Source organism: Cricetulus griseus (genome assembly GCF_003668045.3).
Source record: "Cricetulus griseus strain 17A/GY chromosome 1 unlocalized genomic scaffold, alternate assembly CriGri-PICRH-1.0 chr1_0, whole genome shotgun sequence".
Taxonomy (NCBI): domain Eukaryota; kingdom Metazoa; phylum Chordata; class Mammalia; order Rodentia; family Cricetidae; genus Cricetulus; species Cricetulus griseus.
This window is the reverse complement of record NW_023276806.1, coordinates 218260874-218332962: the sequence shown is the minus strand read 5'-3', so window position 1 is coordinate 218332962 and position 72089 is coordinate 218260874. Positions and strand designations below refer to the sequence as shown.

The following is a 72089-nucleotide window of genomic DNA, read 5'->3' as shown; positions in this document are numbered from 1 at the left end:
GTTAGAGTAAGTTTGGCAATAGTTTGTTAGAAAAATGGCTTCATTAGTACAGATCCTGGAATCATCTGGTTCCTGGTATCCAGGCTAGTGCTAGGTTTTCCTTTTCTGATCTGCTTGATACCTTGCTATGGGAGACACAGACATAGTGCCTCGTAGTACGTATTCCAAAGTCTGATTCCAAGAGTTAATTAAGGGAGTGCTAATGAAGGAATGTCTTGCTGCCTCTGAGCCTCCACATCTACCTAGCAAAGGTTCCAGGAAAAGAACTCCAGGGACATTCTCCTTTTTTTTTTTCTTCTACCTTAATGTATGCTAGGTAGAGGTGAACAAATTTCCACACTACTGGGTCAACAAGAAAAGGGGCAGTTCCCTGGAAGGTGTGGTTAACCTATGGAGTAGACAGTAGGAAGTGTGCTCTTCTGCTTCACCTGGAGATCTGTGTTGATTCTTCTTCCACTTGACACCAGCAATGAACCAAGGATGGAAGCAAAGACAAGTCAGAGCAGTCAATTAATTCCTACCTCATCTTCATTATCTTGTCTTCTCATGACTGGTACATTACTGGGGTTCCCAGTGAAGTGGTTATAACAGAGCCGATGGGGAAACCAGTCATATGTGTTAGCTACATCTTTTTCATGAGTACATACTTAGCAGAAACATCTTAAGGGGAGAGAGGTCTAGTTTGGTCTGAGAATTCTGAGAATATAGTCTGTTATATCATGGAAGAAAGTCATGGCTGCTGAGGTGGCACCATCTGTAGCAGGGGTAACATGTGGCACTGCTCTTCACATCCTAGTAGACCAGGAAGCAAAGAACCCTGAGCCATAACCAAATCTTAACTTTAAGTCCTGCCCCTAACAACCTACTTTATAGGGAGTCCACAGTGCCCATAGTTCCACAGCCTCTCAAAACAATGCCATCAGCTGGGGACCAATTTCTCAAACATATGAGCCTGTGGGATATTTTACATTCAATCCACAATCCCACACAGAGAGAGGGGGTAATAAGAGTGAAGTAGGGAGACAACTTGAATTTCATGTCTATTTTACATATATATTCATAAACATGCTTATTACTATGCCCATGTGCTGCATGGTACATAAAAGGGAAGCAGATATTCTTGCGTAGTGGAGAGACTCTGGCCTACTAAGTAATCCATAATCATCCTGCCTCATGTGAGGTGAGTGGCATTTTAAAAGTTCAGGGTTGAGGGTCAGCAGATTTATGTTATTTTTAAAACTCCTGATATGTCACTTTCTACTGTGTGGTACCAGGCATGTTACTGAACTTCTCTCAGTTTTGATATACATCAATAAAACGTATATGATTTGGAGGCTTAAAGGACTGTATTCAGAATATTAGTAATACTAATGCAATCTGCCTTTTAGCCAGCTTTAGAGAAGTAGAGTCACTTGGTCTCAGGAATGACTGGCAGGAAATTATAGCATATTCTTAGCTCTTTGCTTTTGGTGAAAGAATGGCTCCTCATGTCCTAGAAGGCCATTATTTTGACATTTTGTTTAAGGCTACTTGCTAATTTGACTCAGTTATTTTAGGCAAGAATGTTTAAAAAGACCTAAGTGATATTATTAACAAATAGGTTGTATCTTCTCCTCGCAGAGTTAAGCTTCTAATTATACGTTGAGCTGATTTATTAGTACCACAGGCCTAAACATTTCCTAACAATTAAGATTGACTAGAGACACAGGATAACTGTCCACATGCAAGGGATCTGACGGCAAAAGTGCCGCGGAGGAGTACGTGATACTTGAAGGATGAGTCACAAGGAATGGCTCAGAGAAAGGTATTAATTAGACTAATAGGAAATTATAACAAGGAAAATATAGGCTAAGTATCAGCAAATTTCCCTTAAGGCCATGCTTCCTATGATGGTAGGGAAGAGTCTTCTACAGGAGGTGATTAGAGCTGTGAAGCCTGAGACTTTCAAAACTAGACTGAACAGAGTCCCTGTGAGCACGCCTACTATAGGTGCAGGGCTGTGTTAGGTAAGCTAACAGCCCCGACGCTGTTAAAGGCCTGGGATGGCTGGCCTCGCCACTAAGTAAATACATAGCAAACCATCCAGTAAGATTCTCTCCCTGAAAATTCGGTCATTTGAATCCACCTGCATTCTCTCTCTCTCTCTCTCTCTTTTTTTTTTTTAGGACAAACCTCCCAATATCACTGATTTGTAATATAAACACATAGAAGTCAGTTTTCATTTTTAATACCCAGTGTATAATTTGATTATTGCTTTACCAGAGGGAATCTTATTCCTTAAGATAAATCAACATACATTAACTTCAGTTTCCTTTCAAAGAACCTAGGCTTTATTAAATGCAAGACTGACTCTCTTCTTTGTACTTAGCTCTTTAAAGTCTTGGTTAGTGAAGCACTATTTGTTTTGGCGTCATCACATAAGCAGGGTGTACCATGTCTTCCAGAAACTGTACCAACAGACAAGGTGAGTCGAGACATTGGTGTAACTATCACCATCCTAGGTCCACTGTGACAAATGCTCACAGATACCTATTGTATTATTTTTGGGTTCCACCTTTGATAAGTATAACCAAGCTGATCGGGAGCTGGATAGCATGGCCCACAGCACTCCTCCCAGGCACACTCCAGTTTAAACCCACCCCTACTTGGAAAGACTGCTGACCTACACAGAGTGACTTCAGGAATTCTAGAAGATCCTCCTTCTATGTCTGTTTGGGGAACTCTGAATCAAGTATTATTCTTAAATTATCAATCCATGCCTCCTTCCCTTTCTGTCACATCCTCAGTGCCTTGCCCTCGCCTTCTGTCTGCTCCCCATCATGCTCCCCAAATTAGTACCACAACTATTTACTTCACACTAGAAATGCTCCTACTTAAACATGCTAACTAGCTCCCTACTTCCTTTGGTGTGAATTCTTTTTTTTAATATATTTTTTTTTATAAATTCAAGTTAGGGAACAAGCTTGTTTCACATGTAAGTCCCTTCTCCCTCTGCCTCCCCTCACCCCCATCCCTCCTCCCCCACCTCCAACCTACCCCACACCCCATCCACCCACCACTCCCCAGGCAGGGTAGGGCCCTCAACAGGGGCTCTGTAAAGTCCACCAAATCTTCCTGTGCTGGGCCTAGGCCCTTCCCCATGTGTCCAGGGACAGAGTGCATCCCTTCACGTGGGATGGGCTCTCAAAGTCCCTTCTTACACCAGGGAAAAATGCTAGTCCACTTCCAGAGGCTTCCTGGAGTGCAGAGGCCTCATTGACATCCATGTTCAGGGGGCTGGATCAGTCTTGTACTGGCCTCCCAGATAGCGTCTGGGGTCGATATGCTTTCCCTTGTTCAGGCCAACTGTTTCTGTGGGTTTCTCCAACCTGGTACAGACCCCTTCGATCTTCATTCCTCCCTCTCTTCAACTAGGTTCCAGATTTCAGCTCAGTGTATTTCTGTGGATGTCTGTCTCTGCTTCCATCAGCCACTGGATGAGGGCTCTAGGATAGCATACAGAGTAGTCATCAATCTCATTTTAGGGGAAGGGCTTTTAGGTTATCTTCTCTTTCATTGCCTGGATTGTCAGATCGTGTCATCCTTGTAGGTCTCTGGAGATCTCCCTAGTTCCAGATCTCTTCTCGGACCTATAGTGGCTCCCTCTGATATGGTATCTCTCATCCTGCTCTCTCTCCTCTATTCTTCCCCCTACTCAATATCTCTGCTCCTCCATTTCCTCTCCTCTCCTCTTCTTCTTGTGCTCTTATTGTGGCAGCACCCTCTCCCCTACCCTCATGCTCTCAATTAGCTCGGGAGTTCATGCCACTTCCCATTCCTGGGGTCTATTTATCCCTTAGAGTCATTCATGATTTCTAGTTTCTTTGGGGAAGAGGATTATAGGCTGGTAAACCTTTGCTCTATGTCTAAAATCATATATGAGTGAGTACATACCATGTTTGTCTTTTTGTGATTGGGTTACCTCACTCAGGATGGTTTCTTCTAGTTCCATCCATTTGCCTGCACATTTCAAGATTCTATTGCTTTTTTCTGCTGAGTAGTACTCCATTGTATAATGTACCACATTTTCTCTATCCATTCTTCAGTTGAGGGGCATCTAGGTTGCTTCCAGGTTCTGGCTATTACAAACAATGCTGCTGTGAATATGGTTGAACATATGTCCTTGTTGTATGAACATGCACTATTAGGGTATATACACAAGAGAGGAATGGCTGGATCTTGAGGTAGATTGATTCTGATTTTTCTGAGCAACTGCCATACTGATTTCCAGAATGGTCTTACAAGTTCACACTCCCACCAGCAATGGAGGAGTGTTCCTTCTTCTCCACATCTTCTCCAGCATAGGTTGTCATTGGTATTTTTGATTTTAGCCATTCTGACAGGTGTGAGGTGGTATCTCAGAGTTGTTTTGAGTTGCATTTCTCTGATGGCCAAGGATTTTGAGCACTTTCTTAAGTGTCTTTCAGCCATTTCAGATTCCTCTGTTGAAAATTCTCTGTTTAGTTCTGCACCCCACTTTTTAATTTCATTGTTTGGTGTTTTGGTGGCTAGCTTCTTGAGCTCCTTGTATATTTTGGAAATCAGCCCTCTTTCAGATGTGGGGTTGATGAAGATCTTTTCCCATTCTGTGGGTGGTCGTTTTGTCTTACTGACTGTGTCCTTTGCCTTACAGAAGCTTCTCAGTTTTAGGAGGTCCCATTTATTGATTGCAGACCTCAGTGTCTGTGCTCCTGGTGTGATGTTCAGGAATCAGTCTCCTGTGCCAGTTTGTTCAAGGGTATCTCCCACTTTCTCTTCTAGAAGATTCAGTGTGGCTGGATTTATGGAGAGATCTTTGATCCATTTGCACTTAAGTTTTGTGCATGGTGACAGGTATGGATCTATCTATCTTCTGCATGTCCGAATCCAGTTGTGCCAGCACCATTTGTTGAAGATGCTATCTTTTTTCCATTGTATAGATTTAGCACCTTTGTCAAAAATAAGGTGTTCGTAGGTTTGTGGGTTAATATCTGGGTCTTCAATTCAATTCCATTGGTCTATCTGTCTATTCTTGTGCCAATACCAAGCTTGTTTTCAGAACTATGGCTCTATAGTAGAGCTTGAAGTCAGGGATGGTGATGCCTCCAGAAGATATTTTATTGTAAAGAGTTGTTTTGGCTATCCTGGGTTTTTTATTTTTCCATATAAAGTTGAGTATTGTTCTTTCAATGTCTGTGAAAAACTGTGTTGGGATTTTGATGGGGATTGTGTTGAATCTGTAGATTGCTTTTGGTAGGATTGCCATTTTTACTATGTTAATTCTACCTATCCAAGAGCATGGGAGATCTTTCCATTTTCTGGTATCTTCTTTAATTTCTTTCTTTAAAGTCTCAAAGTTCTTATTGTACAGGTCTTTCACTTTTTTGGTTAGTGCTACCCCCGGATATTTATGTTGCTTGTGGATAGTGTGAAAGGTGATGATTTCATGATTTCTTTCTCATTGGGTTTATCATCTGTACACAGTAGGGCTACAGATTTTTTTTGAGTTAATTTTGTATCCTGCTACCTTGCTGAAGGTGTTCATCAGCTGTAGGAGTTTCCTGGTAGAGTTTTTCGGGTCACTTATGTAGACTATCATGTCATCTGCAAATAGTGAAAGTTTGACTTCTTCCTTTCCAATTTGTATCCCTTTGATCCCCTTTTCTTGTCTTATTGCTCTAGCTAGAACTTCAAGTACAATATTGAAGAGGTATGGAGAGAGTGGACAGCCTTGTCTTGTTCCTGATTTTAGGGGAAACGCTTTGAGTTTCTCTCCATTTAGTAGAAACTGGTGTGAAATCTTCACCAGCTTTTACTCCCTCCTCTGTCTTCTATGGAATTTTCTGACCATTCTAAATCATGGGCAACTCTTCAAGGATGATAGCTCTTTCTTTCCAGTCTTAGTGTCTTCTACATTTCAATAATCCATTTTTTACCTGAATAAATCATGCCACCCAGATTTCACCATAGACAACTATGTCTGAAAATAACTTATTATGGTTTTTCTAAGACAGTGCTTAAGTACCACCCTTGCCCGAAATGTGGCTTATGTTCATGCCTTTGCAGCACTCTGATGCCATAATCTTCATCAAGAAATTAACATGTGGTCCTTGACTGAATTCCTTTTGTTCTTTTATTTCTAACATTTAGAACAATGTTGGCTCCTAGCAAATAACTGAAAAATGTTTCTTGGATGAACTAATGACCAACACATCTCACTGGGCGATGCAACAAATTGGATGATATCCTAAAAGGTATGTAAGTTGGAAAAAAATTGTTTAGGGAACTGGAAAAAAAAAAGGCAGCATCTCAGGGAAGAAAAGCCGTATCAACAAAGGCACTAAGATGAGAATAACTTAAAGACGCTCATGAAATACTGAAGAGTATCATATTAGAGTGGAAGCTATATGTTATGTAAATTAGTGGTCAAATTATGAGGCTCCATGAAAGACAAGAACAAAACATTAAATACAACTGAGGTGGCAATATTAACCCACCCATTACTTTAGAAGAGATGAATATTATGACAACAATGGTCACTGATGGAAGGGCAACCTGGGACACGTATACTAGAAGCAGTAGGTCATGATTATACCAAAAGCCACTAAGCTTGTGTGCTGTAATATATGAACAAGAACATGTGGTGGGATATATTGTTGTTTCCGATATATATACTTATAGTGGGAAATTACCAATATGGAGTCAGGTAGAAATACAAGGGTATTTAATAGGGAAAAGCCTTACTTACAGAGCGACCTAGCCAGCCGGCGTGGCAGCAGCCTGTACAGCAAGAAGCAAAGAGAAACCGAAAGCGCAAACGCAGTCACACTACTTCACTCTGACCATGCCCTCACAAGTGTGGTCAGGCACACCTGTAGCCAGCCCCTAAGTAGGCGTGGCTACAGCTTCCCCTGCATATACTCCTCTCACTCCTGGTGCATGTCCTCTAACCTTCGGCTAGAGACTTGTCTGGGCAATTTGCTTTGGTTGCTGGAGTCTAAATAGGAATGATATGAACAAGAATTTGAGAGGTGTTTATACTGTGTGACTACACAGGATGCTATCCTCACTGAGAGAAGAAAACTTAGCTGGTCTATGTTTAGTAAGCCCAGGAGCAGCTGGGCCCTTGCTGAACACAGCCTTAATTGGTTAACCCCTAGCCAGCCCACAAATACATGGTAAATGCTAACTAATTGTTTTAAGATTGAGTTTTGGGGTGTTTTGTGGTGCAGGAATAGAAATTGTTACAGGAGATTAGGATGTGGTAGTGTAGAAGCAAGAAAGGACAGGAGGATTGTGAGACTTACTTTGAAGGCCAAAGTTCTTTGGTGGCAACCAAGACTGGGGTTGAATAAAATTCAAAAGCTACTATAAGTTTTTGTCTGACGTAAAACAAGGATGATTGCTTTTGTGTGACAGAGAAATGAGTCCAAAGTTTTTAATTTGTTGAATCTGGAGTGATTGTGGGAAGATCTTGGGAAACGTGTGTGATAAGGACTTTAGAGGTAAGGAGAGGGGCTGAACTAGAGGGCACAGGTGTTGTTCTATATTCTGATACTCCAATTCCCATTTGGAGCTTTGACCTTACAATGCGACTGTGTTTGGAAAAGGGCCTGAAGGAGATCATTTGTGTTAAATTATACCAGCAAGGTGATAATCTATTCTAGATAACCTGGTGACTTTAGAAGAAGCAAATATACCACAGACCTGAATTTACACAGAGATAAAGGCCACATGAGGACACAGTGAGACATCTTTTGTCTACAAGCCACAAAGCCCTCAGCTCAAACCGTGCTGGAATGCTGACTTCACATTTACAATCCTGAACTGAGAAAACCACTAAGTCTGAGGGATTTTGCTAGGTTGTTTTGAGCGAAATGATGGGACTCTGGAAATAGCTTGGAGAAGGAATTAAGGCTAGACCTAAAAACGTCCACTTTTGAAGTGTGTGTGTGTGTGTGTGTGTGTGTGTGTGTGTGTGTGTGTAGATAGAGATAGTGATAGATAGATAGATAGATAGATAGATAGATAGATAGACAGACAGACAGACAGACAGACAGACAGACAGACAGACAGATAGACCCAGAAGAATATGTGCCATAACTATGAAGGCACAAAGACATGCCTTGTAGAGTAGGAGTGTCATAGTGGAGGATAGTGGAGTCAGTGTGAACTAGAAATGAATCTCTCCTCCATACTGGAGAAATGAGAAACTGCTTAACCCCTTCACATGCCACTATCTTGTATTTTTTAAATGGTATCAATAACAGTTCCACGTTCAATTGTCATTGTGGAAATATGCACATTCACCTACACATACAAAATGCTTGATAGTATGTGCAGCATATAGTTGCTTCTAACTAAATGGAAGGTATTTCAGAGTGTATTATCACTATCAAACATCAAGATGATTCCAGTGTACTAGATGGTAAAATTATTGACCAGATGCTATCATAGGGATCTTTAGTGGCCTTTGAAGGGGCTAGTACAGGGGCCACACGTCTACATATGTGTGTGGCGGTGTGGAGAGGGGGAAAGGACACCAGTTTGGCCAAACAGACACAGCAGTCAAACAAGCAGACAATTTGAGTCTGGAAGTGAGAGGGCATTCAGGTAGACTGCAGTGGGACGAAGCAGGAAGTACAGCTGAGGTGATTCAACCTAAGACCTTGCTGTCACATCCAGAAAGAGGAGACACGGGTGCATGTGATGATAAATAAGAAAGATAAATCCATGGATCATTTCTGCCAAGTGCTCGCAGAGTTTTGGAGTCTGGTTTTGTGTGCATCTAGGAAAAATTGCTCCCATTAGCATAAGCAGTTCCCAGTGTTTCTTCTGTCTTGACAGACTATTCCTTGATCTGTTGTTTGCTTCCTGGGTCTATACCTGTAGTCTGGTGCGTATTGAAGCCCGGGAGATTCACATAATCAGTTAAGGCTGGATGATTTCATTGTCTTGCCTGACCAGGGAAGAGTCTAGGTGGAGGATGAGGAGTGATAACAGGCAGGGCTCTGAGCAGAAGCCAAGATTAACAGCTTCTCTCTCATTTCAAATTCATCCATTGAACCAGAGGTTGAAAACAGTTTTTCTTTGGACTCTCTTGGCAAGAGCTGAAAAAGAAAATACAAAATAACTAGTAACTACTATTTATAAGGCACAGTTACTTAGGTATATCCTTTCCTTGGGGGGGGTGCTAAATTTATTTCTCTGTTAATCTTGTGCTTCTTGCTTTGTGATTTGCATTCGCAAAGCCCCTTATTTGGTGAAATCCTTCTTTTGGAAAGTGTACCCGGCAGTTAATTATCGACTTACAAAGAAAAGAGGATGATGTCAGTGAAAACCACTTATTCTTGTGGATTTACATAAATGCAGAATGCAAATAAAATAACATTTTCTGAATAGTTCCCTGCACATTTCTGCTTAGGAGGAAATAAAAATGGACCATATATTCTTATTTTTTGGTTGTGAGTCTAGCCTTTAATGGATGAGCCATCTCTCCAGTCCTGGACTGTATATTCTTGATAATCTTTTTCATCAGTAGACTATAGGTAATTTGGAGGGACTAATCTGGCTGTCTTTATTCAATTATCTGGCTTGCTCTGGCAAGAAGCACACTAAGTGAAATCAGAGGGGGCATTATAATTAGAAGAACAAAGAAAACCATAATGTTTTCCTTATAAGTCTACATTTTGTTGTTGGAAAATTGCATGGCAACATTTTTATTTCAGAGTCAAATCAGTCTTTCTTGTCTAAACATAATCCTTGGGCTATGGTGGAAAGGGTTTCTCCCTTCCACCAAACTTCCTTCTGAAAATATTCTTTTATTTGAGTCCCGCTGGGTGGATTCATACTGCTGTGGGCAAATAGGTCCTGACTGTTTTACATGCAGGAAGGGAAGGAGATTTAAAAAAGAGGAGAAGAGACTAACTTGCACAGGCATGCTGATTGCATGCGAATGTGCGCGCACATATGAAAAAGAGACGGAGACAGTCAGACAGAGACCAACAGGCAGACATGGAGAAAAGTGAAGAAAGAGGTTGAAGAGGAAGAAAGAGAGAATGAAATGAAAATTTGTCTGCATTCTGAGTGGCAACGAAATTTGTTAAAGCTCATCTTGTCATACTAGCCCTAGCTGGGCTCTTTCCCAAATTGTGGCATAAAGCTTCTGCCTTAAGTCATCTGCCCACCCCCTTCTGGCATTGTGCAGCTAGAACTTTCTAGAAGAGAGTCTCAGTCTTACTTAGCATGCTTTCTTAAGCACATTTTATCAGCAAACCTGGCTGTGCATTTGGGAGCCTTCAGAAAATTACCTGGCTGGTCCTCTCTAAAGGGTGAACTAGGTGCTGATTTCCTTTAAGTGAGATGTCAAACAGGATTAGGGATCCAAATACCTGACATGGAATCTTGTAGACACTTTAGGGCATTGTCCTAGAGTGAGGGTCATGACAGTCCACAACAGATGCTGTCCTGTGCTCTGGATCAAACCATGGAGAAGTCCCTGGAGGAAATCAAGTAGAGCAAATGTGAGAGGCCAGGCCTTAAGGGTGCTCTCTCTTCTCTCTCCCCTCTTCTATCCATGTAAGCCATGACAGGGGCTCGGGGCACCCTTGATAAAGAGTTCTTCCATTAGCTAAGCTATAGGAAGGATTGAATGTGGGCGCCTAGTAGGTGGCAGAGAGAACATGAAATGAGTAATAAGTGATGACTTACAAAATCCAAGTCATTCTTCCTTGAGGAATGTTCCCTCTCTGCTGCCAAATACACTCTGATGAGTAGAAACAGAGCCTCTCACTTTCTCCTACTTTACTGAGAAACATTGTTAGCCAAGGAAGTAGTTCCTTGAGATACAATTCCAAAAACAAGATAAACTGAACAATGTTCCAGATGAAGCACAAATGATGTATGAGAAGGAATAACATGTTTAAAGCATAATGAAAATCCTCAAAAAAAGGGAAAAATTTCGAAGAACACAGAAGATACATTTAAGAATGAGTCAGTGGTGAAACACTGAAGGATGAAAGTTCAACCAGAGAGTGCAGTGTCTGTATACTGTAAGATACAGATATTTGCCTTCCCAAGAAAGCAAACAGGAATCTGCTAGTGACAGAAGGGAAGAGATACAGAATATAAACATTTTTGCAGTCTTTAAAAAGAGCTCATATCTAAAAGAGTCCTGAGAAAGGGGGAGTACAGGGAGGAAAGGCAATTTTTGAGGACAGAGTAAGGAAAAGTTTTCAAAATTAGAGAGATATATAAGACCTTAAATTAGAAACACTGATGGGCAACAGGCTGGTGAGGTGGCTCAGCAGGTAAAGATGCTTCTGGCCACACTGGGAAAGCACAGCATTGTCAACAAATGGTCCTCATCAAACTGTATGGATGCATGCAGAAGAATGTAAACAGATCCATATTTGTTACCCTGGACAAAATCCAACACCAAATGGATCAAGGACCTCAACATAAGCCAGATACACTGGACATGATAGAAGGGAAAGTGGGGAATAGCTTTGAAGTTATTGACACAAGAAAAGACTTTCTGAACAGGATAACAATAGCATAGGAACTGAGATCAACAATGAATAAGTTGGACCTCATGAAACTGAAAATCTGTCCAGCAAAGGACACCATCATTCAGGCAAAGCAACAGCCTTCAGAATGGAAAAAGATCATTACTAATTACACATCCAATAGAAGGTCAATATCTGAAATATTTAAGGAGCTCTAAAAACTAGACATCAAGAAAACAAATAACCCAATTTAAAAATGGGGTACAGATCTAAACAGAAAAATTCTCAATAAAGGAAATCCAAATGGCCGAGAAACACTTAAAGAAATTTTCACCATCCTTACCCATCAGAGAAATGCAAATCAAAACTACTTTGAGATCTTATCTTACCCTGTCAGAATGACTAAGATCCGTAATACAAATGACAGCTCATGCTGGAGAGGATGTGGAGTAAGAGGAACACTCATCCATTCATTGTTGGTGAGAATGCAAACTCATACAGCCATTATGGAAATCAGTGTGGCAGTTCCTTGGGAAGCTGGAGATAGACCTATCTCAAGATCCAGCTGTTTCACTCTTGAGCATATACACAAAGGACTCTGTATCCTACTCCAGAGACACTTGCTCATCCATGTTCATTGTTGCTCTAGTCATAATAGCCAGAAATTGGAAACAGCCTAGATGTCCATCAACACATGGGTGGATAATGAAAATGTGGTACTTTTACACAGTAGGATATTACTCATCTATTAAAACAAACAAAATCATGAAATTTTCAGGTAAATAAATAGAGCTAGAAAAAAATCATCCTGAGTAACCCAGACCCTGAACAACAAATATGGTATGTATTCCTTTATATGTGGGTTTTGGCTTTTAAGCCTTTGATAGCTATGCTTCTACCTATATAATCACAGAGGTTAGGTATAGAATAAGGAGCTAGGCAGGAACGGAAAGAACTCCTAAGGTAGGGGAAATAGAATATATAGTTATAGAAACATTGGAGTGGAGGGCAAAGACTACAACAGTGGGATTAAGTAGAGAGGTGGAGATAAAAGGGTGGGTAAGAGAATGAGTACAAGGAGGGACAGCTAACACTAAGGGCCACCTAAGGCATCATATGGAAACCTACTAGAGGAGAAACTTCTTAAAATATATACATATAAGAAAGAAATTTAAATTGAATCACCAAATAGCAAGGGAGACGAAGCACCAACTAGAGTTTTCTTGATACTAAGGGAAATCTCCAGTGCTAGGAATGCGTTATATCTAATATATCTAATCAATGGGGTACTGTAGAAACCCTAAAAAACTCAGGCTATTGCCTAGGCTATTGGTTGCCCTATTATTAATGATAAACACATCTCGCTGAACACAGAGAAGTCACCTGAGAATCGAGAGGACATGGCCCTAAGGAAAAACCAAATATTATTGTTTTGCTGAAGGAACATAGCAATAAAATGACTACTGATGATATTCTGGTTTACCTATAGAGCAGTGTGTCCCTAAGACACATGAGAGAAGCTTCCTCCTTCAGGAGATGGGAACTAATAAAGACCCACAACTGGACAATATACAGAGGGGAAGTGAAAGATTCAGGCATTATGCTAGCCTGCCCTTGTTACCTGGCAGAATCCACTCAGGCAGTACCCTGGTCAGCCCAGGGCTCCATGGGAACTAAGTCTGCAAGTGTAAAGGACCCCTTTAAAAGACAGATCCCTGCCCACTTATGCTCTCTTCCCTTCTCTCTCTTACTTCTCTCCTCTTATCTTCCCCTCCCCCCTCTTTCTGTCTCTCTCTCGTCTCTCCCACTCACCCTCCTCCACCTGTAATAAACTATGGTTAATGTATCTCTGGTTCTCACGTCTCATCTTGCATCTTTTTAAAATATATTTTTAAACTTAAACAAGATAACTCCAGTAACAGACCTTGAAACACTCAGTGGTTTTATTTCATCAAACCACTCCCACAGCTCAGGGAACAACGTGGAAGAGGAAGAAGAAATATTACATGCTATATGTTTTCAAAACTAGAGAACTAAATAAGACATCTGTCTTTGTGCATGCCAGTAGGCATGGGAGAAACAGTGCCTTCTACACACAACGTGACTGACACCCATATGAACTCAGAGATTGTGTCAACATGCGCAGCTTCAAGCCAAATGGGGTTCCAGCCATGAGAGGGGAGGTAGACACATGCCTTCCTCACTAACCCAGACTATAATCGGCAGCTACTCACAAAGGAAAAATTAGTTTTCTCCAATGGAGAAAACTCTCCAATGCCCAATCTCGAGCAGTAGATAGCCAACACAAAATGAGCTCAACAATATTTTTTGGAGGTGTTTGTCTCATAATCCTTTGACAGAACTTTTTTTTTTTACCTTACTAAGCTTTTGCTTACCTATTACGGCTTTGCAATTTTGTGTTTTTATGAGTTATGTGTATATGTGTGTGTGTGTTTTGTGTCTCTGCATGTGTATGTTGTTTTCTTATGCTTTTTCTTTCTTTGTCTTTTCTTCTTTCTTTTGTATGTTTGCCTTGTTTGATTCTTTTTCTTAAATGGCCTGTGTCCTGTTAGGGTTACTATTACTGTGATGAAATGCCTTGATCAAAGCTAGTTGTGGAGGAAAAGCGTTATTTGACTTATGCTTCCTCATCACTGTTCACCACTGAAAGAAGCCAAGACACGAACTCAGATACGGCAAGAACCTGGAGGCAGAAGCAGTGGTCATGGAGGAGTGCTGCTTACTGGTTTGCTTATCATGGCTAGTTCAACTTGCTTTCTTATAGAAACCAGGACAACCAGACCAGGATTGGTACCACTCACAATGGGCTGGGTCCTTCCATATCAGTCACTGACTACAAAAAGTCTTACAGTCAAATCTTATGAGGCATTTTCTCAATTGAGGTTCCCTCCTTTCAGATAACTCTAGGCTGCATCAAGTTGACAAAAAACAAACAAACAAAAAAAAGTAGCTAGAACAGCTTGTTTGTTTTCTAAACAGAGACAGGGACATGAGGTTGGGTGTCTGGGGAAGTGGGGAGGATCTAAAAGGAGAAGTGAGAAGGGAAACCATAATCAAAATATATTGCTTGAAAAAATACTATTTTTGATTTTAAAAAGGGTACTTATGGCCAAGCCTGATGACTGGACTTCAATCCCTGGGAGCCACGTGGCAGAAAAAGAGAACCAACTCCTACCAATTGTCCTCTGCCTTCTGTGGAATGCACATATCCCTCATTTAATAAATGTAATAATTAAAAAACATAGGTAGGCAGAAATAAGTGATAAAACAAAGTCATATGTAGGTATAATATTACTAAAAGTTAATACAATCAACAACGAAATTTCTAAAAGCTTTTAAATAATAAATACAGGTAGTGGGAGATGACAGGAGGGGGAGTCACAAGTTCAAAAGATAGGTGAGATCACCATTAATGAATTAAATAGCACATATCTAAATATATTAATGCAATTACCTTTTATGGCAATCAAAATAATTTTTGCTTTAGAGTTGCAATAGCAAATTGGTAAAGAACTGATAAACTTTGTTTGAGTTATTCCAGGAGGCAGAAAAAGAGGGAAAACTATGTTAGCAATGGTTGCAAAGCTAGCAAGACCTCAACTTCATACCCACAAGAAAACAGTGCAGATACCCAGATACCTCTTGTACAGCTAATATATTAACAAAAAGAAAACAGTATAAGAAAAATTATGTAGGTGTATCTCACGATTGCAAATGAGTAAAGTCTAAAATGGCTAGGTAGGGGACATAGATGCAGCTCAGTTCGCCCTTTGGGTCTTGTAAACCCACTGCCAGCTGAAAATATCTCAAGTTGAAGAAATGATTCATTGTTTTCAGCAAAGCGTCCTGGTTTTACGAGGTAAACTGTAGCATGTCCGAAGTTTACTGCGGTTGACTTGGGGCTGCCGTTCATTGCTGCTGCCCACACCATGATGGGATGCTACGTTGTATGTCACCAGTTCAAGTTCACACTTCACTTTCCCTGGACCACATACCCATTTTGCCTCTTATAAAGTTGTAGAATTGTAGATGGTACTATCATGGAGACTATTAATAAAGAGCAATAGGGAGGTGATTTTAGCACACAGTCGTGCAGTTTTCTGTACATTACCAATGGATGAGCTTTCCATCAATGGTAGCAGATCAAAATGTGAAGGCGTGGTGGAGCAAAATCTCTATCGCATGCCTGGGGCCTGAAAAAGAAGAGACCAGGTAACATCTACTCTCACCTTTATGAACAGGGCCCCAACTACTCAAAGACTTCCCAGTAGGCCTCACCTCTAAAGACCCTGACTCAATATTGCCAAGCTGGGGAGCAAGCCTTCATTGTATAGGCTGTGGGGAGACACTGAAGATTCTAACTATGATATCTGTATATTAAGAACTTTAGCAACCAAGTCAATTTTAGCCTGGGAGTATAATGGTGACAGTTTAAGAGAATCTACGCTTTGAGGAATTAATATTTTAAAAAAAAACACTGTGGAGTTTAAGCTATAAGAAAAATACATTTTAAAAAGAATTAGAACGATGATGCTTTACCTAGATAAAACTATCAACTAAAAATTTACAACTAAAATCATGTTTCAAGCTATAAGAAAAAAATACGTTTTAAAAAGAATTAGAACGATGATGCTTTACCTAGATAAAACTATCAACTAAAAATTTACAACTAAAATTATGTTTCATAAAGATACTTGGAAGGCAGACCACTATAATTATGATTTTTTATGATTCTTTGAATACTGACTAAATAATAATATAAAAATACAAAATAAAATTCAGATTCAGTGACACAAATGACCCCAGATACTTGAGATGATTGCTTGAGACCAGGAGTTCAAAACCACACTGTGATATAGCAAGACCATCTCTTTAAAAGGGGAGGCATGGGGATAATAAAGGAAATAGGAGGGAGGGAGAAAATTAGAAACAAACAACTTAATTTTCATGGCTACAAAAGTTTTTAAATGTCAAGGGTTTCACAGACAAAATACTAGAAGTATTAATTATCCATTCAAAATTTGCTTAAAATTTTGACCAATGATATTTACAAAAACATCATAATGAAGGCATGATTTCTAGTAGCAATCAAAAGTATCACACCTAGAAATGAACAGTATTTAAGGAACAAAACTTCATGGAAAGTATTCAAACTAAGAGCCTAATGGAAAATCCGAGTAAATAAGTAAATGTCTACTTATTCCATAGCATTTTTCTCTCCTAATATTAACTTCAGAATGTCCACATGCTAGCAGGATGTTTTGAGGAATGTAACCATTTGAATGTAAGATTTATGTGGAAGAATAGAAATTCTTAAACAGCTAGAGGGCAAATTGAGAATGCAAGAGCAATCTGTATTGATATACAGACTTAAGACACATTGCTGATTTAACAGAAAACAAAACCAAAACTTAATAGATGACTGTGGTAGAACAGAGAACTTATAAACAGAACCCTGGGCATATGAAACTGTTACCTCACTGCAGAAGCATCACAAGTCAGTGAAGAGAAATAGATTATTGAAAAGAACACTAGCTGAGCTGGCTTACCACACAGCAAAAAGAAATCAACTCTCCACTTTACAGCATACAGCCTCCTCCAAATCACCTCAAGATCAAGATATGCAAGCAAATATGACAAAGAAAGTAAAATTTAAAGCAATATTTCCCGATTTCATCATGAAGATAACGTTTTCCCAAAACAAATGCTATGGCAATAGAAAATGTAAGAATCTCTGTTGAGAAATGGTGCTGGAATAACTGGATGCTAGCATATAGAAGATTGCAGAAAGATCCATATCTATCAGCCACTCACAAATCTTAAGTCCAAACAGATCAAAGACTTCAACATGAATCTATCCACACTGAACCTCTTAAAAGAGAAAGTGAGAGGTACCCTTGAATTAATTGGTACAGCAGACTGCTTCCTGAACATAACATCAGTAGCACAGACACTGAGATGGACAGTTAATAAATGGGACCTCCTGAAACTGAGAAGCTTCTGTAAGGCAAAGGACACAGTCAACAAGACAAAACGACAGCCTACAGAATGGGAAAAGATATTCACCAACCCCACATTTGACAGAAGGCTGATCTCCAAAATTTACAAAGGGCTTAAGAAGCTGGTCTCCAAATAAATAAATAACAAATAAATAACACTAAATAATCCAATTGAAAAGTGGGGTACAGAACTAAATAGAGAATTTTCAATAGAGGAGTCTAAAATGGCTGATAGACACTTAAGAAAGTGCTCAACATCCTTAGCCATCAGGGAAATGCAAATCAAAACAACTCTGAGATACCACCTTACTCCTGTCACAATGGCTAAAATCAGAAATACCAACGACAGTTTATGCTGGAGAGGATGTGGAGAAAGGGGAGCACTCCTCCACTGCTGGTGAGAATGCCAGCTTGTACAGCCACTTTGGAAATCAGTATGGCAATTCCTCAGTAAAATGGCAGTCTACCACAAGATCCAGCAATTCCACTCCTAGGCATATACCCAAAAGAAGCACATTCATACAACAAGGACATCTGTTCAACAATGTTCATAGCAGCACTATTTGTAATATCCAGAAACTGGAAGCAGCCTAGATGCCCCTCAACCAAAGAATGGATAGAGAAAATGTGGTACATTTACACAATGTAGGACTACTCAGTGGAAACAAAACAATAGAATCTTGAAATTCGCAGGCAAATGGATGGAACTAGAAGAAACCATCCTGAATGAGGTAACCCAGTCACAAAAAGACCAACATAGTATGTACTCACTCATATATGTATATTAGACATAGAGCAAAGGATTTCTAACCTGCAGTCTACACTGCCAGAGAAGCTAGGGAAGAAGGAGGACCCTAAGAGTCTACACATGGTTCCCTGAAGAAGGGGAAAAGGACTGGTCCCCCCCCCCCGGAGAAGAGGAAAGGGACAAGATATCCTGAGAAAATTGGGAGCATGGGGAGAGGGGAGAGGGAGCTAGGAGAAAGAGAAGGGGAGAAGAGGAGGGGAGAGGAGGTCATGAGGGAGCAGGAAGATTGAGTCAGGGGAAGAATAGAGGAGAGCAAGAAAAGAGATACCACAATAGAGGGAGCCATTATAGTTTTAAAGAGAAACCTGGCACTAGGGAAGTGTCCAGAGATCTACAAGGATGACACCAACTGGCAATCTAAGCAATAGTGGAGATGCTACCTTAAATGCTTTTCCCGATAATGAGACTGATGACTATTTTATATGCCATCCTAGAGTCTTCATCTAGTAGCTGAAGGAAGCAGAAGCAGACACCCACAGCTAAACACTGAACTGAACTCCTGGAATCCAGTTGCATAGAGGGAGGAGTGATGAGCAAATGGGTCAAGGCCAGGCTGAAGAAACCCACAGAAACAGCTGACCTGAACAAGGGAGAGCTCATGGACCCCAGACTGATAGCTGGGAAACCAGCATGGGAATGATCCAGACCCCCTGAACGTGGCTGTCAGTGAGGAAGCCTCAGAAATCTATGGGGCCTCTGGCAGTAAGTCAATATTTATCCCTAGTATATGAATGGACTTTGGGAACCTATTCCACACAGAGGGATACTCTGCCAGCCTAGACATATGAGGAAGGGTTTAGGCCCTGCTCCAGATGATATGACAGACTTTGAAGATTCCTCTATGGAAGGCCTCACCCTCCCTGGGGAGCAGAAAGGGCATGAGATAGGGGGGAGCAGGAGAAGAGGGGAGGGAGAGGGAACTGTGATTGACATGTAAAAAAAGCTTGTTTCTAATTTAAATAGAAAATACAAAAAGAAAGAGTTTCTGTTGAGTGGCACCAAGATAGGATCAGTGAAGAAATCATTGGAAGAAAATATGGACTATCTCTAACACTAGAATGGACAGACATTCGAGAAACTTTTAAATGAAAATATAGAACCACCATATCAACAGCAGCAAAGACACTTACATCTATAGAAGTGATGGAGAAAATGGGGCAAAATGCAAATAACTGATAGTTTTATGAGGAGGTGCTCAACCTCACTGATAGTGGGAGCATGCCTGGTAAGGTTAGGAGAGGCAAGTTTTAGCAGCGAGATGGCATGTTTTACTGATCAGAGAGGCGAGATTAGAAACAGAGTAATATCCTGCATTGATAAGATCCAGGTAGATCAGGAGCCCCACAGTTCTGCTGATATAGATATAAGCATCCATGGCCATTCAAATTACAGTAGAAATAATTATAAAACACACACAAAGAGATTTTTTTACATTCCCTCCTATGGTGACCTAGTCCTACTTTTGATAGTAGCCTGGAAACATGTTTTCAAGGGTCTGTAAATCATCACTTAGGAGGATGGTCACATGAGGTGGTGTGTAAGAGGAGTGACTTAGGCCCACCTAGGACTAGTAACTCAGAAAATGTGTAATAAATATTGCAGCAGTTAGAGCCATGCACTAGATGTATACATAGTTGTGTCTGGATAGATCATAAAAAGAGTTGTGCCAAGTGATCAAAGCAGTGCGTTCATTAATATGGTTTTTAATGAGATGTGCTTATTCAAGGACACAGACAATTAACTAGCTGTTAAAGCGTCAGTCGGGGCTGGGTGTTGGTGGCGCACGCCTTTAATCCCAGCACTCGGGATGCAGGGGCAGGTGGATCTCTGTGAGTTCAAGACCAGCCTGGTCTACAAGAACTAGTTCCAGGATAGCCTCCAAAGCCACAGAGAAACCCTGTCTCAGAAAAAAAGAAAGAGAGAAAGAAAGAAAGAAAGAAAGAAAGAAAGAAAGGAAGGAAGGAAGGAAGGAAGGAAGGAAGGAAGGAAGGAAGAAAGATATCAATCAATAAAGGGAGTAAACAATGGGGTTGAAAGGGAAAAAATAAAATGAGTCAGAAGGCATACTGAGAGAAGAATTCAAGTACAACAAATACAACCATGCCTCTAAAGTTCAAAACACATAGCAAAACTAGGTGCCTTTGTCACGACCACCTCGACCAGCAAGGATGACACAACACGGGAGCTCTTCTTGTAAGCAGTTTATTCAGGACCTTGTTAACAATGGCTTCTCTGGGAGCTCTTCTTGTAAGCAGTTTATTCAGGACCTTGTTAACAATGGCTTCTCTCTCCCGGGGCAAGCCTCTCCCAGCCCTTAAGTAGGCATGGATCACCAACCCTGGATTGCCAGGTGGGCAGCCTCCATAGGTCCACGCATACGCAAGCAGCTACGATCATCGCATAAGTCTGGCCTTAGCCATATATGGAGTTGTTTTTCTCAGAGAGCGCTGGCTTTCGGGATCTTGGAGGGTGGAAGCCAGCGCCATCTTTAAGGTGCGGCTCCACGCAGCTCTCTACATGCCTTGTCTAATTGTCATTGTAAATTTATTCTGTGGTCTCAAATGGTTGGATACAGAGAAATAACTCCCCAAACAGTCAAGTCAGACAAACTTATTTCTAAAAGCTTTACTGGGAGAGCTCTTTTTGTATGCTTATATATTGAGACAAGCTCTCACAACAGAGCTGTGGCTGGCCTGAAATTTGCTATATATACCCAGCTGGCCTTGAACTCATAGAGACCCACCTACTTCTGCCTCCTGAGATGTGGGCTTAAAGGCATGTGCCACCACGCTGGGCAGAGAGAGTTTATTTTTATGACTAACCACTAGTCACACCAATGAAAGCAGTTGGGCTAATTTAGTGCTTTTTATTTCTCTCTTACAAAGGTTTCTCAGCAGTCAGCACCCCACCCATTGTTTTATTCCTCTACCGCTTTAAAAGATCAATAACATCAAGTGCTGAAAAGCAACTTGCAGAACTAAGATAGTGCTCAAATTAATTTAGCAGAAAATGTATCCACTCCATGTACTGAGACTACTTTGCACACATTAATTGGAGAATGGGGTGATTAAGCAGCAATTTTGATTAGTAGTTTGCCAACATGAAATTAAACTCCAAGCTCCTCCCTTGCACAGTGGTAAGATTCTCAAGAAAGAAATGTCAAGAAGATGTTTCATCTAAGTTAATGAAAGAGAAAGCCCAGGTTCTTATTAATTTCCCAAGAAGTCAAAAAAAAAAAAAATCAGTTCACTAGCATCTTGTAAACCTCTATACTAACCCATTAAACTATCATAATGTTAACACTAAACAGACTTACCTGGTTTAATGCAATTCTTAAGCATGCTAATGCACCCTATGAGGTAATTCCCAATTTTGGTACCTTTTTCTTTTTCAGATGAAGAAACTGAGTCTTAAAGATTAAAAAGTACTTAACAGAAAATTACATAGCCACTAAATGGCCAAGTGACAGTTTGGTAAATGTTCTTTTTTTTTCTCACAGAAAATCCTTTCTGTGCATCAGTAATGGGACAGAGAGGTGGATGCCAAATTGAAGGTGTTAATAGCAGATAGAAATATGGAGTGAAGACACGTGCCTGTCCTTGGTACACCGGGCAGATCTAACACCTTCTCAACTAAATGCATAATTATAGTCAGGATGGAATAAAACTAAGAAGATGTTGAGGACACAATAGTTGAAGGCCATTCTTGTATCAGCATGAAGAGTAACAGGACAGGCAGAAAGTCAAAGACAGGAGTCTCAGGAGTCTCAGCATTTTTGGTTCTTAACTTGAGAAGTCAGAATCATAAGGTAAATCTTTCATGATAGGTGTGGCCAAACCTCTCCTAGAAAAGGAATTTATGCTTAAAGGTTGTGGACTTTTATTTTTTAAATCATTACTGGACTTCCTTTAAAACAGGCTAAAATCTAGGTGCTTTATTTTAAAAAATGCAAATATGAACACATAATTTTTGTGGAGTTTTATTAGTTCATTGACTTCATGAATTTAGGCTTTAATGTAGAAATCTTGATTATAAGTGGTTGTTCTTTTACTATGAAGAAACACCATGACCATGACAACTTTTAGAGAAAGTATGTGGTTGGGACTTGATTATAGTTTCAGAGGTTTAGTTCATTCGCATCATGGTGGGAAGTGTGGTAGCCGGTATGGAAGGCATGGTCCTAGAAATATAGTTGATAGCTACATTCTGATCTACAGGCAGAGAGAGCAGGATTGGGTCTGGCATAGACTTTTGAAACTTCAAAGCCCACGACCAGTAACACACTTCCTCCAACAAGGCCACACCATATCCTATCAAACAGTTCCATTCCCTAGTGACTAAACATTTAAATATGTGAGATTATGGGACAATTCTTTTTTTTTAACTAAGCACTTTGTGTTTAATATATTTTAAATTATAAAGAAATTACAAGGAACTCCTAAAAATTTAATACAAAAATATTACAAGTTAGGACAATTAAGCATTGGTAGATGACATTTAAGGAAGCATGCAGGGAAAGTCAGCATAGGGTTAACATTTTCACCATTGACAGAGCCTTGGGACAGCAGAGAAATGCACCACAAAACCAAGTGTCCATATGGCTTTTCCTCTACTGAAGTTTTCAAATGAATATATAGGAAAAAAACCTAGTAAGCTTTAACCCAATCAGCTACATAGTATAGTAGGTAAGAAATCTAATTCATGATAAAGTATGAGAATTAGGAAATTAAAAGCAATCCCCTGCAATGGTGGCTTGATGAATTTCTAACTTCAGGCTTATATGGACTCTAATCCTTGGCAGCCCAATGCTTTCTGGAAAAGTATAAAAACAGAATGCCATTAATAACCTATGCCATGCAATAGAAGCTAACCCCTTGAAAACTAAAGGCTGTTAGCTTTAGCAACTGCAGTGACAGCATGACAAGGCTATATCTGCCTGTTGCTATCAAGGAAACTGAAGCAATGTAGAGGACATAGAGACGGCCACTTGACCAAGAAAATTAAGAACATGTCCAATAATTCTCTTCTGAAAAAGTCTCCAGTAGCTATAAAAATGTTGGAGTAACAGAGGCTAGAAGGGTGCCTTGAGACTTTCCTCATAGATTATTAGGTTTGTAGTGATATAAGCAATTAGCTAACCATTGCAGTATGCTTGCTTTATGTGGAGGGAGGGGCTCCTGCCCTGAAAGCCTTCAGTTACATACTTGGTGTGTCTTGTGTCACTGCATGCAAAGCTAACAGTGAATCGTTTTCATGATGATTGTGTAAGGAAGACTGATGCAGAGGTCTGTCTCTCCTGGACCATGTCAATGACACTATGTATTTTGGTTCCACATCATGGTGATTTGTCCCCAGTGACCCTTTGACCCTTACCAGGCACATTTTTTTTAATGTGTGTGTTGTTGCAATTTCCCCTTTGCATTGTATTGCTTTGACAACTGTAATTTGAATCAGATCTGAAAGAGGTCCAGAATAAAGTATATTTTGATATTATGTTGGCTGTGAACATATATAAAACCTTTGATGGTTTTATATATGGTGGTTTGTACAGACTGTTTAGTCATGGGAAGAGAGGGATGGCATCCTGTTTGCATCTTGATTGCTTTTATCTCGCACTGTTCAGTGTAGAATAAATGATTTTGCTCCAAGAGTCATCCCTACTACAACCCATCTGTCCTCACTCTTAATATCTCCAGTGAATATAACTGCCATGGGAATCACTGTTTTCATAAATATTGCTTCCAAGACATATACTTTAAAGAAGCCCAGAGATGAAATTAAAGTTTTTGCTATTTTATTACTTCTTGCAGGGGATAAGATTTTTTTTTAAAGTGAAGGGATTATTTTCTATATTTGTTAAATAATAGCATGTAATCAGTTAAAGGATAATGATGACTCCTGAGTGATTTTGAAAATTTGATAGGTTATTTAAAGGATTTCTCACATGAGCTAAGACAATTCTTATTCAAATTTCCACATTCCACTCCCTGGTTCCCATATGCTTATAACTATCATAAATGCAGAATACATTTTAGTCCAACTTCAAAAGTCTTCATAGTTTATCATAATCTCAACATTGTTTAAAAGTCCAAAGTCTCTTCTGAGACTCATGGCAATCTTTTAACTGTAACCCCCCACACCCCATATAATAAAAATAAAAAAGCTTACCACATACTTACAGTGAAGAATATATATGACCATTCCAAAAGGGAGGAAAGGAAGAATAGTTGAGAAAATACCAGACAAAAATAAGGTCTAAACCCAGCAGGGCAAACTCCAAAGTCTACATTTCCATGTCTGATGTCAAATCATTTTTCCTAACTCCAACTCTTTTAGGTTTTGTTGACTACAATATGCTTCTCTCTCTGTCTCTTGGACTGATTGGTTCCACATCTGGTCTGCAACTCTCCTTAGCAGGTATTGCACAACTCTGCAATCTCTAATATCGTGGTGTCTCTGACACAATCCAGGTTTCAACTTCCTAGCTTCATGAGATACCTTCTGTGATCCTCCATGAAGGGACACCCCTGGTCTCAGCAGCTTTCCTTAGCCATGAAGTGAGATTCCACAACCCTTTTCTTGTATCCTTGACTCTAAAACCAGAAACATGTGCCTAAAGCTGCCAAGTTCTGCTGCTTGATTGGGACTGGAAGTTGGCCCCCTCCTTCAATTACTTTCACGTCATCTTTCTGTTGTTGAATTCCTTCACTTCTTAAAAACTTTCCTTTAATTCCTTTTCACAAGTTGGAAGCTTAGCTGGTGTATTCTTGCCCTGAGGTCAGGACTCCCTTTATTACATTTAGTATCAGGCTTTTCTTTAAATTTTTATCTTCTGGAACACTGGGCTTAGCTTCCTTACACTTCTTGGGGTTCCTTTGATTCTCAAACTGTACACTTTGTGTTTCTGTTTGTTTACTTTCCTCCTTTTCATTATAGATCTGCATAAGAGTGATCACTAGTAACCATACAGCAGAGTCAATATTAGGCTGTCTTGAAGTCTCCTCTGCCAAAGTCATGAATCCAAAACTCTTCAATTTAGCTTCACAAATATTTTTAGAGAAAGGGTAAGAAGCAGCCATGCTTAGAGGAATGGTCTCTAGACCACTTACTAACGTTCTCCCCTATGAAACTACTTGAGCTGGGCCTTCACAGTTAAAATCACCCTAAGCATTGTCTTCCATGCTCCTGCTAGGGTTGTCCATTGAGCTTCATGCAAAGCATCCAACAGCTTTTCTAGTCCAAAGTCCCTAAGCCTTCCATTTTCCTCCACCAAATGGCATGACCATGCCTGTCAAACCACTTCTGGTACCAACTTCTGTCTTAGTCACTGTTTTATTGCTATGAAGAGACACTATGACCATGACAACACTTAGGAAACATTTAATTGAGGGTTGTTTACAGTTTCAGTGGGTTAGTCCATTATCATGGTGGGGAGCATGGCAGCAGACATGGCAGGCATAGTATTGGAGCAGTAGTTGGGAGCTGCATCCTGATCTGAAGGCAGAATGAACAAGTCAGGGTCTGTCATGGGCTTTTGAAACTTCAGTGACAAACTTCCTTCAACAAGACCACATCCCGTAATCCTTCTCATGCTATCAAACAGTTCCACCTTCTGGTGACTAAGCATTCAAATATATGAGCTTATGGGGACCATTGTTATTCAAACTACCATAGTGGTCTTTATGCTATCCAAAGGGTTAGGTGACTATTATATTTGGTGTTTTACTATTCGTGGCATTATTTGTTTTCTCATTTATTCATTCATTCACTAAATGGTTTAAGAAATGTGTGTTGATCAACAATTGAATATGCAAAATTCAAATGAACATACTTGCCTTTTGGGGTTTGGGGGACTGAAGAATGGCAGAATATAAATTTGAGGAAGTGTGTGATTAGAACAAAGTTTGTCAGCCTTTGTACTATTATATCCTGAGCCAGACGATTGCTTTTGCTTGTTTTTAGATAATATCTAAAAAGGTGGTTCCAGTTGACCTTGCATTTGTAATCCTTTGGCCTTAGCCTCCTGTGTTCTAGGATTGTAGGCATATGTCACCATACCTAGGCAGATAAGTATGTACTTTTGCTTCCATCATGCTCACTGTAAGGAAAGTAAAAGCATCCAGACCATATCAGTGGAACCCTCTCCCCACTGAGATTTCTCAAAATGTTCCCAGACATTGCCAAATGTCAACAAAGGGAAAAATACACTCCTACTTGAAGAACCAGTGACAAGGGGAGAGTATCTATAAATCTCTTAGATAATGTTAAGGCAAAGACATAGACTGAACCAATAGAGACATGAGTTATATTGCCTTTCCCTCACTCTAGTGTCCATATGAAGGATATTTTACAAGGACATGGTTCATGTTTCTCTGTCCCATCCTCATTCTGTCCAGTAAAAATACAATGACTTGCTGAATAAAAAAATACCAAGAATCCAGGGTCTTCCAGTTAGTTTCCTTTTTCCTCCTTTTTGGGATCTGTTGTCTGCAGGGTACTCAGTTCTTCTTGAGGGTCCCATCAATCACCAGGAATGATGTGTTCCCATCATGCATTGTTGCAGTGGGCTGGTGAGTTAACTACCTCTGGGGCTGTTTATTATCAACCCTCTTGAGTTCATAGCCCTAAAACTATGACTTTCTGTGTCAGTTCCATCCCATATCCAAATTCTGTTTTGATTTTCCAATTTCCTCATTATTAATTTTATTTTTCAATATATTCATAACTAAGATGAGACAGGAGATATTCTAAAGAGCCTCCTCTGAGAATATATACAAGACAAATCACTTAGAAGGACAGTCTAAGCAATGAGAACACCATAAAGAAACATGGCATGGTGAGGTGGTGGGTACTCAAGAAACTCCATGTAGTTCAGAGTAGCTTCTACAGGAAAGAGATAGAGGAGGACAGGTATGGTGATGTGGATATCACGGATTACGTGTTGTGATCACTTTCAGCCTGATTTTTACAAGGGGTTGAAATTGAGGCATAGCCAACTTCATGTGCTATGTTAAATAGATGGAAAATACATTATTATAAATGTGAATGAATGGTGAACTTGTCTGGCATGATATGCGCACTGGTGCAATAGTGACATGAACATTACAGAAGTCACTGACCACTTTTGATTGGATTTAAGGACTACTCCACAAAATAGAGCAGATGCAGAAATCCACACCTAAACCATTGGGCCAAGTTCCTGGAGAACAATCCAAGTGATGGAGGAGTGATAATATGAACAAGGGAGTCAAGATCATGATGATATTTTTTAAAATAAAAAAATAACTTTAAATTTTTAGTGTAGCAATAACAAAAAAACTAAAAATATATTCCACCAAAACCCCAAAATATATCCCACTATGATATTTTGGACATAGAAGTTACTGAAGGCATCATTTGAAAAATGAATTTGGAGGAGTAGAAGTGATGTAAATACAGTCAGGACTCATGTATACAATTCTTTAAAAATATTTAAAATTTAAAAAATCGTTTGAAAAGTTTCCAAAAGTGAATCAAGAAAGTCATGCAATCTGGCGGGGAAGAGTATCCAGCAGTGGTAAAAACCCTGGAACAGGAAGAACCTGGGAAATCAATGTAGAAGAGGGAAGAGAATGAGCGGAAGAAAGACAGAGGAGAAGGTCAGAAAGACAAAGAGGGCAGACCATCTAAAGCAGTGATTCTCAACCTTCCTAAGGCTGCAACCCTTTAATACAGTTCCTCATGCCCTGGTGACCCTCGACCAAAAATTATTTCATTGCTACCTCATAACTGTAATTTTGCTAGTGTGATAGATCATGATGTAAATATTTGACAATCGGGATATCTAATAAGTGACCCCAAGTGGCTTGCAACCCACAGGTTGAGAACCACTGAGCTAGAGCCTTCCATAGTATTGGAGAGAATTTGTTTACTGCATTTATATATTGGAAAGGCAAGGGGGTGTGGTGAGCAGAGGAATAGCCCTGGAGTACTCTGGGTATCCCCAAGAGTAGGAATCTGTTAGCACTGAAATCAGGAAGGTTACTTGAGTAGCCCAGGGTAGGCATGGTGGTGGTTTAGACTACAATATGACGGGAAATAGCATAAGCCTTGGTTGGTTGGAGTCTGGGTATTTTTGAAGACTGTGTCAATAGGATTTCAGAATAGATTGGGCATGGGTATAAAAAGGAAGTTGAGGCAATCTCCAGGGATTTGAACCTGAGAAAATGAAAGATTGGCATGAGATTTACTGAAATGTGGGTTGTGTGTGAGATAGGAGGTATAAGATAAAAGGTGCCTAGAAGTTCAGTTATAGGGAAAGAAAGTGTGAGGTGCAGCTCACTGTGGACTCTTCTGCATCATAAACGTAAAGAACTGAGAGAACCGTAGGTTCCCCAACTGTCCCTTCCCATGCCACCCACTTGATGTAACCTTCCATTGACCTGGTGCTAGAAAACACAACAAAACCACCTTGACTCCAAGTTTTAAAATTCACATGACGATTCTACTTTGTTTCAATTTTGCTTTTTAGTTTTATTTTGTCTAATAAAATGAAATATACATTAAAAAGCCTGGCATACCATAAGCATTAAATAAATATTTGTCGAATGAATGAATAGTAGTGGGGAAGCCACAGGGCAATTACCCTTTCCTTACAAGACCACACAGAAATGGAAGGAGGGAGGTGGTGCTGCTGGAGTCAAAGAGCGAGTCTCTATGTGTCCCAGCATTTTCTGAAAACCAAGAGATGAGAAATCCAGAAATGCTTCAGTGCTTACAGACTTCAGAGACTTGGACAAAAGCCTTCAAACAGCATATTCCATTAAAGGAAGAACTTTTGAAAAGAAAAATACTATTTTTTCCTTTCCTAATATCAGCCTTGCAACTCAAACCAAGCATATAGAATTGGCAGAGCTTTTTTTTTTTTCTTTCTTTCTTAAAGTCTTCTTAGGATAAAAAATTGAAAACTCAATGGTGTTCCCAGCCAGCAGAGTGGTTTGCAGTGTGATGGGCAGATACATTAATCTGGAGGCTGTACAGCTGTGAGCGACATGTGGGTAAAACACAGTGTACTCTGGAAAAAAGAGCTAAGGATCTCTGTGCAAAAGGACAGAATGGTAGAAGGACTTTATAAACACATAAAAGAACTTTTAAGGATTCTCTTCTGGAAGTAGAGGAGAAACTCACATCAGAGACCTCCAGACCAAAGGGTGTTAAGACTGCAATCAAAGGCTTACCGGCAAAGAGCTGGCCACTCCGGGAGTGTGACACAATGCAAGGCTCACCAGGAAACAATTCCAGTGTCTGCACACTTCCCATAGGGTTGTCTGTTGTTCCCCTCAAGGAGATGTTAGCTAGGCTGACAGGGGAGAACCACAGGGTCCTGAGAATGATAAAAGAAGAAGGAAGCAGACATGTGAGCAGGGAAATGCTGCACGCTGCTGTCTTGATTTGAGGGTGGTGAAGGAAGCAGAGCTCAGCAGGAGCTGCCTTAGATCAGAAGTCCAAAAAACTCAAACCAAAACAACAACGACATGAATAAGAAGTGAGCCTGATGACAGACAGCAAGCTCCAGAGCAGTGATAATTGGGCACGCTCTACAGTGCAAAAAAAAAAATAAAATAAAAAAATAAATAAAAGCGTTGTTAGCACCCTACCAGTCTCACTGCATGGGGGAGGGGTTCTCAGAAATATTGTTGCCTTGATTCAAAGATAGTATACAGCCTATGTTAGAATGGGATTCCTTTAAAACAGTGTGAACTTGGTCAAAAAACCAAACCAAAACAAAACAAAAACAAAAACAAAAAGCACAGCAGACAGCGACCAGCCAAAATGTAATTCTCTTAAAGGGACTTCACTCGGTTTGGGGGTCCTAAAATAATTGTCACTTCTGATGTGCAGATTCAATACTCATGGGTCTTACCAGCCATAGATTGAAAATATTTTTTTAAAAATTACATCTGTAATGAGCATGCACAGACATGTTTTCATGTTCTTCCCCACTAAATAATACAGCCGAATAACTATTCCATTGTAAAATAAACGTCTGCATTGTATTAAGCATTATAAGTAAATTAGGGATGCTTTAAGGTGTATAGGAAGATGGACCTAGGTTATATGAGAATATGCCACATTGCATGTGAGACAAGTGTTTGCAAACTATGGTATCCTTGAGGGAGTCAAAAGCAGCCCCTCTTAGACAACACAGCTACTTATACAGCCGGAACATCTTAAATGAACCAAGTTCTCTTCATCTGTGTTTTTGAAAATGGTGCTGCTATACCTAATTTTTAAAATAATTTCCCTGGTATCAGTAGTTTTTTTTTTTTAAATAGATTTGTGAGCTAAAATCAAACATGTATAACAATGTAGATTTGGAAAGTTAACATCTACAATTATCATTACAATAGCATGCTGAAGTATTGTGTATCTAGGAAATCTAACCAGATATCCAAAATTTATATATTTAAAAATGATGAAACTTGCTGCAATAAATTAAATAACTCAATGGAGAGATAAACCATTTCTATAGGTTAGGAGACTCCATGATGTTAAGCAATATAGTTATTCTGGAAAAGATATAACTGCAGAAAACTTTTAAAAATAGTTTTATTGAGGAAAAATATATGTCACCGACATTTTAAAAAGCTGTTTCAACAAATTTTGACAAAATAATACTTCTGCATATCTATTACAAAAAATCAAAATATAAAATATTGGCACCATGCAAAGAGATGTCTCTTGTCCCTTCAATCAGGTGCCACCCTGAGATACCACACTTAGCCCTTGGTCCCAAGAACCTCTGGAATGTTTGTTCTATTTTGTATTTCCTGGATTTTCACTTGAATGGAATCAAACTCATGTATTCGTTCATGCTGTGTTTCTTTACTGAAAAACACCTTAAAATGTATGCGTACTATTCCACATTTCAGCCATTCTTTTTCTTCCTGGTTTCTTTTTCATTGCATGACCATACTATTGTTTCTTTACTCAGTTACCTATTCATGGACATTTGAGGTTTTTCTAGTTGAAGGTTACTCTGAGTAAGGCCATGGAGAGCATTAAGTTACACATTTCTGAGTAGGCTATGGTTTCTCAATCTAATTGCTGTTAATATTCAAGGTAGAGAATTGCTTCGTGTAGAGGATTATCTTGAGTGTTCTAAGGTGCTAGGCTTCTGCCTCCCAGATGCCAGGAGCACTCATCCCTGACCCCAAGTTGTAAGTAATATCAATGAAAACACCCGCAGACATTGTCAAATAGTCTTTGCAAGGGGGAACATGTGTAACCATTGCTCTTGGGTAATACCCAAGAATGGAATTCTTTGGGCACCGTGTAAAATATAAGTAACTTTTTAAGAAACAGACAGTTTATCCAAGAGGGCGTTTCATTTTATTCTTCTACCAGCAATGTATGATGGCCCTAGTAACTCGGCACACTTGTCTATGTTTGGTATTGTTAATCATTTCCATTTTAATAATTCAACTTACAACAGTTCATTTTAATTTAACAATTAATGAATGATCATACTAAGTATCTTTTGTGCTCATTAGCAAGGTACATTCATCTTTAGGAAGTGATTTCAAGTTCTTTGTTCATCTCTAACTTGTTCTTTTTGTTACTATTTTGTGGAAATTCTTTATAAACTCTATAGTTTCCTAAGACATATGTGTTCTAAACACTTTTCTCAGCTGGTTGCTTACTTATTAACTTCTTTAATGATGTTTCTGGACAGACAAAATAACTACTTCATTTTGAATTCTAAAAAGAAAAGAAAAACTTTGTATTTTTCACACCATGTGGATCTAATCACCAGTGTTTTCTTACAGAAGTTTTGAATGGTTTCTTATTTGAACCATTGTCCACTGTATTTGTTTGTGAATGGGATAAGATAGAAGTTGAGATGAATTTTCTTCCTTTTTGAATATTCAGTTGTTACATTGCTGTTTCTGAATAATATTTTCCTTATTAACGGCTTGGCAAAGCCCAGTTGTTTGTTGAGTCTATTTCTAGGCTATTTTGTTCTATTTGTCTAATTGTCTATTCTAGCATCATACTCTTTTATAATTACCCCTCTAAGTACCTTTCTATATAATTTTATTAACTTTCTCCCATGGACTTTACTTTTCTCGTTTTACTCTATGGTGAAGTATGCACAACATAAAATCCACATCATCACTATTTTTCAGTGTGTAGTACAGCTGTGCCATGCCATTTATGTTGTTATTCAGCATCACCAGTCAGCTAGAACTCATCACATCTTACAAATCTGAGACTCTGAAACTAAAGAGAGTTCTCAGTGGGTCAAAGCACTCACTCCACAAGCCTGAAATGTTGGTTGGCATTTCCAGAACCAATATAAAAGCTGGACATGGTAGTGCAAGCATCAGTAATCTCACCCTGAACACTTGTAGGAAGATGAGAGACAAATACAGGAGAATCTCCACAAGCTTGCAAGTCAGCTACCATGTCTTACTCAACTGCAAAGAGAAGCTGTCTCAAACAAGACAGAAAGGCAAGGACTAATATCCAAAGGTTCATCTCTGACCTCCACACACTTGCTGTTCACATTCTGCACCAACACACACACCAGCATACAAACAATCCCACATTGCAAAACCCACACAACAATACACACAGTGACAGTAATAGCAACTAAACCTGAAGCTATACATATTAAATGTTAATATTCATTTTTCACCCCCAACCCTTGGCAGCCACCATATTATTTTCCATCTTTATAATTTTGATTTTTCTGTGTGACAGGAAGCATACAGTATTCATCTTTCTGTGGTTCGTTTATTTCAGTTAGCATTATGAACTCAGTGGTCATCCATGTTGTAGCATGTGCCAGAATTTTCTTCCTTTTTAAGGTGGAATAATATTCTTTAGTATGTATGTACTGCATATTGCTTATATCCATCTGCTAATGACCAAATGGCCTCCAAGGAGGCTGTCATGAACATGATTAAAAAATAGCTTTTCAAACTCTTGCTTTCAATTCTTTTAAGTAAACATCTAGGGATAGAATTGCTAGATCAAATGGCTATTTCAAATTGAAGCTTTTTTAGGAGACTCTATAGTCTTTTCCACAATAGTGGCTCCAGTTTATCCTCGCATCAACAGCATATAAGGATCCTACTTTCTTCACATCCTCACCCATAGTTGCTATTTCCTGCTTCTCTGTAAACAGTAGCCAGCCTAACAGTGTGACCCAGTCCTCTATTATAGTTTTGATCTCTAGTTCCCTAGTGATTAGTCATGATGAGCAAAGTTTTTATGATTATCATTCATTTTTTGGTCTTCAGACAGATGTCTTTCCCAGTCCTCCACTTTTGAATTTGGTTGGCTTGGTTATTGAGAGCTCATCACTTATCAGTTACGTGATTTATAAACATCTCTCTGTCTGTGGGTTTTTATCTTATTCGTAGTGTTTTTGAATCTGCATCTTTAAAAAATTTCCACAGTCCAATTCATAATATGTAATTTTGTATTATGTCAGAGAGATCACAGGCAACTTAGTGTTGTGATACGTTGCCTTTTCTTCTAAGTGTTTTATATTTCATGTATTAACATTACGTCTTGGATCTATTTATTCTAAACTATTTTTGTAATACCATGTAAAATAAATGTTCAAATTAATTACTTTGCCTATTGATGTCCAATTTTCTTAGTGTCATTTGTTGGGAAAACTATTCTCCTGATTCTTCCATGAATTTTTTGAAAAAATTTTTACAATGTATTTTGATTACATTCTTTCCCTTCCCCCAGCTCCTCCAAGATGCTCACCTCTTCCCTACATGCCCAACTCCATACTCTTTTTTCCTCTGTCTCAAAATAAAAATTGAAAATCAAAACAAATTCCAGTAAGATTTTAAAAAGTACTGGAGTCCATTTTGTGTTGGACAGTTACTACTGGACATGAGGACTCTTCCACAAATTTTAATGTTAGAGATATACTGTATGTCTGCATATATATATATATATATATATATATATATATATATAGCCTTATACATGAACAAAATATTTCCCCCTCAAATAATCAATTTTTATCAGCTTGAAGATGGCATCATTCCACTGAGAATATAAACTACCCTTGAACTGATACCACATTGTTACCTTCAAATGGTATTTTAGAACACACTTTTCAAGTTCTTTGTAAATAGGTGACGAGATTTCATTATTGCCCATGAGGGAATGACGAGAAAACTGGGTGAGAGACATAAACTTAACTTTTGCCCCAGCTACCAGAAAACAAAGAGTTGTGGTGCCTCAGAAAAGGACAAGAGAACTGGCTCAGTTTGCTGCTTTGAGGCAGGTACATCTAAAATTCTAGAACATTAAATTCTGGACAAAGGATGGCAAAGAGAAAGCAGCCATCTTGCTGAAGACAAGTGAGATTTCAAAGCATCTAGGGTAGGGGAAGCTGTAGGAAAGAAATCAAGAAGTTAGGCAGCTAAACAAAAAGGGAGTTTTGTGTAATTAGCATTGTACTGGAGTCTAAGAGAAGTCAGGAGCTGGTATATTGCTAAGTGTGTTCTTTCTCTTTAGGATTGCTTTGGCTAGTCCTGGTCTTTCTTAGTTCCACACGAACTCTTGGATTTCCCTCCTATTTTTGTGAATGATGACATCACAAGGTTGGTGGGAATTTCACCAAATCTTTAGACTGCTTTTGGTGGTATGGCCATTCTCATGGTTAATTTTGCCGATATAGACTATGGAAGGCCTTTGAATGATCTAATATCTTTACTGGATTCCCTTTCTAATGTCTTGAAGTTTCATTGTAAAAGTCTATCAGTTTGTTGGCTAAAGTTATTACTAAGTATGTTTTGGGGGGTATTAAACTTAATGGGATGTTTTTCTAATCTCTTCACTGTATGCTCATTGGTGTATGTATACAAAGGCTGCTGATTTATTTTACATTAATGGCATCCTGAAACTTTACTATAACTGTTTATTAGAGCTAAGAGTTCCCCAGTAGAATATGCACATTCCTTTAAGTACAGAACCATGTCATCTGCAGATAGGGGTGTTTGAGTCCTTTTCTTGTTTTTATATCTCTTCTGTCTTTCTCTTGTTTTATTTCTCTTGCTAAGACTCTGAGCACTATATTGAAAAAAGAATGGCAGTAGACATCCTTGTCTTGTTGCTGAATTTAGAGGAAATGCCACAGAGTTATAATGACAAACACAGCCTAGTATTGCCGTAAAAGCTGGCAGGTTGACCTATGGAACAGAATAGATTACCCAGAAGCAAACTGACAAAGCTATGGACACATGCTCTTTTTCAAAAGAGATATCAAATCATGCAGTGAAAAGAGCCTATTCAACACATGGTGCTGCAAAAGTTGGATAGCCACCTACAGAAGAAAGAAATTAAATCTGTATCATTCACACTGCACCAAAAAAATCAATTCAAAGTCCTTAATTTAAAACCTGAATCACTGACACTGCTAGAGGAAAAGAGAGAATGAATGTCAATACTTAGGTATGGGAATTAGATTTCTGAGAACTCCAATAGCACAGAAAGCAATCCTAGGAAACAACAGATGTGACTACATGAACTTAAAAGATTTCTGCATAGCAAAAAAACAAAAAAAATCAAACAAAAAAAAGACAAACAAAAAACTAGTATCAGAGGCAATAGCCTATGAATGGGACAAAAATCCTTGTAGCTATAATTAGGACTAACAGCCAGAATTTCCAAAGAAGTATAAAAATTAAATGCCACCTAACAAAACTGCCAATCAACAACTACCCTAATAAAATGAATTGATAATTCTCAAAAGAAACAAAACAAACAAACCCACAAATGACCAATAAACATATTTTTAAATGTTAACATCTCTAGCAATTGAGGAAATACAAATTAAAACTACTGTGAGACACCACTCACCCCAGTTAGAATGGCTGTCATCTGAGAACAAATGTTGGTGAGGATATAGGGAAAGAATTCATTGCTGATGGGAATGCAAACAACTGAAGCTATTGTGGAATCAGTTCTCAAACAATTAAAGTAGGACTACTGTATGACCCAGCTATACCATGCCTGCATCCATACTGAAACTGCTCCACATCCTACCACAGACACATCTGCGTGTCCTTGTTTATGGCCATTCTTTTTCAATAGCAAGAACATGGACGCATCCTAGATGGCCATCAGCAGATGATGAGGCGATGAAATGTGAAACATAGACCAGTGGAATCTTATTCAGTTGTCAAGAAAAATGAATCATGAAAAATTCAGGCAAATGGGCTTATCTAGAAAGTTTAATATTTAGTGAGGTCATCCAAATTCAGAAAAACAAAAATTCCATGTTCTCGCTCATATGTGGATCAATGTATATATGTATGTATAATTAAGAAGATACTAAGAGCTGGTGTGTTTGTCCCCTGCCTCGGTCACCCTCGCTAACTATGAAATCTGCCATGGTCCCCAACACAGGACCTGCTTCCAGCTTTATCCTAACTTAAGCAAAAGAACAGCATTTTGGTGCACGTGACTCCCAGGTTTTCCTGGCATTTTCTCCTGCCTGTGGCAGTCTGAGATATACTGGGACCCTGTAACCTTCAACTCAGTCACTTTTCCAACTAAGGAACTCTGGATTCTTCTATCCACCACTGCCATGTCTGCTTTCCATAACAGAGACAGGCCAACTGCTAGTCTCACTCCATTTCCCCCAAGAAAACTGACTGGTGGGCACTGAAGAAACTCCACCCATAAAAGTGGAAATGCTAGCCACTGAGCAATCCTGCCTTTCATCTTAACTGCTGCAAAGAACTCTTCGAACTGTGGACAAGAGGACAGAGGAATCGACTTTCTCCACATTTCTTGGACCAATGGTAGGCGAGTCTTCCTAAAGAACCTAATCCACAGGTCTCACAGTATCATCAGAAGGCAAGTGTCCTTAAAGCCTCTGACTTCAACAATTGTGGAGGACCTGGAGGTGGCTGTCCATGCAGCCAGCTAGTAGTAAGTCTCTATTATTCTTTAATCATTAATTCAGGTAAAGTTTTATCCTTCTCAAGAACTCTGATGCTTTTGACAACTGGTAGCTTTGCCAGGTTAAAGCAACAGCCAACGCTCTAACTGTCGCAAAACAGATTTCAGGAACAGGTATTTTAGGGTTTATCTATGTGAGCAATAGGAAAGTGTAAGGTATATGAAGGTCTGAAAATGTAAGTTACAAAAGTCTGAGGATGGAAATGTCTAACAAGGTGGATAAATGCAAGTTATGAAGGTCTGAGTATAAAAAGGCTTAAGTGATGACAAATGAAATGAATTGAGACATTCAAAGAATGAAACATGTTCTAGATATCTCTCTCTCTCTCTCTCTCTCTCTCTCTCTCTCTCTCTCTCTCTCTCTCTGTGTGTGTGTGTGTGTGTGTGTGTGTGTGTGTATTCCACTGTTCAAAGTCTTAACATTAATCAATACAGGGTTCTAGCCACCATGCTGTCCCCACTCTATGATCATAACTGCAAGTTCAAAATTAAGGTGCTTTCCATTGTGCTAAAGATATCTGTCCTTTTTAAAAGTGTTAATGCTTTCAACCAAATGATTTCTGACATAAATATACTGCTAATATGTTTAATATTTATGTTTTCACAAACTCAAAAGATTCTTGTAAGTGTCAGGGAGCCAAATTGGACCCACCCAAACAGGTCAGAGTCACTCCAGATAGATATTATTCAACTTTTCTCTCATCCCAGGATTCCCCTCCCTCATCTCGGGGACCCCCTTGGGAACCTCTCCCTCATCTTATAATCCTCCTCCCCTCAAGCACCAGAACCTAAGAAAAAAAAATTTTTCCTAAACTTAACTTTGTCCTCTGCTTTGCCAACATCTTGTCAGGTCTAAGAGGTTCCAGACAGCTCCATACAGCCTGGACTGTGATGAAACAATCAGCTACCCCAGGACATGGCAGCACCCCAGTTTTCTCAGGTCCTCCAAAGATGGTCAACGCCCTCCCCAGGTCAGCAGGAAGTAGTCTTGAGAACTTGACATCCTTATTTCCTAACCTGCCACATCTAACACCCCACCTTTTTAAATAATAAGTAAAGGTGGGAATGTAAGGATTCAGGCATTATGCTGGCCTGCCCGCCACCCAGCAGAATGCACTCAGGCGGTACCCTGGTCAACCCAGGGTTCCATGAGTACTAGTCTTCACACAGGTGCAAAGGACCCCTTTAAAATAAAGATCCCTGCCCACTTAACACTCTCTTACTGTTCTTTCTGCTCTTGTTGTTCTTTTTGCTCTCTCTGCTCTCCTCTATTTCTGCTTTGTCTCCCTCTTCTCTTCTGTCCTCACCCTGTGTCTCTGTGTCTCTTTACCTTTCTCTTTCCTTCCTGCTCTTCCCTTTCTAATAAAACTTCTCACTCCCAAAAAAGAAGGTATTAAGAAAAAAACAGAAAAGAGACCAAGAAATGGCAAAAAGAGGTGCGGAGAAACATGGGTGTCAAAAGGCAGAAGTATTTTTATGAATTAAAAGGAGATGGGGAGTTTGAAAGGTGAAGTCAAAAAAGACTGGTGATAAATAAAGCACCTTGTTCAAAAATGCCACAACCATATCTTATACCTGTATGTTAACTTGAAAAACAATGGTGTAGAATTCCCTCTCTGTTTGCAGAATGCTAAGACCTGTGCCTATAGAATAAATATCTCTGAGCTCAGGAAGACAGCAATATACCTAGGAGCTGAACTATCCATAATCCACACAGGGATTGTTTCCATCCAAGCTTCTGGCAGCAGAATTGGGTGCCATGACTGGTTAACCAGGTCATTTAGCTGAAGAAGAAGTAGCATGTGTATTTCAGCAAAGCCAAACTGGTCCTAAGGTATTGGCTATGCCACAGGCACCTGACAAATTCCTCAAAACAGATCTCGTGAAGATTTGAAGTGAGATGCACATCAGAGTCAAGCCAGTACTTTTCAAGGAAGACAACAAAATTCAGCAATAAGCAACATTACATCCCCAACAAGAGGCAAGAAAAAAAGGTCGTAGGCATATCCAAATCAGGAGATAGTAAGCTTTCTAGTGTATGTATGTTATACCCAGTAAAAAGAAAGGCAAAAGAGTTCTTAAAAATAATAATAATAAATAGTTGCAGGAGAAAGCATGATGCCCATTAAATTCCCAGAATTATCTAGAAGGCTTGAATTGTCAAAACATACATCCATAGGCCCTAGAGTTCTTGAATCTATCAGAATCCATTGAAGAAGGAAACTGAAAAAAGTGAATTTCTGGTGAGTTCCTTGGCAGTGTTGCTGCAGTTCCAAATATTCTACTCAGGAACCATGGGAATCATGTTTACTTTTAGACTATCATGTTAGATCTACCCAGCTACTTACCAGCTGGGTAGTATTGGTTGTATTTCTTACCTTGTGAAGTCTCTGTATGTGAAATACAATGTTATTGTCCATATTGTCCTCATCTGGTAGATGTGAGGATTAATGGTGTAGTATACCCAAAGCTGATGCACAGTAAACATAAATGTGTTGTAAGGTTATTACTGTTATTATTACAAAGAATATGCTAATGGTCTCTGTACATTTTCTTTGGCCTTAAATTAGTTGGGATTGCTCTACTTAAATGTGAGAAAGCCTTTCTATCTAATCCAAGTCTTTTCTTTGTTTATGAAACTGTCTTCAAAATAATATTTTGGAACTAAAATTTTCCATGCTTTGTCTAAGTCAAGACAAGTTTAAGACAAGATTTTTTTGTCCCCAAGGCAAATAAACAAAATTAGGTAAGCCTTTCTAAGTTTTGAGGAAAGACGTGCGTGCGTGCGTGCGTGCGTGCGTGCGTGCGTGCGTGTGTGTGTGTGTGTGTGTGTGTGTGTGTGTGTGTGTGTGTGTGATGTTTTCATTGTTTTAGAAAAGGAAGGTGAAGGAAATGTCCAAAAATTAAGAGAAGCATAAAATTAGTTCAGTTGGGATATAATAATTCTCAAGAAGAAAATATAAGTTAGCAAAATTAGAAAAGCAGTTTCAGTCTAGAGTTTTGTTGACTGTAGAACAATTACATTTAAGATTCTTCTCTCTCTCCCTCTCTCTTTCTCTCTCTCTCTCTTTCTGTGTTTGTGTGTGCTTGGGCTCATGAAAGAGAGAGGGAGAGAAAGAGGGAGGGAGAGAGGGAGGGAAGGAGGGAGAGAGAGAGAGAGGGAGAAAGAGAGAAAAAGAGAGAGAAGACAGATGTGGCATGGGGAGTGGGACAGTGTCCATGGAACCAGAAGAGTGTTGGAATGCTACAGCAGTTGTGAACAGCCAGATGTAGATGATGGGGATAGAATTTGGGTCCTGCAAAAGCATTACTTATTTGAAGTGCTGAGTGATTGCTCTAGAACCCACATTTAGTATCTTTACCTGGGGTTGGGGGTGCTAAAATGAACTAGGGCAGATGACCAGCAGGAAGTTTGATGAAGCCATACAAGATGCTCGTGGGGAAGCAGAGATCTTTCCTGTCACAGCAATGTCCATTCAGGAACCAGGTCATCAGCATGTCAACCACCTAACCCTAAAAAGGTTTTCATGCAGTTTTAGAACATAGACTAGTCACATTTTAATGGCTTCAGTTAAAATATACCACTGGCCAAATATTTGTTGTGATAAAAACAACTAGCTCTAACTATGGTGTGGCAGATATACCATTATTCAAAATATCTCCTCCTAAATGGAAACTGATTACAAATGTTGATGATAAGCTTGGCCAGGTGACTTACTTTGGTCAATGAAACATAAAGGAAAATGATATGTACCATTTGTGAGCAAGAGCATTTAAGTCTTTAAAGCTTTAATCTACGTGTTTTTTTTTTTCTTATTTAAATTTAAACACTGGGGCTGGAGAGATGGCTCAGAGGTTAAGAGCACTGGCTGCTCTTTCCAAGGTCCTGAGTTCAATTCCCAGCAACAACATGGTGGCTCACAACCATCCGTTATACATAATAAATAAATAAATTCTTTTTTTTTTTAAAAAAAAAGTTTTTTTAAAAAAAATAAATTTAAACACTGACTTGACTATGTGGCTATGTACAATCACAAGTGGGTGCTTTTCTTTCATTTGCATCCTGATAACCAGGACCATGGGATGGAAAGTGGGTGGCAGAATCAAGCAAGAAAGTAGGTTTGTTGTTTCTTTGTTTTAGATGTTTCTGTCTTTATTGTCATTGAGATTTTAAAGCTGCTTGTTATTGGAACATAACTCAAGCTAAACCACACACACACACACACACACACACACACACACACACACAACGCACGCACGCACGCACACACACACACACACACACACACACACACACACACACACCTTCCGTGGAAAGATATTCTCTGTTGATTGAAGCTTGTGTTGGTATATCTAAAGGTGAAACAAAACAAAACAAAACAATAAAAAAACCTTTCTTTTCCTCCACAGTCACCTCAACTAAGACAAAGACAGGCAGAGAAGAATTAGGGACAGCTTGGTGGTGCTAAGTGGAAGAAAAAAACAGCTAAGTTTACTTTGAGTTAAATCTGTTGACACTTTGAGTTAAACCTGTGGTCCATTTGAATTTTGTTAATTGGGCCCTGTAAAGAATAGGATAACTGTTCCTTTTGTTTGTTTGTTTTCGTTTTTTAACAACAAATAGCTTTTGGACTGATGCTTAAACAGAGAATAATTAGCTATGCTTGAGCAAAGATATGGCTGATAATGGTTCTGCTCACAGAGGAGAGGGCATCTTCATCACTCTGCAGTAATGCTCCATGGAACTGACACCACACACATACTCACATACTCGTAGAGTAACACTCAGACACTCTTTCATTAGAGGACATTAAGAAGACAGATGGGCAAGTGGGTAGTAAAAAAGACTAAGGAGAAAGTTAAGGGTGATTCTGACCAAGTGACTTTGAGTAAGTCAATGATATTTTTTTTTTGATAAAGCAAATAACAAACCTGGTCAAAGAAAAGAAAATATAATAGCTAATTGCTCCTTGCATCAGTCTCAGAGATATATGCAATAATAATGTGTGTCACTATGCTATCCAAGGCAAAACTCAAGGATGAGGGCACAGAATGATTAACTGTAAGAGCCAGAGATTGGGAGGATCTGGAGGGAAGCAGTGTCCCGTGTATATGACAGGATTGCTGTTCTCATGAACTCACAGCAGCTGAGGATGCCTGGATAAGATCAAGCCAGTTGGCATTTGTGTGTGTGTGTGTGTGTGTGTGTGTGTGTGTGTGTGTGTGTGTGTATGTGTGTGAGTGTGTGTATGTGTATGTGCGTGAGTGTGTGTGTGTATGTGCGTGAGTGTGTGTGTGCGTGTGTGTGTGTGTGTATGTGTGTGTACGTGTGTGTGTGTGTGTGTGTGTGTGTGTACACGTGTGTGGGTGTGTACGTGCGCGTGCGCGCGTGCATGCGTGCGTGTGTGTGTGTGTGTGTGTGAGTGTGTGTGTGTGTGTATGTGCGTGAGTGTGTGTGTTTGTGTGTGTGCGTGTGTGTGTGTGTGTGTATGTTCATGAGCACCCCCCCCCACTGAGGCGCTATGGACAGTTGATTGCTTCCATGGAAGGAAAGTCAGATATTCATAAGGATGTGGGCCAGGCGGTGGTGGTGCACGCCTTTAATCCCAGCACTCAGGAGGCAGAGGCAGGCGGATCTCTGTGAGTTCGAGACCAGCCTGGACTACAGAGCTTCTTCCAGGACAGCCTCCAAAGCCACAGAGAAACCACATCTCAGGGGAAAAAAAAAGGGGGGTGTGTGTGGCCCTGTCGGACCAGTGGATGCCCCACACAGAGAAGTAAATGGGCCGCACAAATTGGACTCTATGGATTATTTTTTAAAAACAAAAGGAGGAGTCGGGAGGAGGAGGGAAAGAGGAGGGAGTATGGAGGTGAGGTACATCTAGGAGGAGTTAGGGGGCAAAGTGGGCGGTGACTGGGATCCAAACTCACAAAGAACTAATGAAATACTTTAAAAGAGGTGCACAATGGCTTATACAGTTGTCTGTCTAGATGTGCAATAGTAACATGGCCCTCGTGCCTCAGAGGCAGAGGCGCTGAGGTAGTGGGCCACGCGGTCATTTTGAACTGCAATTTCAGTTCTGAGGCTGAGGAATCCATCAAGTGAATTATATGAAGTCTTTTTTAGAGTCAAGCTGCTTATTAATAATATTTTATAGAAGGCATTTTAGTGTTTTATGAAATATCTTTTTTAACCTTTTTTTTTAAAAAAAAAAAGTCATATTTTAAATAGCCATGGTTTGGGCTCATCAGACAACTTAAACTGTATTTGAAAAGTTTTGGGTTCAATAAAACTGAAGCCGATTTTTGCCAAGCACCTTTCCCTCTCATTTTAAAAACCATATGTATTTTAAAGGAAATTTAACCCATGTGGTTTTCATTTATATAAATTTAAATAATCAAAATGGTATTTTTTTTACAAGCCTGTTGATGTCAAATAAGCTTTCTGAGCCCTTTAAAGAGACTTTTCTTCTAAAAACAAGAGGCGATGCTTTGCCAAGGGTAAATGCATTTCAACACCAAGAGGCCCATGTTAGTGTGTAACTGCAAACTTCTGATTCCGCGTCCCTTCTGTGTCTGGCAGCATGAAACCGTTCCTGCTCGCCACAGGACTGGGGCCCGGACTCCCTTTATAATGAAATAAATATATTAAGGCTGTAAAAATAAGAAAAACGAGGATGATCGTTTAAACATTTCAAGAAATTATTGGCAGTATGAGAGGCTGTGCAAGTAAACCAAAAGTGTGTTCACACAGCTGTCAGTAATTTATTGAGATTCCATCATGGGCATGGCCTTGGGAAACTGGGAAGATGGTAGAGAGAATAAGTTACCTTACCTCAAAATTAAGAACTGAAGTCTTTCAAATATACCCTTTTTAAAATTCTCTAAAATAAGGAGAATCTTAGAAAGTCCAGTTGAGTGATGTTTTAGTGGAATGAAATTTTAGTTGGGTTTAGGATTTTCAGATACCCATAGACTAAATACCCACATAGCAGTCAGTAAGGTATCCTTTCTGAGTATGGATACATGTCTGGGAGTGTGTTTCCAGAAGAGATGGACATTTAATTCAATGGACTGAGTGAGGAAGCTCCACCTTCACCCTGTGTGGGAGGCCCCACCTGAGGGTCTGGGTAAAACAGAGGGGAAAGAAAAGGGAAAGTGTTCTATGCCCCCAGGAGTTGGGTCACAAATCCCTTGCCCTTCAGCGCCAGAGCTCAGATTTTTCTGCTCTTTGAACTTTGAGTTTTATGCCATTGATTCTCTGGGTTCCCCAGCTGGTCTTTATCTTCACACTGAAAGTTACAGCAGTAGGTTCTCTGGTTTTGAGATTTCAGGACTCAGGCTGAGTGACTCATCTGCTTCTAGGGCTCTCCAGGTTGATGGAACTTCACAGCCTCCGTCATCACAGGAAGTTCTCTCTCTCTCTCTCTCTCTCTCTCTCTCTCTCTCTCTCTCTCAATAATAAATTGCACTTAGACTGGACTGGAGAAAGACATTGAGCCTTATCATTTAGCATCAGTACTCATTGAGTATCTACAAACCATGCACCGTTCTGGGTGCTTGATGAGGAAGACCGTCACGTCACACACTAGGCCCCTCTGTCCTCACGTAGTTCACATTTGTGAAAAGTTTCACGTCTGGTATGTTGGAAAGCATCGGATTCTCCCTTCCCACAGTAATGAACTCAGCAGGTTGGGGCTGTAGTACCACAAACAGTGTGATACGAGCATGAGCAGATGGAAGGGAGCCAGCAAAGAAGCAAAAGACACCAACTTTCCAAATCTGTTTGGGGTAAAAAGCACTGATCTTATTAACACAGTTGAAAAACCTTTTGGAAAAAGCAGGAAGCATTAAAGTAGGCAAGTGCGATAAAGCAAGGGAATTTTCACCATCTCCCAAACCTGCCTGGCCTCTCTGTGTGTTTGACTGTAATCCATCTCACTGAGGTCAGTCAGCGCGTCCTGTTCCTAGTTTAACAGTGTGCACTTCAAAGATAAGATCCCATTCTTTCCTTTCTTATTACATGCTGTCTGGCCGCCAGGCTGCTGAATTGAACTCAAGGATGCTTTTAGATTGGTGCCATGAAATACTCAATTCACCGTATCTCCATAAAACATATTACTGTCCCTCAGAGAATGATACCCAACAGAAACAGTAAAGAGCAACTTATCTAGCATCTAACAAGCATTTCTTTTCCCAGAATGGGAAGCATCGCATGTAAGTCTTAGCATTACAGAGCGATCACAATGAGTACATTGTAAGGCAGCCCACGCCAACCATTGTGGCTGGAAAACCTACACTACAGTGCTTGTCCTTGAAGACCTGAGACAGGTGAAGTTCCATTTCAAATGAAATGGAGTGAGCAGTCCAATTTTCTGGAAATGCCAAAGAGAGAAGCCTCTGTAGGTTTACTCTGTGGGAAGGAGGACCATTCGGCACTACATGAGAGACTAGAATAGATGTCTGTTGAGAGACCTTGTGGCCCGCTCTTAAAGGACCACAGAATCAAGCCTGCTCCCAGGCATTTATATCGACTTTGAGCATCCCGAGGTTTATAGTCTCTCAGAAGCATTGATAAAGGTGCCATAGCAGGAAGAACTTGCACACAAATGGTTATTTAGTCAACAACATTGTTATTTGCTATTTTCTGCTGGAAACAGACTGAAACTTTATGCAAACAGTTCACCCTGAACAGTGGAACACATCATTATTCCTAACACATGTCATTGGGAACAAGCTTTAGTTTTTCTTATGAAGCCCTAACTTCCAATGGGAAACTGTTTCAAGTTTCTATTGGACACTATAGGATGGCTCATCAACATACAATCAGTACACAACATGGTAGGGAAACATAACTAGGAAATGTCATCAGAATGCTTGTTTCCTAATTTGCCAGTCAGTACAAATTTTTTCTCAGAAAATTAAGCACATATGTAGTTATGGCTGTTCTGGTGTTTCACCTTCCATACAGTGTCTGTGAACTGTTCCATTTCAGTCTCTGGAGAATGGAATCTGGGATAGCTAACATCATTTCCACAGATATGTGTGCGTGCGCACACTCACACACCCACAAGTTTGTTGAGAATTATTTTCAACATGTTTTGGTTTTATGCACAATCCTTTCCCCAACTCTTCAGAGATGTCTGTCTTTTATCTACTTACCCAGCTTTATACCCCACCCCCATCAAGGCCAATTTATGCTGCCCAAATATTCTTGGATGTGTGTCCTTTGCCTGCAGCATGGTCGACTTACTAGGGGTACACTTTTAGAGGAAACCAACCCTTCCTGTCTCAGCAGATGGCAACTGCCAATAGCTCTGCAGCTAGGGGTAGGACTTCCTGTATAACTCCTTTCTGGGTGCTGGGATTTGGCTAGGCTTGGGCTTACACAGGTCTTGTTCATGCTGAGGTACTTCCGTATTCCTTCAAGGTCTGATCATTTACTTATTGCTCTTAGAGGCTTGCTTTTGACTGGACTTAGAAATAGATGTAGAATTCTCATCCTGGACAGCCTATGTCTCTTGGCAACCTGTTCCTGGGATTTTGTGTGGCTTCCTATATTCTCTTGCCTAAAAATTTAGCATATACTTAGTGCATCATTTCTTCAGATCAGCACATCGGTGTTTGTGTTACAAGGAATGTGAAGGAACAAGATGCTGAATTTGGGGTACTTAGGTCCTGGGTTTCTCTCATCTTTGTTTAAGTGCTTTCTGACAACATATTGGCAGACATCGTCTTCTTTGGAGATTGAAAAGCTTTCAGATTCTACTAGCCCTTTTGGGCCCTAAGCACGGAGGCATGGCAGTATCTGTCAGTCCAAGAATATCCTTCTCTTCGGTTTGTTTGGCTGGTTGTTTTTTTGTTTTTGTTTTTGTTTTTGTTTTATTCACTTCATACTCAAGTTGAGGACACTCAGCATAACACACACAATGCATCTGTAAACAGACTTGTGACTCCTCTATCTGGTACTCTGTTGCCTGAAACAATAATGCCCCTTAATCAACAGCATGCAAACTCTGTCATGGATCAAGATCCCCTCCCCATTTTGTGAGACAATGCTGTATTTCATTCCCCCCACTGGTTTGGACCATATAACCCTTCCACTCTTCACCAGAGCATCAGAGTTACTTCTGTGGCCATGTGCTTCTCATAGAAAATATGAAGCTTATTTATGTCCATCATCATTTCGATGAGTTTCCGACAGCCCGTGGCTGGAAGGATATACTCAGCTTCATCTTTACATAGCCAACTGCCTAAGACTTGCCACAAAAAAAAGTGTTATTTTCTTTTTTAACAAACACTAAAAGCCTTTATTGAATGAGAGTTCAAACGAAAACCCATTCACTGAAGTGGTAGATTCAACCTAATATTAAATACATAACTATTTCACTGTAGCTAGAGGTTGTAATAAAAGATTAAGTGGATTTATTTCAGTGGGGGTCCCCAGCCACCACCAAAGCACCTCAGATCTCTGGCCTGGGGTTCTTTCCTGTAATGTAACTCATTTGATTCTTTTGCACTTGGCACCTTCAAGGGTAACAGAACCCTGTGGCTTCTGAGTTATCATTTCATGCTTCTGATTGGATAATTATTCCCATCTCCTCTTGCTCAGGCTTCTTCTGTACTGTTTCCTTTGTTGTACATTTGAGCTTGCACATACTCTCTCTCATCTGCTCCCTAGCAATCTACCTGTGAGCGGCTCTGGATGTGAATACAAGGCGTTGACTGTTCACCATGCTTTTCGTGTGCTGTGAGCTGCTTTCTTACTGCTTCTCTCCAGTTCCTTGCCACTGAGAAACAAAGATGTTCGTTTAAATGGCTAGGCTCCTGTCATGTCAAGAGGAAATGGTGCCTGGGATGGAATGGATGCTTTGAGTAGCGCTGAAGGCTGTGCCTAACTTGTGTCAGCAACAAAATGGCAAAGGAGCTCTCACCAGAAAGGGAAGTAAAAAGCCTCCAAGGAGAGTAGCCATTTTCTCAGAAATACCAGGCTCTTCTCACAATCCTGATAAATGAACTTGAAATCTAAGATTCTGTCAGAGATCCAGGCTGTATTCTCAGTTAAAATCCAAGCACAAACCGAGCTCCCATGGAGCTGAGGCCATTCCAGGCTCCCATTCTCTGCTAGATGTCCATCTTTGTGGGTCTAAACTCAGTGCTGAATTCTATAAAAAAAAATTCCTGAAATAGTCATTAGCCAAACAGCACTTAACATTGTGGCAATGGAGGAGACTCCTGTTATCTTGTTATTTGAAAATACAGTATGTAAAATATAGCCTTGTTTTATTGCACCCACATCGATACACACAGCAACATGCAGTGCAAAGTGAAATTAGACACACCAAAATAACAGTTTGGAATATCCGCAAGTGCTTGGATTATAAAAGGATCTTATATTTTTCTTTACAGTCATTTTTATTTTTATAGTGAACTAAGACATCAAATGTTACATGTTGTAACTTACACCACAAGCAACTTGGCCTCCTGTATAAAGGGCTCTCACTGGGATTTACATATAAAACCAGCAAACAAAGCAAAAGACCAAGTTGGGCTTGTTTAATTCCTGAAGCAGTAACTTGGTGTTTTCCATAATGATTTACTGTCTCCAAATATGCAAACAGATACTAATAGACTTCAAATTAGCTTAGTTTTCCTCAGGACTTTAAATGTTACCATTCACTGTTTCACTGGGTGTTTCTCTTGTGTCTAACATGACACTATTTCCAGGTGGTTCAAGAGGAAATTGTGTAGAATTAAAAACACCAAGGAGACTGTTTAGGAAGTGATGTCATCACATTATTTTCAGACATTCAAATTCCTTTGTATTGTTCCCTTCTTTTATCCATAGGAATATCTCCTTCATTTGGTATATTTAAAGATTTTTTTCTGCTCCCCTTAATGCCTCCCCAAGTTAGGTCTTTCTTTTCTTTCTTTCTTTCTTTTTTTTCTATTTGGTGTTTTTTGATCTCCTTCCAAAAGTTTTATGACAGCTGCATTTAAATGGCTGCTTCAGGCAACAGAAGTCAAAGATGAAATTGAATTATGCTTCCAGACTTGGCACACAAAATCAAGAAAATTTTCATTAATCACGATTAATTAATACAGAAACACAGTGGTAGCATTATGATTATGCTGTATCTGGAACTTGGACTATTTTCAGCTGACATTTACATGGTAGAGGGGAAAAGGGAAGTAAGCCTTTGCTGGCATATCATTTCATAATAGACAAGCTGGGTAGAAAGAAAGAAAAGGGCAAACAGGACTCAGGAAGAGATGCTATGGATTTGTGGAGGCGAAGAGTGAAGGGCATTGAGGGTCCTTTCACTCTTGATGATTTCACGGAGAAGTAGTTTGTGTGTCACAGGTATCCTCCATGCCATTTTTTTTTACTATGCCTCACTTTGTAATGCCTGGTGTCACCATGGACATGACTTGAAATAGTAGTAACATATTCCAGTGACTAATAAAACACATTTGGAAATATCTCTTCTCTATAAGGCACTGCCTACCCATGTTCTTTTGTATGGACTCTTTTCCTTTGTTGCAATAAACTTATAAGTAGATTATTTGGAATGCATGTCATAATTTAACAGTATTTAAACAACTGATAAATCTAAGGGACCAACCACAACAGAAGAGGAGTATTTCTTAAGGGGAGATATGTGAAGAAAGAGAGATGGATGACGGAAGGAGAGAAGAAAATGAATTAATAGTGAATCTGGGACCTTGTTTGGTGTCCCACAGCAGGCATCCTTATAGTTGGGTGGCAGAAGTAAGAGACTCACAAGTTGAAGGCTGGTCTGAGCTATGTAATAAGACCTATTCTCCGTATTAAACAAAACAAAACAAAAAGAGTAAGTCCACCCGTCAGTTTTGCAATCACATCAAGTAACAGATAAGCACAGTTCCTGTGAGTGGTACACAATGCTAAGTTGACCATACAGCCGTGGGTCAGCCTGCTGAGTTCTTCTGTATTTGTTCATGCATAGGCAGAGTGATTTGAGTCCATTTCCCTGGGACACACTGGGCTCTGTTCTCCACCTTTTTGATTAGGTGGCTAACTGGTTCAAGATCTCCCTAATGCAAGGCAAGGATGCAGGAGAAAAAAAACCTCTGTCGTCTGAGTATTCTTCAAGAATCATAAACCTGATATCTGTAATATCATTGGTCAAAGGAAGTCAAATAAATGACTTAGCATTAGTGAGACAGAGCTATGTGTAAGACTGGTGAATGTGTCCATGAATCCAAGAAAGAACAATGGGAAGGGAGTTTATCATCCTAGGAGCAGACGGGGGAAGCAGATGTGCGAGTAAGGCAGATGTGACAGAAAATAGAAATAGTCACAGTGCCTTTATGCTCTTCCTTGGCTCATGGCTAAGCACATTTTAGAAATTGATTTAGGCCTTCAAGGGGAGCTGTTTCAGCTGTAGAACTTCATCTTGAACATCACAAATTCTGCACTGACTTCAGAGAATACACTCTCCAAACGTTTGTAGGTCAGAGTTCCATGTTAGAAACAACCTTTCCCTCTTCTATTTCAACATGGAGTCTTCTTCATCTGAGCCACATAAGAAAGAGAGAATGTTTCTTGTCTGGAGGCCTGTGAATTTCCATTTGTCATTAATTTTGAATCATCCTGTCATTGTGACAGCTCCGTGGCCTTTCAGAGAAAACATCAGATAAGGGAGGTAGGTGGAAGACAGGCTGTGGTTTGAAATGCTCTGTGCGTATGAGCTATATATGGAGGAGGATCCAAAATATGCCTCTTACATGACAGAGCTGGTGAAAGACAAATCATGCTCTAACCAGTGAGGATTTAGAGCATCAGCCCTCTACCTGCTTCTGTATCTAGTTGTCTGACTTTTCGTTCCATGAAGTACCTACTTTTCTATAACCTGAAAAATAAGGTATTTAGTCATATAGCCAAGCTTACCTGTGTAACTTAAAGAACTATATTGAGATATGAAGTTTAGGGTTCTGATGAAACTAATAGATTCTACTTTCAGGAATCTATAAAAGCATGGTGGCATAGGAATCTGTTATAACAGGTGCATGACATCTAGATTATATTGGGATCAGAACAGTGTTCCTGAACAGACATCAGGCATCTTTTGTCTCCCTTGGACTCATCCAGTATCTACTGCTTTTGGACTACAGGAAGAAGGCAGGAACTGACAACTAGGGAACCCTGTCCCCCAGTCACTTGTGATGATGTGGCCCTAATTAGGAAAATGAGATTTTCTTTCGTGTTGATTTACATCTTGAGCAGTGACACCCTGGGATGGAATCCTGTGAACAGACAGAGGCAAATGGCAGGGCACTAAACAAATAGATTTCCTCATTCCCTCACCTAAACCCTCAGCACTGGTTTGGAAATGGTAGGACCATTTCTAAGAGTTGAATGTCTCTTCTTTGGCCACATGCATTCTTTCTTTCCATTAAATTATTTTATTTAAAACAAAAGTTATGTTATTGTAGAGTAAAACATACAAAATATGTTCCTTCTACTGGTTGACAATGTAATTCCGTTCTATACAACTGCTGCAGGGGGTTTATGCTTATATTCACAGCTGTCTGAGGAGAAGTCCAGCATACCAAGGACACTCTCACCTCCACCCCCACAGAGAATATTCTCTTAAAGAAGGCATGTAACATCAGTCCAACCATATAAGCCATCTCTCTCTCAATGTTAGTAGACACAGAGTTGAGTAATTAGAATTGAAATCCCCAACTTTCTTGTACTCTAATATTCTTGTTTATAACATGAGAGCATCCTCTAAAATAATGTTTAAAGTCAGCCGAAAATCTGGACAGTGAGAAGAGCAGGCATGGAACACCAGGAAAGATCTAGACCCTTGGTATAATGGGAAACCATAAACGATAAAGTGACAAGAATATAGTGGGGTCCCATGTTTAAGAGAGACTGTGTACCCGATGCCTGATGTGCTGGAGGTCTAAGGGGCATCTGAGGCAGAAATGTGCTTGCTAAAGTAAGTCTGGTGGAGGGTGACCTTCCCAACAAAGATGAAATCCATCCTGTAGAACCAAGCCTAAAACCAGACTGCGTTCTCTAAAGGGCTCTGCCGCAACCTTCACTTTACCCAAGAGTTTGTTTATTCTGAAGTTTTACTTACCTACCATCAACCGTTCTGTGAAAATATTAAATGAAAAATTCTAAAAGAACCGATTTATACCTTTTAAATAATTCTATATTGGTATATTATTGTAATTTTCTATCTCGTCATTAGTTAGGTTAATCTTTTACCATTCCTAATTTATTAATTAAGACTTATCATAAGTCTGTATAGGATAGAACATGGCATCTAGAGATTGGATAAGGTTCTATCCATGGTTTCAGGCATTTTCTGGGTCAGTCAGGGAATACATTCCCCATGCCAGGGCTAGTGTATGTACTGAATATGGAATAGATCTTCCTTCAAACATGGAACACTTTACAACAAACACTCCTGTCTCAAATCCTCTGCTGAATGATGTTTGAGATCAGATAAGCATGGTCCAAGAGATGGGACAGGAATCTGTAGGAACAATGGAGCAGATGCCAAGAATCTAGCCACCGATATCGTGCCATGGCTTTCAAGAGATTATGACTCCTGAGCTGTGGTTGTAGTTTACTGGTAGACTGTTTGCCTCATAGTCAGGTAGCCCTAGATTAGAGTCCATGTACTGCATAAAACCAGACATAGCAGTGCATGCTTGAACCCCAGCACTAGGGTACTAGAGACAGGAAGATCAGAATTTCAAGGTCATCCTGAGTTACACAGGCAGCTCAAGGCCAACATGGGGTTACATGGGGTTCCATCTTAGAAAAGAGAGAGAGGGAGAGACAGAGCGAGAGGAGAGAGAGAGACTATCAGTGGAAGTAACCCACACAAGGATGAATATTTTGTTAGCACGTCTATAGAAGCAGAAAACATTGTCCTGGATGGGATTTATGGCTGTCAGCCCAGAAACCTCACTGCAAATCATTTTGAAAACCATGTTTGTCAACAGAAAATTAAAATGTCTTTAATGGTAGTTGTTTAAATGCCGTCTCTTGTGTTCACCACAGCCTCCTTTCCTGGGGAGAAAATTTTCAAATTTGTCATTATTATCCTCTCTTGGAAGTGGCTCAAGGCAGTTGTTACATGAACATAAACCCAAACACAACAATCAGCTTCCAAATCGGATGCCAATGTCATGTACGGAAACAGCGCGACAACCACAGCAGAGAGCAGAGCAGCAGGCTTGTCAGGGTGCCAGTGGAAGACATTGTCTGCATCTCCCTCACTAGATCTGCCTTTAGGAAGTTCTGGTTTCCAAATCTGACCCAGGGTTTCTGGAATGACGAGGACTACTATCTTAGGCTGCAAAGTCCCATTCAGCACTAGTTTGAAATAAATGTGTAACTGAGAATTACCCAGGTGTCCCTGTTCAGGCTAAGAACACGATGATGTGATAATGTCGCTCCTTTTACACACAGAAAAACCTCAGAGCAGACAGGGGTCTTATTAAGTCACTTGCATTTTCATGTTGTTTATGTAGATTTCAATTCTTCTCAACGTGGCTTATACATTGCTATTTTCTACCTGGGTTCATCTCTATGCTTGCGGTAGGTTTTCAATACAATATCACGTTGTGAAAAAGAATGTTAGGTTATGTGTCATCTTTACCACACGTTTACAGAAAGTCATATAGCCACAGAAGCTTTTGAAGGCTCTCTCCAACCTGTAAATAAGGGTAATCACACTTCACCTTTGTGTCCTTCAGGATAAAGGAAAGGAACTCTCCCAAGTGCAAGGTGTGGCACTTAGCAAGTTCATTTCCTGGAAGATCTACAACTGAGCCCCACTTCAGTTCAGAAAGACAAGTCTCCTGCCATGCTAATCCTTGGCCTTGGGTTAAGTTACTGGAGCCTCATCTTTTCAAAATATAACCTGTACCCATCGTTCAGACCTATAAACAATCATGGTCCCACATATCACAAAAATGGCAATGAACCTTGGTATTTCACTTTATTCTCTAATATCTTTTCTATACAACCACACAGAAGGTCGTTCCTTTCTCTTATGGTTAGTGAAAGGAAGGATAAACAGATTTACTGAAGTCCTTCTACATAATAGCTATTTTCGGTTCCCACAAACATTTATTGCTTGTCTATTGGCAGAAGATAGAAAGTTGAACAGGAATTTTTCTTCATAAGCCTGCTATCCCCTTAGGGAGAAATCTGAGCCATGCCACACCACCTCTTTTATTCCACAGTCAGCTAAGGTAGGTGTTGTGTACGGTTCTATTGTGTCTTGATATTTGCTGAGATCATGCCACAGGCAGCCTTTTGCTTGTGCTTTCGGGATAGGGAAGTGCAATGTAGTTTACACTTTAAACATATGGTATATAGTGATGCTTTTTTTAAAAAAAAATTAAGTGTTAGAATTTGTTATCTAGGTTCATATGGAAGGACTAAAATTGTGATGTAAGGTAGAAAGTGCACTTAGCCCTGTTTTTAATCTCTGGTAACACAGATAACAACAATAATAATGTAAACAAGTAACAAGTAAAATTCATATAGAGAAAAATAAATGAGTTTTTTTTTTTTCATTTACCAAAGACTGTGGCTTGATAATTGTCGTGCTAGAAGTAAACAAGGGCTTAGCGGTAAGCTTGTGTGAACAGAGAATTCTTGAGGTGATTCACATTTTGTCTGTCACACGAAAAGTATGCATCTGAGTTCTACAATATACGTCAATCCCCGTGTTTTGTCCCCTCAGTAACTCGAAGGTAAGCATGGTTTAAGTTTGTATATACTTTGCCAGCTTCATTGCATGGGCTCTATTTGAACTCAACGCTGTTGTGTCGATTCATCAGTTCTGAGCAGAAGGCTATCTGGTGTTTCTCCTAGAGCAGGATCTTTTGTTTGTCTCACAGATTGAAGATTGTTGCTCCTGCAGTAAAACACTTTATTTCTTAGAACTCAAAGAGGCATAAAAGATTCTGACAATATCTACCGTGAACTGACATGGTAGGGAGTTGGTACTAGTTTCTTCAGGATAAAGGGAAGTGATACTCTCCTCTCGGAAGATACCAACCCTTGGGGTTGATACTCTCAACCCTCAAGTTGTCCATCAAGTAGAGAACCTGATGAGCATGATTACAAGTCACAAGTTGAGCTTTAGTTTTCCCAAGCTGGCTGCAGAGACAACTTGTCTAGGCTCCCCACGAACAGCCACAGCCCAAGGAATGTGTGTTTACCCAGACCTTTTCCATGGTTTACTTCTGAAAATTGGTTCAATCACATGGGAATTGAGTTAGACTTGTGGAATTATAATCTTTGACTGGTACAAAACCCAAATGAGTTTCTATAGGGTTTAGAAATGAGAGTGAAGCTTCCAAAATGAAGGAAGGTAGGCATTCTCATCTACCTTGGAAACCTACCTTTTCAAACATGGATTCCTACCACCAAGTCCTCTGGTTTCGCTAGATATAACATAGAAAAAAAAAGCAAAATCTTAGGGAGACATAGTGAAAAGTACTTTCCATTTCTTGTGTAGCTTACTTGAAAGGTAGAAGTATACTGAAACTTCCCTTGTGTATGACCCCCTATTAAAGCAGACTTGCTTAGAAGTATATTTTTAGCATACAGCTGATTTTATAACATACATCTGTGGCAAACTTAAGTGAAGGTTAATAAATAAATTCCATCTCTGGGAATCTGCTAGCTATTATATCTGCATTTCTAAATACAAAAAAGGGAATAATTGAGACAGATGCTTTCTTTGAAAATGCATTGCTTTTCCTGCTCAAAATAAACTCTGGTAACTAACAAAAAGAAAAGGCTTACCCTTAGCCTGCAAACCCACTAAGCAATGGAGAACTTGCCTTTTCTAGCAGGAACACTCAGTAGCTGAAAGCAGATCATTGCCAGGAAGACGTATTTACCAATATTAAAAGGTCTTGGCCCATCATAGCTAGTGTGAGATTTGGAATATAGCTTTTGTTGCCAAGGTGACAAACACTTATAAATATAACACATCTTCTAATGTGCTTTTAACTTGGTATTTTTATGGCTTTTAAATCAGATACCATTAGCAAATATATTAGGTAATTTAGCTGAAAGACCATTTTCCTCTAACACTTTTTGTTACATTTCCCCAGGTATTTCAGGAAATGTCTGTTGTGACATCCTACTCCTGCCAGGCTTCCAACGTAACGGGATACATAAAGTACAGCTGGTAAAGATTAACATATATTACCTTGCTTTTTTGTATCGATCACTGAAAAATGTACAGAAGAGAGTTAAATTTGTAGTCTCCTTGAAGAGCAATCATTGTTCCTATTGTTATTTTGGGGTTTACACCTCCTCCCCCAAATAACAGTCTGGTGTGAAAATTCAATACCTGAGGAAAAGGTTTTTGGGACAGCTTAATAACTATATATTAACACTCCCCCCAACCTCCACACCTAACTGCTTTCCTTTAAATATCAAAAAGAGAAGGCTAGGAAGAAAATAATTACAATAGACCATTTAGAGGACTAGTATTTCCACAAGCCTTAAGTTTATTGTTCCAAACAATAAGCCCAACAGCCCAGGCAGGGAAAGAATTAGCTCAAAATGCATTCAGTGAATTCTTACAAGAAAGCTTTCGAGGTGGACATGTTTGTCACATCAAAGGTAAAAATCAGATGAGACATCTTTAAAGTCTAAATTTGCGCTTATTGTTACTTTATCATAAGTTCTCCTTAGAAGAGTGTTCATTCATTCATTCATTCATTCATTCCTTGGCCTCTCATTCATTCAGCCAATAGTCATTTAAGAAGTACCAACTGGCATGGCAGATTCCAAGCTGAGTAAGTCCCAGGTCTCAAGAAGAATGTATTAGAAAAGATTCTGGATTATATATACATGCAGTATACACAACAATGACTAAAAGCTGAGACAAAGACTCCATTCAAAGTTCAGAAAAGAGGACCTGAAGGAAAGACAGTCTTGGCCAACTGCTTCCAGAGACTCAAGATAAGAATGGGGAACATATACTTCATTTAAATACTAAAGCTGTAGAGAAGTCACATTTCATATAGTAAATCCAGAGTTGCTATTTTCTTACTATGTGATTTTTGCATGCCTCTCTGTTGCCCTCTCTTGTAATTAATTATCCTTGCCTCCTGCATAGCTCATGAAGGACAGGTGACAGGGATGATGGGATATGGGAAGTGTAGATAATTGAATTCTTGGAGAAAGAAAGATGCTATGAAAACATCCAGCACCCTTATTATTCCAAGCAGTAGCATTTTAGGTAATTACCATATAACACCGCACCTTTGCGAGTGTGTGGTTTGCTTTTTTATAGACAGACAAGTGCCAATGTTGATTTTCTCTAATGATTTTGGAAGTAATTTTTATCCTACATACAAAACATAATCATCTTTAGATTGTATTTGAGTAGATTTTGTTGTTTATCAAGGTCTGAGGCAATTTCACCACAATTATGAAGAGCGGTACCCAACGAGTGCCACTCTCTCACTGAGTATCTAGAACTCGGTTTTGTAGATAGGGCAACAACTTCTGCAAAACAAACAGCACTTGTGTGTGTGTGTGTGTTTCTGAATGTGTGTGTTTACATGTTTATATGTTTCTTTGTGTGTGCTTATGTGTGTATGTGTTTGTGTGTGTGTGAATGTGGTTATGTGTTTCTCTCTCTGTGTATTTATGTGTGTTTCTCTCTCTCTCTCTCTCTGTGCATGTGTGCATTTATGTGTGTGTGTGTGTGATGGAGCCTGGGGCCTGCCAACAAGAGCTGGGAACGAGCTGAGACTGGCTAGCATACCTGAGGCAGCTGTTACACTGTGGCGCCTGGATTCTTCTCAGACTCCTGGCTGGCTCCCCTGTTCCTCCGCCTCCTTTTCATAGTCTCTCTAACTCTAACCCTCACTGTCTTTCTTCCTCCTCCTGATGCTTTGGTGATTCCCATGGCCTGAGACTCTGGCCTAGCCCTGTTGCCAGACATTCCAGGGCTGTCTGGCTGAGGAAAGGAACCCACACTAGTCTGGTCAGGCCATGAAGTCAGAGAGAAAAACGACCCTCGGCACTCTTATCTGCTTCATCTTTCCTTTCTCCCATTCATTCCTTCTTATTCTGAGTTTTCTTGCTGGAGATTAGCCATGCATTGTCATGGCAACCAGGGAAAGTGACAGTTTGAGGAAGATTGGCTCTTAGGTCCTGAAACTTGCCTCAGGCTTTGTCAACAAGACTTTGTCTATCAACTTGACCTGGGATTTGCCAGGCATTCCCTAATAAAGAGCAGCCTGTTGAAGGAGCTTGTGGGAGTCCCTGCTTTCCTTGTGTAGCTGGGGCTTCTCACAGGGCTACTTCAGGAGATGCTGAAAGCCGAGCGGTCACACAGCATGCAACTCTGAGGATTTAAGACAAGAATGAAACTTGTTTCTGCCTTTTTTTTTTTTTCAGTTTAATCTGGCTTCTTATGATTTAAGGTAATTTCTCAAAGGCTGTCACTAGGATTGGATAGAATTAATATAGTCAACCAGGATGAAATAAAAAATATGTCAGTACCAAACAAGCATGAGAAAAATCAAAGACCCCAGACTCTGGAGGCCTCAGTACCCTCGACAAGGTAGAAGGTATGTATCCCCAGTGAACAGACCAGGGCCATTTTCCCCAAGAGACAGTCTCTGGTTACATTTCTCAGACTTGGGCCCACTGACAGAAGAGAGCAATTACTTATGATCATATATTTTTTTTAATTTGACAAAGATCCCAATCATGGTGGATTAGGTACATTTAATATCTCAATTAATAAGCCCTCTACAATAGTAACATGTCAACTTTGGTTCACAAAATCCACTCCAGTTGATAGTCATCCAGGAAACATCTTTCATGCCTCCATATTAAATTTAATCTGCCCCCTGCTTTATAAGACTTTGTATTCCTGTGCTGGAGAAAAGATGCTTATTTTATCATTCCAATTTAACAGCTTGCTTAGCAAAGTTGATGGGTAGGAGTTTAGGAGCTATCTAGTGAATACCTACTTTGTATATTTACAAAAGAAGTAGCTGTAAGAGAGATACCCAGCAGCATTTTTTTTCTGGTCCCTCTGTTATCCTACTGGTTTTCCATTCATTCAGCAGATTTATCTGTCATGAAGAATTTAAGTTTCATATTTTCTTCTGTCAGTTGTGAAAAGGCCTGTCAGCTGGGGCTTACACTACCGTTTGCCAAAAGGCCCATAGCACACAATAACCATACAATCTTATATTTGTGCTTCCAGCCTCCAGATAATCCTCCACTTTCTTCCTCTGCAGCCCAGTTATGATCAGGCTTAAGTTGCATATTCTGCTTTTAGCCAGATTTTGCTGATAAATGCTATCAGCAAGACTAAAATGAAATACATCAGGGCTAGCTCTTATTACCAGTGTAGAATATGCCTTGACCGTTTTGCACATGACATAGAGACATTATTTGTACAAAACTATCTAATTCACAGGAACAAACCGAAACAAAAAAATAATAAGGGGGGTGTTAGTGGTGTGCCCTTGATCTGTATTTGCTCAATGCTCCGAGATCCTTTTATTCATATACATGGAAATACAGATCTCTTCTTCACATACCTTAGATTAACATCCTATGGAGGTGTGCCTGAGAAACTAAGTTGGAGTGTTTCTGATAAGGATGTAATTTTAAGAAAAAATGTAGTCTTTCCATTATTTATCAATGTCTTCACAAGTAAGACACTTGTTCCTGACATTAACAACTAATCTACCATGATTTGCATTCCCCCTCCAAATGCAGCAGCTACCACATTTCCTTAAATGGAAATTGTGAACTACTAGGAGGCCACACACCATTCTTTTTATACCACCCTGGGTTTGCAGCTATGTGAGAAAGATGCACCATTGCCTCAGCCAAGGAGAGGAAGGGGTTAGCATCGCTCCTGGAACTCGGGAGTCGAACAAAAGCTGGCAGCCTGACACCAAAATAACATCCCAGTGAAAAGCAAAATTGCTTCTAAGGCGAAATTGCCTCATTTGAAAATTGTAGTGATACTGAGAACAATTATGTCACTTAAACTTTCACAATTTTGTTTTTATCAATCAATTATAAGGCTATCATGCAGTTTAAATGCAATTATTTAATAAGGGCATTTGTAACAGTCCAACATAATCAGTTACACTTCGGGCAAGCTCTTCTCTGAGGCTGTGTTTTTGTTAGTGTCTAAGACTTTCTTGTAGTAATAAATACTTTTTGAAAAAGCCAAATAAAATTGTTGTTTTTCAGAAAAATCCCCCCCCCCATTCCATAGTAAATCACTTTCCCCTGTTGCGAATTGAATATCAGAAACTACTCCTCCCACCCCACCCCACCCCCACCCACTCCCACCTTAGAAACTGAGCATACAACTAAAAACTGGTTAAGAGGGACACACATTGTTAACTGGCAGAGCAGTGAAGGTTCTTCGGGAGCCATTGTAATGCTGAGTGTGTTTTGAGCCAAAAACAGCCATGAAATCCAGGGAGTAGGTGGTGGCCTGAGTTGAGTTACCAAGGGAACTACTAAATGATGGTACCATAGATTGCAGACAATGACTTGGATTTTTTAACGAAGAGAATTGCTTATGGGATGCATCTAAGGATGCCTAGATCTGGAGACCACATCATTTCAGCTGCTGTATGGGTGGTCCATTTGTGGACTGTTTGGTCCATTTGGACAGCTGAAAAGATATGTTTTCTGAAGACGGAGTTTCTTTCTAGACAGGTCTGGCAGTCCTTTAGTCCCAAATAAACACACAGAGGCTTGTTAATTATAAACTGTTTGACCAATAGCTCAGGCTTCTTATTGGCTAGCTCTCTCTCAATTATTATCCCATTTCTATTAAACTACGCATTGCCATGAGGCGGTGGCATGCTGTTATGCTCTAGCATATTACTCCTTGGGCAGCTACATGGTATCTCCCTGGAGACTCTCTGCATTTCTCCTCCCAGCATTCTCCTACCTAGTCTAGTAGCCCTGCCTATATTTCCTGCCTGGCTACATCCTGCCTGTCTATTAGCTTTATTCATCAACCAATAAGAGAAACACACATTCACAGTATACAGGACATCCCCCATCAGCTTTCCCTCCAAATTGATGTTTCTGTTAATACTTTATTCTTGTGTTGCCATTGTCCATCTTGATTTCTGTGCCCCCTTGATGACCTAGAAACTTCTAAGATCCCATCCTTCCTCTCTTCCCATCCCTTTTCTTTTCTATGGACATGCTTTCCTATCACCACTCTTTTCTGTTTGTCCTTTTTCTCCAAGATCTATCAATAATCCATGGATGCTATCCACTTAGAACTTTCTCTGCTATGCATCCTGCCATGAAAGCACACACTCCAACTTCCAAGCATTTCCTCTGGTTAGTCTTCTGGAAAAGGAGGGAGTTCTGCCAGTGACTGCCAGGTATTTAGCATTAGCCTTGCAGGCTTAGCTAAACTGGTATAAAGGTTCCAACAAAGACTACCACACAGGACCCAGTTTACTTGTGGATATAGTATAGTCCTCCTTATTTAAAAAATACCAGTATTTCTTCCTTGCTTTAAACTAATTCCACTACTGTAGAGCAGAAGCCAAGTATCTTATGTGACTTCAGCCATCTTCTTTTTGGCTTCTCTAATCTATTCTTCTATATCCCTAAACTTGTCTCAGATACAGAGGCCTTCTCTCTTCATTGTTCACTTTCTCTTGTGACCTTGACCCTGGTATCTGAGATTCCTCTAGTTCTGGCATTTTCTCACTGTTAGCCCAGCTCAAATCCCAAATCCCTCACCAGGCTAATTGACTCATTCCTCATCCTTCTTTCAGATCTACCATTAGAAAATGTACCACTGATGCCCTAAGTCAAGTAGATTCTTAATACGTTGATAAAGCTTTTCTTCAATTAATTCATTATGTTGCAATTTGGGTTTATTTGCATTATTATTTATTGCTATCCTATTCTAGTGGCTCCTCCTAGAGAACAGAAATTTTGGGTTTTCTTTCTGTTTTTTCTGTACTCAGCGAACATTTAAATTATTTCTATTGAATGAAGGAACTCTTTGCAATTCATAGAAATTCTTTTTTAATAAATAAACAAAATAAATAAATAAGGCAGATTTCCAAAACAGAAATTAAATGATAAGGTTCTAAGAGACCCATATATGTTCATAGAGAAATGTTGCAGTAACAAATTAAAATCAGGCTGTTAACAGCAACAACAACAACAACAACAAAACAGATTAAATAACTCATGGTCATTCATAAAACATAATGTGTACTGTAGTTAAAATTAATGAATTAGTACCACATGTGTCCACCTGGCTAAATTTTCAAAGCACATACATGAAGAAAGTGTTCATAATAAAAAAAAATATGTTGTTTTATTTTTCATCAAGTCTGTGGCAGAAGCAGTTAAGACAAGAACAATGGCAATGCAAATATTATTAAGGATAAAATTTGGAAAGTGTAGGGTCCCCAAAGTTCTTCCTCCTCCTTTCTAGCAGTCTTCAGACAGGCAAAAGAGAGATGCAAAGGGGTTCCACTACTACACTCCTTTTCCCCACATCTCTACATCTCCTTCTGCTTTCTGAGATGCTCTTAGGTGCTGTTAGGAACAATTATATAGATCAAGGGTAAAGCTGAGAGAAACACCTATAAGTACAGAAAGTAAAAGTCCCTAGAGAATTATAGCAGTAAAGAAGAAAATCTACTAGGGGAGGAAGGGAGGGAGAAGGGGGCTGGGATTGTCATGTAATTCAATCTTGTTTCTAATTCAAATAAAAAAAAACTCAAAAAAAGAAGAAAATCTACAATATACAAAAATACCTAACTTAGTTTCTTTATTGAATTATTCTACAAAGTTAAGTTTTAAAAAAATTACCCGAACAAGGGGAGCTCATGGACCCCAGACTGATAGCTGGGAAACCAGCATAAGACTGATCCAGACCCCCTGAACGTGGATATCAGTTTTAGGTCTGGACAATCTATGGGGCCTCTGGCAGTGGATCAGTATTTATCCCTAGTACATGAATGGACTTTGGGAGTCCATTCCATATAGAGTGGTACTCTCTCAGCCTAGGGTCTAGGCCCTGCTCCAAATAATATGACAGACATTGAAGATCTCCCATGTAAGGCCTCACCCTCCCTGGGGAGCAAAAAGGGGAAGGAATAGGGAGTCGTGGGGGGGGGCAGGGGAGGAAGGGAAGGAGAGGGAACTGGGATTGACATGTAAAACAAGCTTGTTTCTAATTTAAATTTAAAAAAGAAAGAAATGAAACCAACCAACAAATCTAACAAGATTTGGATGATCTTAGGGCTCAAGAAGAAAGCTAAAAAAGTAAAAGATAGGAATCTTTCTAGGTTCAGTTCTCAACTCTAGACAAGCAGACATTGGAGGCTGAGGTAGCTAATGCATTATAGCTTTAATCACAGCGTGAGTTGCCTCTGTGTTGGGGGGACTGTTGAGTTTTCCCCGAAATATTTCCTTTATTTTGCTACAGTGCCTTTGCATCCACTTTCAATATCAACCTTAGGTAAATTCATCGAAACACTCCTAAAATGACAGGCTAAGCATGGCTTTGGTATTTTAGCTTTGATGAGGGAACTAATGCATGGAAAGTCAAGGCCAGATTCTAGGGCCATCCTACACAGCCTGTCCTAACCTGCCCTTCTTTCGAGCGTGTCATGCTGCAGGCCTGGGGACCATCATAGAAGATCTGTACCTGTTCATCATGGGCAGTTTATTTGTCTATTTCTTTTAGATAGGCAGTAGTCACTCAGCTGGTACAGGGGACAAAAACAAACAAAAAAGAAATCAGATGAAAAGTGGCACAAGCAAGCCATGGAATATTATTCCACCTTTGGAAGGTATGTCCCGACTGAACTTTGATGCTATCACACTAAGCCATATGGGACAGTCTTGCGTATCTACTTATATAAGATACTTGAACAATCATATCATAAAGCTGGGAAACAGAATGGCAGTTGAAAGCAGCTGCCGTGGGGATGCATATAGATTTGGGGGTTTGGAGATGACAAAATTCTGGAGATGGAAGGGAGTGATGGGGGCATAACAGTGTAAATGTATTTAATACCCCTATATACACATTGAAAATAGTAATAGTTAAAATTGTTGGTTTTGTGTTACGGATAATGCACTAATTTTTTTTTTTTAATTTAAAAAACTACATGAAGATTCACAATTTGTGGATTCCACCCCAAGAAAGCATGGTAGGTATAAATTTGGGGTATCTGGAAGATACTCTGAAAGTACTGAGTACTTGAGTGTAGTGAAAAGGTTAAAAAAAAATCCATTGTCTAATTGTCCCTTATTCACAGGGGTCATTTCCAGCAGTCCCCAGTCAATGCTTGAAATTGAGATAATCTTGAATTCTCCAAAGAAGCACCATAATACTACAACAAAGGGTCTGCTGAGATGGCTACTGAGTGGATAGGAATATAGTTGGAACACATCAGACAATGGAGGACTGATGTCCTAGTGTGGTAGTTTGAAAGTAATTGGCCCCCATAATCTCACAGAGAGTTGCACTGTTTGGAGGTGTGGCTTGTTGAATGTGGGTATAGCCTTGTTGGAGGAAGTGTGTCACTGTGGGGTGGCCGCTGTGGATTTCTATGCTCGGGATGCTGCCCAACTTGTCAGTTGACTTCCTGTTGCCTGCAAAATGTAGCACTCTCAGCTTCAGCACCACATCTGCCTCCATGCCTCCATGCTCCCTGCCATGATGGTAACTGTATTGGGGTGAGCCACCCCAATTAAAGGTTAACTATATAAGAGTTGCTGTGGTCATGTTGTATCTTCACAGCAATTGAAACCCTGACTGAGACACCAGACAGGATGGGACTAGATAGTACAAAATCTCATTACACCATTAAGAACCATGCACGGTTTAAACTGACTTGAATTGTTTCAGAGATTTCTTATGTAACATTTTTGGGGTAGAGTTATCATAAGGATAACTGAAACTCTAAAAAGCAAAATCCCAGTGAAGAGAGGGCACTGTATTGTAACAAATGAGTGTCCTAGCTACCAATGTGGCTAAATACTCCAAACACAGAAGTAGTGAGCAATAGATACATGCAAAGGTGACATCATTATCATATTTTTAAAACCTATTTTTTGAAAATGTGAAGTTATTGGTTACATAGATACATACATATAGCAATGTGAGAACATGTAGTTCCTGGAGACTGACCACAGTCCAGGTAGTAGATATCTTTGGCAAGAGAGGAAATGAGAGACACACAGAGGCCTTCAATGTATCTGCAGCCTTCTGCTTCTTAGATTAAAAGAAATATGGCCAAGACAGAAAGTGAGTCCACTGACATCATTAAATTATTAATTATACTTTTTTGGTATAACAATGAACTCAAAACAGTTCATTGTTAAAGAATGAATATTTAGTAGCTGTGATGTTAAAGAATGCTTACATTAGAATGGTGTAATCAATACAATTTTTTAAATGGTGCTCAATCATTAAGACCATTAAAGTATAAAATGTGTGTCACGTGAGGAAGCAAACACCAGGAAAGTAGAAGCAACACCATTTCAGAGTCAGCAGATATCAAGGGAGACATCACTAGCTGCCAACACTTGAGTTCATTCTCTGAGGGAAAAACAATGCCAAGATAGTTTGAGGTACAGATATGTTTGATATCTTCAACTGATGGCAATATTGTGCCTCACTGGAACCTGGAGCTGTTGGGGTCAGAGAAAGGGGATGAGGAAGGCAGGTAAAATAGACTGGGATTGACTTGGGTAAACTCTGCAATTGAAGCTGGAGCAAGCAGGTACATGTGGGGAGTGTCGAGGGAGATGTGAAGGGGTTGAACTGAATCACAGAGAAACTGGAGCTGATGAAAACCCCATTAGGAAGCTCACACAACTGCTCAAGTTAGAGGTCATAAAAGCCTATGGTGACAGCAATGAAGATGAGAGGGAGAGGGAGTAGGGTCCCGTGGGTAGACTCTATAGGACTTGGTGGCTCTTTCAATAGGTGAGAGAACCAGGTAAAGCAAAGAAGCCAGAACAGCTTTCTTTCTGTCTATAGACATCCACTACTGAGGATGACATTGACCTAGAAAAGGTACTAGCAGGGGGGAAAGAAGCCAGCTGTTCACACCTCAACCTTGGGCATACAGAAGAGGAGAGGAACAGATGAGTTTGATTTGGAATGTGCTGAATTAGAAGTATTTCCAGGTCGGAGTGCCTAGAAGAGAGGTGTGGTATTGAGCAGCATAAAGATAATAACTGGAATGGATGGCACTGTGTGTAAAGTAGGAAGACTATGATGCTACAAAACAGAAGCGTTAGATCATCATCACACTCTAGGCACACTGAGCTGTTCCTCCCCGAGGCTGGTCATGGATTGGCAGGAGAATCTGAACGTCTCGCATTCGGCAGCAACAACTAGGACTGAACAATGGGAGCATGCCCCAGGGCTTGGCATGCAGTCTCTCAGCGAGCTAAGGTAGTAATGAAAGCACCATCTTTGTAGTGAAACAAACCTTCATTCAGTGCATATGCCAGCAAAGCCTCACTCTCCACTCACTATGTGTAAACGTGGGCAAGTCTCCAAACTTCTCTGACCCTCAGTTTCTCCCCCTGGAAACGGGATAAAGCCAAGCCTTCAGGTCTGTGGTGAGGCCAAAATATAGTGGATGTTGGTAAGTATTTCACAAGTATTAAGCACTTAGTAACAATTAGTCCTTTCTTCTTTCTAAGCCCTTAACCTTGCTAAGGACCAGACTTGCCAGAGATCATGTAGGTAAATGGATTTCTTAGAAACATGCAAAATACTCTTCACCATACAAGTTTAAAGTTCCTTGAAAGCAGACACCCTTTCTTTCTTTCTTTCTTTCTTTCTTTCTTTCTTTCTTTCTTTCTTTCTTTCTTTTTTGACTTTTTTAATTAGTTCAAATTAGGAACAAGCTTGTTCGCTTGTCAATCCCTTCTCCCTCTCCCTCTCCCTCTCCCTCCCCTCACTCCCACCCCTCCTCCCCCACCCTGAACCTATCCCCCACCCCATACACCCTCCACTCCCCAGGCAGGGTAGTGCCCTCAATGGGGCCTCCAAAAAGTCCACCACATCATCCTGGGTTGGGCCTAGGCCCTTCCCCATGTGTCCAGGGCAAGAGTGTATCTCTTCACATGGGATGGGCTCTCAAAGTCCCTTCTTGCACCAGGGAAAAATACTAATCCACTATCAGGGGCCCCCTAGAGTGCAGAGGCCTCCTTATTGGCATCCATGTTCAGGGGCTGGAACAGTCCTGTACTGGCCTCCCAGACAGCTTCTGGGGTCCATGAGCTCCCCCTTGTTCAGGCCATCTGTTTCTGTGGGTTTCACCAGCCTGGTACTGACCCCTTCGATCTTCATTCCTCTCTCTCTTCAACTAAATTCCAGAGTTCAGTTCAGTGTGTATCTGTGGATGTCTGCCTCTGCTTCCATCAGCCACTGGATGAGGGCTCTAGGATGGCATGAAAAGTAGTCATCAGTCTCATTTTAGGGGAAGGCGTTTAGGTTATCCTCTCCACCATGGCCTGGATTGTCAGTTCGTCAGACACCATTTCTTATGCAGTAATCAGTTAGTTCTACATTGGGTACTTACTATTTTCCCAACAAGCTACAGTTTACAAATAACACGAAATACTATGATAGGTGCTCTGTAGTTTCAAACAAACAAAGGCTCGTTGGATTGAAGTGTATTGTAGCACAACCAACAAAACAACCACCAAAGTTTCACAGCTCATGTTGATGTGCAATCACTTGACAATGGCCTTGTAAAGCCTATCACTATCCATAGGCAATGTTATTTTCTACAGAAAGGGAAGCAGAGGCTAAATTAGTGAAGGTCACAGAAAAATAAAAGGCACTTCAGGGCTAGAAATAGACAGTAGTTAATCTAAGTCAGGGAGTACAGGGAAAGTTCCCAGTAGCATTTCAGTCATGGGCCCACTGGGGTGTGAACACACCTTCCCTTAGGGTTTCTGATGCAAAAGGACAAACATAAAAAATAAAAGAGTGCCTTTCACAGCACTGGTCCTAGACTGTCAATTCTGATTCCAGGCAGCAACCAAAATGGAGGGTCTCTGGTCAGAAGGGAAGTAGGAAAGTGGGTTTGGCTTGGTGGAAGCCTCAGTTCAAAGGAGTGGACCACACAAACATGGTAGGCAGCCACAATTTTACAAGTGTGCAGAAATATAAGCTAAGCATAGTTACTCCATAGGAATGGGCATCTGATTGGTATTTTATCTTTGGTGATCCCCCCTCATGGGAAATGGAGGTCCAGCCAAAGTCTTAACAGTACTAAGACATTCTACTGTGGGTCTACTTTGGGATTTAATACATTTTGCCAATGATTGCAAGAAACAAAGCTAGCTTGTAGGTGAAAAATATGGTCCTCACAAGCCCTAGTTGTAATGGAGGAAGGATGGGAAGATGATGAAGCAGAAAAGATGAGCAGGCAAAGTAACCAGGTAGAATCGAAGGGCAAGACAGCTCTGTTATGTCCCAACCAAAGTTTATAGGAAGAGTAAAGCTGGAGACTTCTTATGGGGCCTGTGATGGTTTAAAAGAAAATGGCTATCTCCAAGTAGCTGTGAAGGTGGCCTAGTGATGTCTCTGCTGTTTTCACCAATTTAAGATGCAATCATGATGGATTAGATGTGTTTATAAGGTTTATAAGAACAGTGAAACTTGGGCACACAGATAAACCTGGAAGTGTAGCTCATATAAGACGTAGCCAGAGCTGGAATGGTGCAGCAACCAGGCAAGGAGCAGCAAGACTTGCTAGCAAACACCAAGATCTAGAGAGAAGCAAAGGAAGATCCTTCCCCCAACCTTCTGAAGAAGCTCTGCACTTCTAGGACCTTGGCTTTGCTACTCTACGCTACAGAACTATAAGAAAACAAGGTCTGAGCCGGGTGTTGGTGGTGCACGCCTTTAATCCCAGAACTCGGGAGGCAGAGGCAGGTGGATTTCTGTGAGGCCAGCCTGGTCTCCAGAGAGAGTTCCAGGACAACCTCCAAAGCAATACAGGGAAACCCTGTCTCAGAGAGAGAGAGAGAGAGAGAGAGAGAGAGAGAGAGAGAGAGAGAGAGAACAGGTCTGCTGCTTGTGTTCTAGGCCAACAGGAATGCAGTACTTCATTAGGATAGCTCCCAGAACAGCTGTCTGCTGATGGCTTTCAACTGTGTGGGTACCATGTTTGTGAGTATAGTGAGCTGCTGGCGTTGTCAGTCTATGTCGCTCGTGCTACACTCCTCTTAGGTCCCATCCTTTTATAGCGCCAGAAAAACCTCCACTAATCCCCTATCGAAGCAAGGTCGGGTAAGAAGACGGGGTGTGGGGGTCTAGTAAGAACAGAGTCAGAACTTGACTGACTGAAGATTTCCCCCTTTAGTCCCAACAGATGACAAATCCCTGTATTCACATTCTTCCATGTCTCACAGGACACAAAGAGAACGTGAAAGATCACTACTGGAAATGCACGGAAGAGCCAGCCCAGAACCTGACTGACAACATATCCGCTGCATTTCAACAAAGAAAGATACTTCCAGCTCCATTCTCTGCTCCTTCTCCTCCTGCAAGAGACATGATACAGCCTATTCAAACCCTTCCAGGGCCTCCTAACCCTGGTGTGATGCCCACACCCTGCATGGGAGGTCTTCCCATGATGCCAATGACAGCTCTCCTGCTTCTGAGATGATTCCTGTGGGACCTGCTCCTGCAATGAGGCCATCCATAGGAGACTACCAGCCTTGGCCTCTCACTCTCTTCATGATGGTTCCCACTGGGCCTGGCATGATTGGCCAGGCAGATAAGTGCAGAAGGGCTCTTTATTGCTTTATTATTACATGTTGTGTTCACCAGGAGATCACCATGCTGGGCCTTCATATTCTCTAGCTGTGTGAACCAGAAGACTCCTCCTTCCTAACAGAATAGTTTTGGAGGGGAGTTGTTGGGTTTAGAAAGAGCAGTCTTGACTTGTATTGTGAAATGTGAAAATAAAATTGTCAGGTGTTCTGGTTAAAAGAGAGGAAAATATAAATGTCCTTGTGTTACTCTCCAGATTAAACCCTTCTCGTGACCCTCTTTTGTCTTCAGAGTCATTTGGGGCTGATAACTAGAACTCCCCACAATCTGGCCCTTGCTCCCAGTTCTACTTTGCTTTCCAGTAAACTATGATAAAACATTTGAGCAAAACAAACTTGTGGGGGAAGTGGTTTATTTATTTTACAACTCCTGGGTTTTGTACCATCACCAAGGGGAGTGGGGGCAGGAACCTGGACCCAAGATCTCAAGGAGAGATCATGGGGGAATGCTGCTTACTGGCTTGTTCTCAAGTCAGTGTTTACCTGCCTTTCTTATACAGCCCAGACCCACCTGGCTGGAGATGGTACCTCCCATAGTGGGGAAGGCTTTCCTACATCAATTAGCAATGCTACTACTACTACTATTACTACTACTACTACTACAATGATGATGATGATGATGGTGATGATGATGATGATGGTGATGATGGTGATGATGATGACGATGATAGAGTTGCCCCACAGATATGCCCGCAGGTCAATCTGATGGAAGCAATTGCTCAGTTGAAGTTTCCTTTCCCCACATGTGTCAAGTTGGCAGCTGAAGATAACCATGACACCCCCTTCTCTCTGGTGTGTCCTGTTTCAGTTGTTCCATGTGCTTCATTCTTCAGTACTAGATCACGATGCTGCATCTGGCACCTATCTCTTCATATGCTTTTGTGACTTTGCCCAGGATAGGTTTAAGAAAGAAGTGACGGTGTTAATGAGATAGTCCAGGACTTTACAACTTTCTCGTACAGATTCTGCAATAACTGTAATGGAACCTAAGGATTTTATACAATCCCAGGATATCCTTAAAATCGTTTCTCCATTCTCTGCCTAGTTTCTCCTACTCCCGTTAGACCTGATATGGAGCTTAAGAACGTGAAACTCTTGGTTCTGCAAGCCCAAGCTGTATAGAATCTTAAAGTGAAATCAGGTGAAGATAAGCGAGCAGCACATTCAACTTTAATGACCTATCCAGCTGCTTGGTGAACATCCAGTGACCTGGAGCACAGCATGCTTCCAATAGGATCTCGGCTGCCAAAAACATCTTTTTCTGCTGTATTTTTCTATTCTTCAAAGATGTGTGATAGGGAAAAATTACAAGAAAGTTGAAACTCAACTAATGAGATAGTGGGTTCTTGTTTGTTTGTTTTTTGTTTTTTATACTGCATCAAATTTCTCAATTTTGCTAGAAAGATGCACTATAGATCTCTGTGAAGCAGTCAGGCAGGGACAACGTTTTTCAAAAAATTCTTTCAGGTCTTTAGAAGTATTAGGACTTGGTCTACCGAGAAAAGGCTGCTGTTCCTCATGCTGGGACATGCTAAATGGAGTCTTACCCAGTAAGTTGTAGGAGGAAAAGACTCTTGTGAGGTATATTTATACAGTCAGCAGACTGAGGCTGGGTCTTGGAAGCTGAACTCGTGCCTGGCCATGTAAACACTCTCCAGTCTACTTTGTGTTGCTTGTACTGGTGCAGTTTGCCAAACCTGCAGACATGCACAGTCCACTGGGCCAGGTACTGTAACTCAACATAATATCAAAGTCTTGGAGCAAGTCTTGTGCATACAGCTTTTTTAGTGGTGTTCTGCTCCTAGTGAATGCAGGACCTGGAGGCAACTTTGCTTTCC

The 72089-nt window shown here is 40.2% G+C and overlaps 1 pseudogene; it reads right to left on the bottom strand.

Annotated features, from left to right (window-relative positions):
- Positions 1 to 44918: 44918 nt before the first annotated feature.
- On the bottom strand, positions 44919 to 54281 carry LOC118239529 (annotated as a pseudogene).
- Positions 54282 to 72089: the final 17808 nt, after the last annotated feature.